The sequence below is a fragment of the Ceratotherium simum genome, chromosome 13, assembly GCF_057802395.1.
Source record: "Ceratotherium simum simum isolate JZ-2026a chromosome 13, ASM5780239v1, whole genome shotgun sequence".
Lineage (NCBI taxonomy): Eukaryota > Metazoa > Chordata > Mammalia > Perissodactyla > Rhinocerotidae > Ceratotherium > Ceratotherium simum.
In genome coordinates this window covers 31,813,527-31,884,953 of record NC_141912.1, presented here as the reverse complement: position 1 = coordinate 31,884,953, position 71,427 = coordinate 31,813,527, and the positions used below count along the sequence as shown (strand labels likewise).

General features: G+C 43.7%; 2 protein-coding genes, 1 long non-coding RNA gene and 2 pseudogenes across 11 annotated transcripts; all 5 read right to left on the bottom strand.

Moving 5' to 3' along the window:
- Window positions 1-21,988: 21,988 nt before the first annotated feature.
- Window positions 21,989-25,878, bottom strand: LOC147915653 (class I histocompatibility antigen, Gogo-B*0103 alpha chain-like). Of its 3 annotated transcripts, XM_087438307.1 has the most exons (8): window positions 25,384-25,878; window positions 24,985-25,254; window positions 24,330-24,605; window positions 23,445-23,720; window positions 23,208-23,321; window positions 22,733-22,765; window positions 22,549-22,590; window positions 21,989-22,383 (listed from the first exon to the last, which is right to left on the bottom strand). In XM_087438307.1, the coding sequence occupies exons 1-8, from the start codon at window positions 25,604-25,606 to the stop codon at window positions 22,379-22,381; spliced, it is 1,239 nt and encodes a 412-aa protein (XP_087294433.1). In that variant the 5' UTR covers window positions 25,607-25,878; the 3' UTR covers window positions 21,989-22,378. The 3 variants fall into 3 exon arrangements, with proteins under 3 accessions (XP_087294433.1, XP_087294431.1, XP_087294432.1); XM_087438305.1 differs by having other exon boundaries at window positions 23,208-23,720; window positions 24,330-24,671; XM_087438306.1 differs by having other exon boundaries at window positions 23,208-23,720.
- On the bottom strand, window positions 25,471-50,564 carry LOC101394048 (class I histocompatibility antigen, Gogo-OKO alpha chain-like). 6 transcript variants are annotated; one of them, XM_087438308.1, is made up of 10 exons: window positions 50,309-50,530; window positions 49,910-50,179; window positions 49,258-49,533; window positions 48,373-48,648; window positions 48,137-48,250; window positions 47,662-47,694; window positions 35,103-35,202; window positions 33,549-33,633; window positions 25,899-26,013; window positions 25,471-25,560 (listed from the first exon to the last, which is right to left on the bottom strand). In XM_087438308.1, exons 1-9 carry the CDS (start codon window positions 50,370-50,372, stop codon window positions 25,963-25,965), a joined length of 1,269 nt encoding a protein of 422 aa, XP_087294434.1. In that variant the 5' UTR covers window positions 50,373-50,530; the 3' UTR covers window positions 25,471-25,560; window positions 25,899-25,962. The 6 variants fall into 6 exon arrangements, with proteins under 6 accessions (XP_087294434.1, XP_087294435.1, XP_087294437.1 ...); XM_087438309.1 differs by lacking the exon at window positions 48,137-48,250 and having other exon boundaries at window positions 50,309-50,532; XM_087438310.1 differs by lacking the exons at window positions 25,471-25,560; window positions 25,899-26,013; window positions 33,549-33,633; window positions 35,103-35,202 and adding exons at window positions 46,919-47,312; window positions 47,478-47,519 and having other exon boundaries at window positions 50,309-50,564.
- LOC147915652 (U6 spliceosomal RNA) lies at window positions 28,788-28,888 on the bottom strand (annotated as a pseudogene).
- A 344-nt stretch (window positions 50,565-50,908) lies between the features above and the next one.
- Window positions 50,909-60,789, bottom strand: LOC147915650 (uncharacterized). Of its 2 annotated transcripts, XR_015553898.1 has the most exons (4): window positions 60,667-60,789; window positions 60,097-60,196; window positions 58,539-58,623; window positions 50,909-51,001 (listed from the first exon to the last, which is right to left on the bottom strand). It is a non-coding gene; the product is annotated as an uncharacterized LOC147915650 (long non-coding RNA). The 2 variants fall into 2 exon arrangements; XR_015553897.1 differs by lacking the exon at window positions 60,667-60,789 and having other exon boundaries at window positions 60,097-60,618.
- On the bottom strand, window positions 53,780-53,880 carry LOC147915651 (U6 spliceosomal RNA; annotated as a pseudogene).
- Window positions 60,790-71,427: the final 10,638 nt, after the last annotated feature.

Here is a 71,427-nt window from a genome sequence, read left to right as displayed (position 1 = left end):
ACAGCAACTCTCCAGGTGTCTCCTTCCTGGCCCTCCCTCTCAATGCGGATCCTATTTCCTGTTATTGATGATGACATAGTTTTGTAAATCCCCTCTCCCCGCCCCATCAGAGGCTGGGCTCCAGTCCTGGCCCACATGGAACCCATGGAGGAGAGGAGGCAACAGTGACCCAGATGAACTGAGATGAGGAGGAGTTTGGAGGCATTTTGTCCCTGCAGTTTCACTTAAAAATATCTATCTTTGTTGGAGGTTTGGTTTGAAATTGTAACCAGGATCTCTTGATTCTTCAGAATCCACGATGCCCCCACTGGGTCTGGGTGACCTTCATACTTGTTTTTTAAACTTTGCACTGAGGAAATTTTCAACACACACAAAAGTAGAGAGAATGTGCAGTGAAACCCCTGACCCTTCACTCAGCACAGCATCAATCATGCCCCATCAGGATTTATCTATATCCCCACCATCACCCACACTGCGTTATTTTGAAGTAAACCTCAGACTGTGTATTATTTCATCTGTTGGTAATTTTTTTTGAAGAGGCCAGTGTTTAGAGTCTTTAAAAATGACAGAGAGAGAGAGAGAGAGAGAGAGAGAGAGAGGGCGGGAGAAGAATGGTGAAACTGACAAACTATTTTCTAATACACTTAAGAACAAGGATCCTCTGAGAACTCTGACGGGCGTGAGGTGATATCTCATTGTAGTTTTGATTTGCATTTCCCTGATAGTTAGTGATTTTGAACATCTTTTCATGTGTCTGTTGGCCATCTGTATATCTTCTTTGGAGAAATGTCTGTTCAGGTCTTTTGCCCATTTTTTAATTGGGTTGGTAGTTTTTTTGTTGTTGAGATGCATGAGTTCTTTATATATTTTGGAGATTAAGCCCTTATCAGATGTATGGTTTGCAAATATCTTCTCCCAATTGTTAGGTTGTCTTTTCGTTTTGTTGATGGTTTCCTTTGCTGTGCAGAAGCTTTTTAGTTTGATGTAGTCCCATTTGTTTATTTTTTCTATTGTTTCTCTTGCCCCGTCAGATGTGGTGTTTGAAAAGATGTTGCTAAGACCAATGTGGAAGAGCGTACTGCCTATGTTTTCTTCTAGAAGTTTCACAGTTTCAGGTCTTACATTCAAGTCTTTAATCCATTTGGAGTTAATTTTTGTGTATGGTGTAAGGTAAGGGTCTACTTTCATTTTTTTGCATATGGCTATCCAGTTTTCCCAACACCACTTGTTGAAGAGACTTTCTTTTCCCCATTGTATGTTCTTGGCTCCTTTGTTGAAGATTAGCTGTCCATAGTTGTGTGGGTTTATTTCTGGGCTTTCGATTCTATTCCATTGATCTGTGTGTCTGTTTTTGTGCCAGTACCATGCTGTTTTGGTTACTATAGCTTTGTAGTATATTTTGAAATCAGGGAGTGTGATACCTCCAGCTTTGTTCTTTTTTCTCAGGATTCCTTTAGCTATTCGGGGTCTTTTGTTGTTCCATATAAATTTTAGGATTCTTTGTTCTATTTCTGTGAAAAATGTTGTTGGAACTTTGATAGGGGTTGCATTGAATCTATAGATGGCTTTAGGAAGTGTGGACATCTTAACTATGTTAATTCTTCCAATCCAAGAGCACGGAATATCTTTCCATTTCTTTGTGTCTTCTTCAATTTCTTTCAGCAATGTTTTATAGTTTTCGATTGTACAGATCTTTCACCTCTTTGGTTAAGTTTATTCCTAGGTATTTTATTCTTTTTGTTGCAATTGTAAATGGGATGGTATTCTTAATTTCTCTTTCTGCTACTTCGTTGTTAGTGTACAGAAATGCAACTGATTTTTGTATGTTGATTTTGTATCCTGCAACTTTACCATACTCGTTTATTACTTCTAAAAGTTTTCTGGTGGATTCTTTAGGGTTTTCTATATATAAAATCATGTCATCTGCAAATAGTGACAGTTTCACTTCTTCCTTTCCAATTTGGATCCCTTTTATTTCTTTCTCTTGCCTGATTGCTCTGGCTAGGACTTCCAATACTATGTTAAATAGGAGTGGTGACAGTGGGCATCCTTGTCTGGTTCCTGTTCTTAGAGGGATAGCTTTCAGTTTTTCACCATTGAGGATGATATTAGCTGTGGGTTTGTCATATATGGTCTTTATTATGTTGAGGTACTTTCCTTCTATACCCATTTTATTCAGAGTTTTTATCATAAATGGTTGCTGTATCTTGTCAAATGCTTTCTCTGCATCTATTGAGATGATCATGTGATTTTTATTCTTCATTTTATTAATGTGGTGTATTACGTTGATTGATTTGCGAATGTTAAACCATCCCTGCATACCTGGAATAAATCCCACTTGATCATGGTGTATAATCTTTTTAACGTATTGTTGTATGCGATTTGCTAGTATTTTGTTGAGGATTTTTGCATCGATGTTCATCAGTGATATTGGCCTGTAATTTTCTTTTTTTGTGTTGTCCTTGTCTGGTTTTGGTATCAGGGTAATGTCAGCTTCGTAGAATGAGTTAGGGACCTCTGAGAACTCGAAGTGTCCTGCTTTCTACTGAATGTTCAACATCTCCTGGACACTCAGCAAAAGAAGTCAGCAGCTCAGAGCTGAGAAGCCCAAGACACACAACATTATTTAATTTCTTTTGTCTTTTTTCAGAGCCTTATTTGTCATCTCTGAATTATAGCTGGACATTTCAATCCCCAACCTTACAAAGGGGATCCTGAACTCAGATGAAAATAAAATTCTCCCCTTTGTTAATTTGTACCTGTGGGTAATTTGTACCCTCTCCATAGACCTGACTTCCAACTGGGTGGGATGGAGGGAAAGCAAGGCAAGAAAACAGAAGGGCTAGTGTGCCATCTGCTGGGCATGGCCATGGATAACAGGAATTGCAGACAAAAGATTCTGAGCCAAAAGTAGTGTTTCCTGTCCTCTGTTAATTTCAGGAAATTTCCCCTAGAGCAGAGAGAGCAAGAGCGATCGACAAACACACAGGATCAGGACAAGGGGAGAGGTTTGGTCCTGTGTTTGCATTCCCACGTTTCCAGTTTGTCATCATACCTGGACCAAACGCTATCCCAGTGGATACAACAGGTTGGCAGAAATACAAGGCCTCATTCCCACTGGTGCAGCCTCCTGGAGAACATCTCATGAGGCTTTCTGAGAAATTCCTTAAAGAGAGGTCTACAGGCACCAATTACCTAAACTATTTCACCCTTTAGTAAAAAATTAGCAACAGGAGATGATTTCCTATAATCTTATGATCATAGAGAAACAGTGTTTTAATATCACAGAGTACACAGTGTTTTTATTCACTGGAGTATTACTTCAAGTAGTGGAGGGGTCACTTAGCAAGCAATGGGTGGTGGCACTGATGACCATGTCTTCTCACTTTTGCACCAACCCTTTTACAGACAATTTCCCCACTCTACATTAGACGTGTCTTCTCCACATGCAGAAAATATAGTCTAGTAGCTTCTCTACTGGGTGGCAGACTGTTGGTTTTTCATGTTGTTTATTAGGGACACTGAATACCTTTGTTCTTAACTGATGCTAAGACTTCAGGATTTCTTCAGGGGAAGCTGCTGAAGGAGGCTGCTGAGTGGAGAGTATCCTCCCTGAATTCCCCCAGACAGTGTGGCTGACTGCCTCCCACAAGGACCTAAAAGCCAGCATATTCTGCTGTGTACCCAGAGGTGAGGACAGATCCTACCAGCCCCATCTCACAGCTGCCACATGGAATTTGGAGTCTGGAAATTCTCTTAATTTTTCTTGAAGGATCTCACATTTGGCTTCTTTATTGACTCAGGAAACCATAACAATGGATTTGGACAGATTTTCTCTGCAATTTACTCTCTGGAGGGGAATACTCTGAAAACTGAGCTCATTTTCAGATATGAAAGAGATTGAAAAGTCAGGTTTTCTAGTTCTTGTAATGGGCACACAGGGATCCAGATACAGCATCTCCAGGACTGGGGAAGTAGAGACCTGTGTCTTTCTGATGTGCACGATTCCTGGGGGCAGTGTTTGAGACTCCAGTTTTCCAAAGAACTTATTTACTAAGCAAGTATTTCCACTTCTTGCAATAAAGTCAGGGGACATGGAAGCCACCTTGCAACCAAGTGAACACAGATGAGAAGATGAAATGAGGTGATCTGGGAGGAATCAGAGAGGGCCCTTTCTCTGAGGGGTTCTTCTTTTTAGGGTTCTCATGAACAACATGCTTGGGGTTTTAACCACATTCTTTTTAAATAAATCCTAACTGAGAAAATCATGAAAGGGCATTTAGCAAGTGGTTGCCACAGGGTAAATGCTGGAAAGTCAGTGCTTGATTCAAAGACAGTGATCATTCCAGGATGACTGAGTCTCCCAGGTGTCAATAGGGAGATGGGCCAGAGACTTTTCCCAGGGACCAAAAAGAAGGGCATCTGGGAGATAAGGTCATCTCACAACAAGACACAGGATAGCACCCAGTGTGAACAGATCACAGGTGTCTTTTCCTGTTCAGACTCCAATGCTCAGCGCCCAGGGCAGAATGTGGGTAGAACTTAGCAAATCTATCAGCCGGCCAGACCCAGGAGTGCAAGTGTGAGCCGACAAGGAAAACCCTGTAACTTCTGCCAGTGCATAAATTTAAAATTGTTGATGTATTTACCCTGCAAAGATCGGTAGGTGTGTGGATGGATGGATGGACGGATGGATGGATGGATGGATGGACAGATGGATGAAGGAATGGATGGGTGGGTATAGTCACATTCTGTGTGAGTGTCTCTCTACTTCTCTCTATGTCTGCCTCTCTGCCCTTTGTCTCTTTCTCTGTGCGTATCTGCCACTGTCCCCTCATAGTCATATCTCCACTTTCATAAGTAAGTAGAGTAAGTAAAAATCTTTTTACCTGGTTTTATAGGATCACATCTATATATTGTATTAGTGGTCAGAACCACAGAAAAGGGAAAGATCTGTGAAAACCAGCACTGATTTTCAGTGAAACAGATGCTTCTGATGTGGGGCGGTGAGACGATGTGTGGGATTGAGGCCCCCAGGGGAGACCAGGGCTGTATTTCGTCAGGAGAGTGGAACCTGCTCAAAGTAGACAGAGAGCAGAAAAGTGCCCAGACTAATGGTGCCCTTGTTGATTCAAAGGGAAGGTTCCTTCTCCAGATGCTTCTGTATGTCCTTCAGTCTTTGCTCCCTAGGTCCAAGTTACTGGTGTGAAAAAGTATTTGAGAATTTCCATGGTAGCTCATTGGTCTCTTTTCATTGGTCTTTCTGCTCTCTCAAAAACACACCCAGAGACATAAGAAATAAAATTGTACAAAGTTCTTTTGGAATTTGCTAGAATCATTGAACTTTCTGTAAATGCCAGAGTTACGTTTTTGGCAACCCTATAAAGTCAGGTGAGCCCAACATGGAGTGAACTTAGGCCTTGAATGGCCTCCTTCTGTTTGGATTCTATGTGGACAATATTTGCAGGAAGAATTCCAGAGTCAGAATTTGTTGCTCCAGTATTGCTTTCATGTTTCAATACAAGGAAGGCGAGTCTGACCCTTGTGTAGTCCAGAGCTGCTCAGAAGGAATCTTCACCCTCACATGGATGCTCAGCCCCCAAATCAGCCACCTCTGCTGGACTCAGCCCACAGCCCTCACCTCTCCAGAGCTGCCATCAGAATTCAAGAGCACAGAGTGGCAGTGCCCCTGTGTGGCCACAGGGCTGAGGACAGAAGACTCAGCTCCCCTTTCTCCTCCCCAGCCAGGATCTCCCCAGGGTCTCCTTCTGCTCCCAGCCCTTGGACAGGGCTCTGCACACAAGGGGGTGTGCAGGTCACAGGTCAGGCTCAGGGCCCACTCAGCTTCTCAAAATCTAGGTGGATATTGACCTTTTCTCTCACCACTGAGTAACTCTGTACTTTTGCCCCAGGGCAGAGCCAACCCTCTGGACCATAACAGCCAGGATTCAAGTGTGGGGTTGACCTACCTGAAAACTCTTTGTACCCCAGGACCCAGTCCCTCAGTTTTGCAGATGGGACCTTGGACTCTTGGATCCTCTCCCTTGTTCCTACTGCTTCTTCTGAGGGTGCAAGCCACTTATACCAATAATTAGCCTGTGAGTCTCCAACCATGAGATTTGGGGAGAGGAGCCCCTAAAATATCAGGTCCAGGAAGGAGGGAGACTCTGGAGAGAAGAAGGGAGAAGAAATGGTGTATAATGAAATGGTGTATAATAAAATGGGAGAGAGGAAGGAGCCAAGGAGGAGAGAAAAACAGGAAGGGCTGAGTAGGAAGGTGTGTGTGTGTGTGTGTGTGTGTGTGTGTGTATAGGGACAGTGTGATAGTGTGATAAAATAAGAAATATATATTTGGTCTTGGTCCCCAGTTCTTGGCACAGAGCTCCTAAAACCCTTGTAATTTCCTGAGTAATAAGGATTATAGGAGTATCTTTTGTTATAATATTTGGTCTTAGTGCCAATTTCCTGACACAAGAGCTTCTAAGACCCTTGGAATCTCCAGAGTGACAAGAGTGTCCTTTGCTATAGTAATGAGATGACTGGTGGCTAGGGTCCCTAGATAGCTTCAGGATGGGGGTTTGTTGCCAGAGGAACCAACCATGTGATTAGAGGGTTGGAACTTTCAGCCCCACCTCTCAACCTCCAGGAATGAGAGAGCAGCTGGAGATTGAGTTAATCATCCACAGCCAGTGATTTAGTCAATCATACTTAAGAAATAGAACCTCAATAAAAACCGTAAACACAAGGATCCGGAAAGCTTCTGGGTTAGTGAACACATGGAGGTGCTGGAAGGGTGACATACCAAGAAGGGACATGGAAGCTCCAAGCCAACCCCTTTCCTTGCCCTATGCATGCCTTCTGTTTGGCTGTCTTGAGTTGTAGGACAACTTTATAATACACCACTTAATAATAAACCAGTAATAATAAGTAAAGTGATTTTCTGACTTCTGTGAGCCATTCTAGCAAATTATCAAAACTGGGCAGAGGTGGTCAAGGGGACCCCTGATTTGTAGCTAAGTCAGACAGAAGTGTAGGTAGCCTAGGAACCCACTACTTGTGACTAGCATCTGATGTAGAGGGGAGTAGTCTTGTGGGACTTAGCCTCTAACCTCTGGGTTCGGTACTAACTCTGGGTAGTTAGTGTCAGAATTGAATTGAGTCATAGGATATCTGTTGGTGTCCACAGAGAACTGGAGAATTACTTGGCGAGTGAAAACTCATACATTTGGTGTCAGAAGGGAAGTGTGAGTAAAAACCAGATCTTAGTAGACAGGCACAAGGGAGTTTCTGGGGTGCTGGGAAAAGGAAAGCTAAGGGAAGGTGCTAAGGGATCTACTCCAGGATGTTGCAGGGACCCACTCCCTGTGCTATGACCTCACAACCAGTCCCAGTCCAGCTCTGGGCTGCCTGAGCTCACAGCCCTCAGCTACCTGGACTGCCTCTTCTTCATGCCTATGAAAGCAAGACAAGACATCCCAGGACAAGAGGCCCCAGGGCTGTGGGCAGGGAGGTGACCTTGCTGCTGGCAGCCAAGGAGACTGTCCTCCTCGAGGGTCCCTCTCAGGACTTAGCTTGGGGTCTGAAGACCATCATAGGCTACAAAGAACTCACCAGTGAGCCTGGATCCAGCATCTGACCCCCGTTACCCTGGATTCCAGGAGTGAAAGCTTCCTCCCCTCAGATCCCAGTCCTTCCACTCAACCTCCTGCACTCCTAGGGCATCCTGGAGCCCTCTCTACTTCTGAGACCCCAGGACCCAGGTATCCCACCTCTTTCTTTCTCCTCTGGTGACCCAGAACCTCATTTTTGATCCTCCCAGGCCCTACTTCCTGACACCCCAATTTCTGCATTCAAGGGCCCTGCAGCCCACCCAAATATCATTTCCACTCTGATGACAGGGTTTGGGGGATGTGGGCCAGGGGAGCTCCCCAGGGCCCCACCCCTCAAGTTGAGCCACTGGCTTTGAGCTGGGCAGCAGCTGTAGATTCTGGTGCTATGGGTAGATGGGGAGGACTTCATCGCTTACAGTGCTGCAACCTGGGCCAGGGGCGCTGGGGTCCCAGAGCCCTAGAGTCAGCAAATGCAGCTTGTGGTTGGGTGCTTCCTGTCTGTGGTGTGGCAGCAGGGCTCCAGGGCCAGTCAGTAAGGAAGCCACAGCATACACAGAAACCTGACCCCCCCACACCACACACAGGAAAAGTGTCCCCTGTCCTTTCATCCTCAGATCCAGATCTGAAAGAGTTCAGGTCTCCTGTTTCAGGTGATAATACGGTAGGTTGGAAAGTGGTACAGGATATAGAAAAGAAAAACAGAAGAAGGGAGAGATGAGGGAGGGGAACGGGTGACAATTTGAAATGGGGCGTTACTGGGTGACATTTGAACAAGTCTTGAAAGAGTTGAGGGGCTGGGCCAGGCAGTTAACTGGGGGGAGAGCGTTCCAGGGTGGCCTCCTTCATACCTGGCTCACACTGGGGTGGCACTAAAGCTGCAGCGGGAATGGAGGCAACTGAAGCCAGGACTCCTGGGAGGGCATGGGGATCTGGGTTTCTGTATCCCATTACCAGGTTACCGCCTGTGGCTTCTTGGCGTGGAGAATGCTGGGAAAGAAGAGAAGCTGCAGTGGGCTCCTGTCCTGCCTCTGTGCTCTTTCATTCTTGAATCCAGTGCCCCCAGTGTTGTATGACTCAGCTGGAGGACGCTGCAATGCAGTGGACTTGGCCTCTCACCTGCCAACATCACTCTGACCTGACGTGGACTCAGGACTCAATGGGACCTGACCTGGGGAGGACAAGACACACCAGGGCTGGGCAGCTGTGGGGTCCTCCCTGGAGAAGAGATGAGATACACTTGCCTGATGGAGCACCTGGGCCGGAAGGGCTCCCTTGGCGTGACCTGTGGTGAGGTGTTGTCAGACAACAGGGGTGAGGGTGGGGGTGAATCTCATCCAGACCCTGCCCATGCTCTCTGCCCCTGTACCCAAGGCCCTCCCTCCCCTCCTAAATGGAGATGCTGCCAATCTCCTCAGTCACCTACTGATCACTCACATCTCACCCACATTCAGAAGTCCTCGCTCTAACCTTCTTCATTCCTGCTGTACCTTCTCCCACAGCCCCAGGGTTTGATCTCTCTCTCTCCTCTTCTGCCTTCCCCGGGTAGGAATGACTCACTTCCCCCTGAGGAGTGGGCTCTAGGGGACAGGCTGGGCTCTAGCTGAGGTTGGAGGAAGGGAAGGCTCCTGGCTCAGGGGTTGGGGAGGGAGGATGGGCACAACCAGAGGAGAAGCTGAAGGGTTAGGGGAGGTGATGACGGAAGCTGTTTCCACATCATCATTTTTCTCTCATAGTCCAAGGGAGCCATCCTTCCTCCAGGCCCAGGGACATGGAAGGAGCAGCAGGAATGGGGAGCTCTTCCAAGTGAGAGAAAAATAAAAGTGTTTCTCCCTCTGTTTGCCTTATTCCTCTTACATTGCTGGCCAACGTTTGTGGTATAGGTTACACTGAGATTTTTTTCACCAAATCCCAGAATCCCTAGATTTAGAGAGTTTCTGAACTTGAAAGATATCATTTAGGATGTCTTCAAATAGAAAGGATTAATATTAATGATATCCTAATGCCTGGAGACTTGAAACAAATGATTTCAAAGAAGAGTCAAAATATTAATGGAGAAATAACCATCAAAGTTTGACTATAAAGACTATACTAAATAAATTATGATGTGGTGTTGAAGTCAGAATAATATGTTTTATTTTAACTTTTATTTTTAAATAATTGCAAACTTAAAGAAAACATTCAGGTATAGCACAAAAAAAATTTATACACCCTTTCCCAAATTCACCAACTGGTAATATTTTGTCACATTTTCTGCATATAATGATTTAAAACTAAATTGTAGCTATCTCTGTCCCATTACTCATAAAAATTTTAATGTATGTTCCATAGAACAATGACATTTTCTTTCATAATCAGAGCACAACAATCAAAATCAGGAAAATTAACATTGACTCAACACTACCATCTCTATTCAAATGTCTCAAATTGTCCCATAATATTATTATAGGCATTTTTTTCCAGTCCAAGATCTAATCCAGGAACATGCGCTGCATTCAGTTGTCATGTAGCTTTAGTCTCCCTTAATCTGGAACAGTTCTTCATATTTCATTTCTCTTTAATCACCTTGGTATTTTTGTAGAGGATAGGCCCTTATCTTATAGAAAGTCCTTCAACTTAGGTTTATCTGATGTCTCTTCACGATTAGTTCAAGTTATGCATTTTGGGCAAGAATATTGCAAGAGTGATGTTGTATCCTTCTCAGAGCATCACATCAGGAAGCCCACTGTGGGGGATGTTAACTTGATCACTTAGTTAAAGCAGTGTCTGCCAAGTATTTCCACTACAAAGTTACTGTTTCCCATTATAATTGAGAAGGAACTTGAGGGGAGATACTTTGAAACTATGTAACAATGCTGTTCTTCAACAGACTTTCACTCACTAGTTTTTGCATTCCTTGATGATTCCTGTCTGTATCAAACATTACTATTATGTTTGCAAAACAATGATTTTTCAAACTCCATTCTTTCTTTTACATTTACTAGTTAGCATTCCACAGTGAAGAATAGATCTTCCCACTCTCCCTGTCCCCAACTATTTATGTGCCCATTTAATATCAACATGGATTAATGGATTCTAATTTAAATCATTGGGTTATAATAGAAGGATTGTTTATTTAATTCTTGATTCTGTCACTTAATTGCTTGTGTGAACTTGGACAGGTCACCAAACCTCTATCTCCCTTAGTGTCCTTGTGTATAAAAGAGAAAGGGAAAAACTAAGAGTTCTTCCCAGAAGGAGAGGAAAGGGAGAACAGGACAGAAAAAATATATAGAGAGATAGACTCAAAGGTTTCCAAAATTTGGAAAGAGACATGAATTTATAGATTCAAGAAACTTGGTGAACACCAAGCAGGATATATATAAACAAAACCACACCTAGTAAAACTAATAAAACCAAAGATAAACAGAAAATCTTGAGAGCAACCAGAGAAAAAGGACACCTTACATACAAGGGAACAATTATAAGAATGACCAGTTTGTGTTTCTAATCTATCATCAGAAACAATGGAGGTCAGAAGACAATGAAATGACATTTTTTAAGCACCATACGAAAATAACCTGTTAACTCAGAATTCTACACCAGCTAAAATATTCTTCAGGAAAAAAAAGAAAAGATATTTTCAGATAAAATAAAACTAACAGTTTGTTTCAAACAGAACTCCACTAAAAGAAAAAAAAAAACACTAACAGGGTTTCTTCTACTTTAAAGAAATCATACCAGATGGAAACTTAAATCTTCAAATAGGAATGCATAGCACTGGAAATGATAAATGCTTGGGGGAAAAGAAGAGACTGTCTTTTTTCTCTTAGTTTCCTTAAAATACAAAAAAAGAACTATCAACCACCTTGACCTAATTGACATTTACAGAACACTATACCCAGCAACCACAGAAGACATATATTTTTTAAGTGCTTATGGTACATTCACTAAGAGATATCATATGTTGAGGCACAAAACAAGTAACAATAAATTTCAAGAGATTGAGATCAGATGGAGCATGTTCTCTGGCTAAAGTTAATTTCTTTAGAAATAAGTAACAAGATATCTGGGGAATAATACACGTATTTGAAAATTTAAAACACCCTACTGAATAACCCATGGATCAAAGAAGATAACACAAGGGAAACTAGACAAAAAAATTTTTTTTGCAGGGGAAGATTTGCCCTAAGCTAACATCTGTCTGCAATCTTTCTCCCTTTTTCTTCTTTTCCACCTCAAAGCCCCAGTACATAGTTGTATATAGTTGTAAGTTCTTCTGGTTCTTCTATGTGAGCCACTGTCAGAGCATGGTTATTGACAAATGAGTGGTGTAGTTCCACATCCAGGAGCTGAACCCAGGCTGCCAAAGTGGAATGTGCCAAACTTGAACCACTAGGCCACCAGGGCTGGCTCTAGAAAATATTTTCAGTGGGATGATAAGGAAAACATATCCTTCAAAAATTATGAGATACTATTTCAAGACTTCCAGTAAATGTACAGCAATTAAAAGAGCGTGGTATTGGCAAAAGGGTAGAAACATAGATCAATAGAACAGAATGGATATGCCAGAAATAGACCTATGCAGATACAGTCAATTGATTTTGAATATAGGCACAAAGGTAATCCAGTGAAGAAGGGAGAGTCTTTTTAACTCATGGTCCTGGGACAATATGACATCCATATGCAAAAAAATAATAATAACAACCTAAATAATACTTCATTAAATATAAAAAATTAACTCAAAGTGGATCCTAGACCTAAATGTAAAATGTAAAGCCATAAATATTCTAGAAGGACATAAAGGAGAAAATCTGACCTGGGTTTGGTGATGAGTTTTTAGACAAAACACAAAAAACCCAATCCATGAAAAAAAAAAGATATATTGGACTCTAACAAAATTTAAAACCTTTATACTACAAGAGACACTATTAAAAGAATGAAAAGAGAAGACACAGACTGGAAGAAAATGTTTGGAAGTCACACATATGATAAAGGACTTATAATCAAAATATATAAAGAAAATAACTACTCAAAAATTGGAAAACAAAAAAATTCCACCTTAAGTGATTGAAAGATCTTCATCAAAGAAGACACATGAGAAGCAAATAAACACATGGAAAGATGCTTAATATCATACGTCATTAGGGAAATACAAATTAAAGCCACAATAAGATCTTTCTACACTATTAGAGTAGCGAAAAAGAAAAAAAATATTTTATGACAATCAAATTGCTAGAAAAGATACAGAGCACCGGGAACTCTCATTCACTGCTGATGAGAATGAAAAATGGTAAAGCTAATTTGGAAGACTGGAGTTTCTTATAAACTTAAACATACACTTATCATACCGCCCAGCAATCGCACTGCTAGATATGTACCCCCGTGAACTGAAAACTTATTTCTACAGGACAACTGCAGGTGAATATTTATACCCGCTTTATTCATTACATTAAAAATGGTAAACAATCAAGATATCCTTCAAGAATGGAAGGACAAACAAACACAATACACTGTACACTGGAATACTATTAGGTGATCAAAAAATATGAACAATTATTGCATGCAACAAACTGGATGAATCTTCTTGTTTCTTTGTTTTGTTTTTGTTTGGTTTTTTTTTTTTTTTTTAGGACTTTCTTTTTTTAGAGTAGTTTTAGGTTCACGGCAAAATTAAAAAGAAGGTACAGAGTTTTCCCGAATATCCTCTGCCCCCACGCATGCACAGCCTCTCCTACTATTAACATCCCTCACCAGAGTGGTACAAGTGTTACAATTGATGAACCAACATTGATACATCATAATCACCCAAAGGCCATAGTTTACATTAGTGTACGTTCTTAGTGTTGCACATTCTACGGGTTTGGACAAATACATAATGACACGTATCCATCATTATGATGTCATATAGAGTGTTTTCACTGCTCTACAGATCCTCTGTGCTCTACCTATTCAATCCTAACCCCTATATGTGGTGTGTATGTATATATATATATAATGGAATATTATTCAGCCATGATAAAGACGGAAATCCTGCGATTTGGGACAACATGGATGGACCTTGAGGGCATTTTGCTAAATGAAATAAGTCAGAGAGGGAAAGACAAATACTGTATGATCTCACTTATATGTGGAATCCAAAAAAGCCAAACTCATAGAAACAGAAATGGGGAGATATTAGTCAAAGGGTACAAACTTTCAGTTATAAGATGAACAAGTTCCAAGGATCTAACATGCAGCATGATGACTATAGTTAGCAATACACCATTATATACTTGGGAGTTGCTAAGAGAGTAAATTAAATGTTCTCAAAAACAAAAGCAAAAAAATAGTAATTACACAGATGACCCTATCGTGGTAATCATTTGCAATATATACGTGTATCAAATCATCACGCTGTACACCTTAAACTCACACAATGTTATATGTCAGTTATATTTCAATAAAGCCAGAGAAGAAAAGATATCCCTTCCCAGGGGAAGGATAAGTTGTTGCATCTGGTCCATCCTACAACCAAAAGGGAGGCAAACGCCTAGCGGGCCTCTTTGGATTTTGGAGGCAATATATTTCTCATTTGGGTGTGTTATTCTGGCCCATTTACAGAGTGCCCTGAAAAGCTGCTAGTTTTGAGTGGGGCCCAGAACAAGAGAAGGCTCTGCAGCAGGTCCAGGCTGCTGTGCAAGCTGCTCTGCTGCTTGGGCCACATGAGCCAGCAGATCCAATGGTGCTTAAGTGTCGGTAGCAGATACAGATGCTGTTTGGAGCCTTTGGCGGCCCCCACAGGCGAAGCACAGTGCAGACCCTTAGGATCTTGGAGCAAAACCCTGCCATCCTCTGCAGATAACTACCCTCCTTTTGAGAAACAGCTCTTGGTCTGCTACTGTGCTTTAGTAGAGACTGAACACAGAACCCTGAGCCACCAAGTTACTATGCAACCTGAGTTGCCCATCATGAACTGGGTGTTATCTGATTCATCAAGCCATAAAGTTCGGCATGTACAATAGCACTCTATCATCAAATGGAAGTGGTATATACATGATTGGGCATAAGCAGGCCCTGAGGGCATAAGTAAGTTACACGAAGAGGTGATCCAAATGGCCATGGTCCCCACTACCTTCTATAGTCCTGCCACACTACCCTCTCTCTCCCAGCCTGCACCTACAGCTTGATGGGGAGTTCCCTATGATCAGTTGACAGAGGAAGAGAAGACTCAGGCCTGGTTTATAGACGATTCTGCACAATATGTAGACACCACCCGAAAGTGGACAGCTGCAGCGCTACAGCCCCTTTCTGGCATACCCTTGAAGGACAGCAGTGAAGGAAAATCTTCCAAGTGGGCAGAGCATCAAACAGTCACCTGGCTGTTCCCTTTGCTTGGAAGTAGAAATGGTAGTAACACAACTGTATACTGATTCATGGGCCATAGTCAACAGTTTGGCTGGATGGAATGTGGAAGGAACATGATTGGAAAATTGGTGACAAAGAAACTTGGGGAAGAGGTATGTAGATAGAACTCTCTGAATGGGTAAATAACGTGAAGATATTTGTGTCCCACGTGAATTATCACTGAAGGGTGACCTCAGCAGAGGAGGATTTTAATAATCAAGTGTATGGGATGACCAATTCTGTGAATACCTGTTAACCTCTTTCCCCAGCCATCTCCATAATTGTCCAATGGTCTCATGAAAAAAGTGGCCGTGGTGGCAGAGATGGAGTTTCAGCATGGGGTCAGCAACATGGACTACCACTCACCAAGGCTGAGCTGGTACTGCCACTTCTAACTCCCCAATCTGCCAACAGCAGAGACCAACAGTGAGTCCCTGATATGGCACCATTCCCTGGGGTGCCACCAAGCTTCCTGGTAACAGGTTGGTTAGACTGAACTGCTTCCTTCACGGAAGGAGCAGTATTTTGTCCTTATTGAAATAGACACTTACACTCTGGATACAGATTTACCTTCCCTGCAAGCAATGCTTCTGCCAAAACTACCACGCGTGTACTTAACAGAATGCCTTATCCACGACATTGTATTCCATACAGCATTGCTTCTGATCAAGGAACTGATTTCACAGCAAAAGAAGTGTGGCAATGGGCCCATTCTCATGGAATTCAAGGGTCTTATTACATTTTCCACCATCCTGAAGCAACTGGCTTGATAGACTGGTGTACTGGACTTTTGAAGACTCAGCTATAGAACCAGCTGGGTTGTGATACCTTGCAGAGCTGGGATAAGGTTCTCCAGACGGCTGTATATGCTCTGAATCAGCATCCAATATATAGTGCTACTTCTCACATAGCCAGGATTCACAGGTCCAGGAACCAACAAGTGGAAATGAGAATAACAACACTCACTATTACCTCTAGTAACCCACTAGCAAAATTTTGCTTCCTGTTCCCACAACTTTATGCTCTGCTGGCCTAGAGGCTTAGCTCCAGAAGGAGGAATGCTTCTGCCAACAGACACAACAATGATTCCATTGAACTGAAAGCTAAGACTTCCATCTGGCCACTTTGCACTCCTTGCGCCTCTGAATTAACAGGCAAAGAAGGGAGTTGCGGTGCTGGGTGAGGTGACTGATCCTGACGAACAAGGGGAAATTGGACTACTATTCCACAATGGAGGTAAGAAAGGGTATGTCTGGAATACAAGAGAACCCTTAGGGTGTCTTTTAGTATCACCATGCCCTGTGATCAAGGACAATGGAAAACTACAAAAACTCAATCCAAGCAGGACTACTAATGGTCCAGACCCTTCAGAATGAAGGTTTGGGTCACCCTACAGGCAAAAGACCATGACCAGCTGAAGTGCTTGCTGAAGGCAAAGGAAACACAGAGTGGATAGTGGAAGTAGGTAGTTACAATTACCAACGACAATCATGTGATCAATTAAAGAAACAAGGACTGTAATTGCCATTAATATTTCCTTCTTATTTTGTTACGAATAAGTGTGTGTGTGTATAATACCTTTGCTTTCTTTCCTCTCTTATTTCCTTATCATGTAACATAAGATGTATTAACTTTAGATCATAGTATTTAAGTATTGTTAATTTTACATTATAGTATTTACAAGGACAAGAGTAAAAATCACTCAAGGACTTTACCTCCTCTTCTGGGGAAGAGGTCAGCACATTTTCAGTTGTACCAAGGATACCTGAATCAAGTTAAGTGAAATAAAGATCTTGTTATTGTCCTTATTTGGAAACTAAGTGTGGTTTAAGGGGATGCATATCAGAGCCAGGTTGACAAAGGAGGGACTTGTGATGGTTAATTTTATATGTCGACTTAACTGGGTCACAGGGTGCCCAGATACTTGGCTAAACATTGATTCTGGGTATATCCATGAAAGTGTTTCCAGATGAGATTAGTACTTGAATTAGTGAACTTAGTGAAGCAGATTGCCTTCCCAATGTGGGTGGGCATCATCCAATCCATTGAGGGCCTGAATAGAACAAAAAGTGGGGGAAGGGAGAATTCACCCCCTTTTCTGCCTGATTGCAGGAGCTGGAACATCAGTCTTCTGCCCTCAGAATGGGATTTACACCACTGGCTCCCCTGTTCTCAGGACTTTGGACTCAAACTGAATTACACCACTAACTTTCCTTGGTCTCCAGCTTGCAGATGGAAGATTATGGGACTTAGCCTCCATAATCACATAAGCCAATTCCTTATAATACATCATATTATATACATCCTATTGGTTTGTATATATTCTATTGGTTCTGTTTCTCTGGAAAATCCTAATACAGATGATTATTGAGCAATGGAATGAATAAAACAAACATTTATGAGGTTAAAACAAAAGTCTTAATACAGCACTATTGAAGGTTGGGTAGACCTCCTGCTGGTCTCCTGAAAATAAAGCACCTCAAACAAGTTGGCTCTATTTATTCCAGCTTGGAGGAATTTAAAAAGCAGGAAGGCAATGATTACAATGAGAAACCTCGCCTGCAACCACTTGGAGCAACAGTCAGATTAATAAAGATAAATATTGACTAAAGATTCAGAGTAGTTTGACTCGACCCCTTGCTGAAGACCCAACGTCTTATACACAAGAGCAGGTAAAATGGTCTAGGCTGGCTCTTTTACACAGGAGCCCCATGCACTGTGGCACCAAAACCCATTGCTAAATCCCTACCATGGGCTACAATTAGATTGAAAGAATATAGAAATGTAAGAGTTGATAGGATTAAGGTGCATATTTGGATGAAAATGGAATGTTTAAACAGGCTTTAAGTGAAGAGGTTTTGTCTCCTTTACCTGAATGTTTCATGGAAATGGATATTATGTCGGACTGGGGAACACTTTCCCTACATAGTATTGTAAGACAGAAGGCATGTAAATCCACCCTTCAAGCAATATTAATTGGATATGCTCAGTGGAAACCCAACAGTGTAGAATAGAAGCTGGAGTGCCATGCAGACACACTCTCTATACAATAGCCCTGTGTGGAACAGGCACTAGAGTGGGCACAAAAGCATCTGAGCATCTCCCAGTGATGACTATTGGTACTTTGAACTAGAGAATTTCCATTTGATTTACTACCTTGCTATTAGACCTTAATTGAAACTACCCTTATGAATGAAAGACATAAAATAATTTTGAACCTGAAATACCCATGTATCCTTGGATAATGTTGGAGAAATACTAATAGAGAGGACAGTGCCCAGAAGAGTTCTATGAAAAAGTAGAAATGGTTTATACAGGATCATGCTACCAGAGAAATGCAAAGAGGAGACACTCATGAACAGGGAGACTCTTATGCCCTACGAATGACTTTGGAACTGCATAGGAGCTGCTGGATTCTATTATCACTTGCACAGTGTCCTATAAACAGTTCTCAACTGACCCACAATGAGCTGTTTGGTTTATGGATGGCAGTTCCAAGGTGAACAGACAACATCTTGTTTGGAAGGTCACTTCTCTGACCAAGGAAGGTAAAAACAGATCAGCTTGGTGAGCTGAACTGCATGCAGTTATCCCAGCAGTGATGGAAGAATCGAACAATGATAAAGCCCCTATGCTTTGGTTTTTACCGTCTCATGGGCAGTGGCCAACAGCCTGGCCATATGGTCAGGCAGAGGGCAATGGAAACCTGTTCCATTAAAGGAATGCCCATATGGGGCACAGTCCTACAGAAATCACTATGGCAATTTGAGGGGGTATAAAATAGGACATGCTGATGCCCATCACAGGAACCCCCTTCCAGGTTTGGAAGGAGATTGGAATTGATGAGTGGATATCCTGGTGTCCTCCTTTGAGGTGGCCACCTGGATCCATGAAATAAGTGGACATTGACGGGCTGTGACAATGCAGAGATGAGATGACCCTATACATGTTCCTCTTGCATTGTCTGAGGCACAAAATACCAAAAAGAACTGTTCTGTCTGCCAACCAAAGAGCCAAAGACTGCAGAGGGCTATGTGGCAGATTCCCTGGCAGGAAGGCCTTGAACAGAGCTGGCAAATCAGACTGATGCTGGTGGCCCAGGAGTGCTACAAATGGGTCTTGACAGGAGTAGATATTGACTCTGGATTGGGCTTTCCTTACCCAGTGGTAGAGGCAAATGCTCAGTCAGAGTGTTACAAAGAGCCAGAACAGAAGATATTGCACCAGTGTGGACTGCTGAGTCACATTTCTTCAGACCAAAGAACATACTTTACAGCCCATAATGTCCAACTATGGGCAGAGAGATATCCTCCTCAGAGTAATAGTGTGATTGAGAATTGAAACAGGCAATTGGAATACTTGTCTAAAATAAGGGGGGTGGGGGATACAGAGGCATGAAGGGCTGTCTTACATACCTCCCTGAGTGTGTGCTCATACTCAACATGAGTGGGGCTATAGGAGTGTCTCCACTAGAAAATTTCCTCTCTTTCTCTTGGAGGATCTGGGTAGCAGGGATGGGGGGAGATGCTGGTATGACTACGCAATTCTTCCCAAGTAGGGAGGAAGTTGGTATGACTGTATTTCACGTCGACTCTCTTTCTTCCTACCTGATACAGTGGTCTCAGGACAGAGATCCAACTACAAGTGTCAGAAACAGGAATCATTCTTATGCCAGAAACTGTAACTATTTTTAAACCTTTATGTCAGAATTCCTAAGGGCCTGAAGGCGCGGGTTGGGCCTTCACCCCCTCTGACAGTGAATGCAGCTATATTGCCTCGTGGTCAGTTAACCCACTAGCTCTGCACCTATGTGACCCTCCCCTCTATGAATGGGAGTGGACTGAGGAGGGACTGACTGCTAGACTAGTATTGCTCCCTGCAGTCTAGACCAGCACAGCAGCCAAACCTCACATCCCTTCAAAGGTGGAAAAGTTTGGTATAAATGGAGAGGAGAAATAGTAGCTGAGGGTAAGGAATGAGTAAATGGGATATGTAATGGGGTAAATCTAATATTACATTAACACCTCAAAAGAGGTCTGAGCAAGAAATGATACTGTCTCTTAGCTCAATGATCCAGATGCCTGAAAGGGTGAAGCCACATATTGCTGAGACCACTCCTGTTTCTGGGACCTGACAAGATCGAATGGAAGCCTGCAAAGCTGAGTGACCTGGCCCTGGGAGACAGTCTCATACAACAGGATGATGGACTGGACTAATTGTTCGTGACTGAATGGCACTCTAGTAATGTGCCAGCATCTTTTAACTCTTATGATCCTTTTACTATAAGGGATCTGTGGTCAAAGACCAGGGGGTGGCCTGTGGTATTAAATATTTAGTCTTTGTCCCTGGTTCCTAGCACAGAGCTCCTGAAACCTTTGGAATCTCCTGAGCATTGAGTGACTTTGGTACGCTAATGAAATGGCTAAGGAGTCCTAGCTAGATAGCTTCAGGATGGAGGCTGGTCACCAGAAAGACCTCAGTGATGAGGGCTGAGCACTAGCATTGCTATGGGGCTTCTTACAACATACTCAGGCCTCTTCCAGACCCACCATCTCAGAGTATAAGGCACAACACCAAAGAATTGCATATTTACCAAGGTCTACAGATGAGGCTGATGCCCAGCCATGAGGGAATCCTGGACTACATTATTCCTATTAAACGTGTGATCTGAAGACCAGCAGCATCAGCACCAACCTTGTTATAAATATAAACTTTTCATGCTCTATTCCACTCTCTGAATCTTAACGAGATGTCCAGGGGATTCCTATGCACAGGAAAGTTTGGGACTCCCTGGTCTCCATGCCTTCTAGACACGGAGCCAGAACTGTAGTCTGCCCTGGGTATGTGGTCTGATCAGATCCCTTAAAGTAGGGGGTCCAGGCTTCGGTCCTTGTACCTTTCTTTTCCATAGTCATCACTTGCTTGGTGACTTCATCTGTTCTCAAGGCTTTAGATATCATTTATACGGTGCCCTAAATCTATTTCTCCAGCCCAGACATTTCTCCTAAACTCCAGACTCATCTGTTCAACTGCTGATCTGCTCTCTCACTAGCATTTCTAATAGACACCTCACATTCAACATCTCTTAAACTGAATGCCAGTAAATATGCTCCTTCCAGAGACTTCTCCATCTCTGCTGGCAGCAACTCTTTCTACTTGCACAGTCCAAAATTAGGGATGTCCTCCTTGACTCCTCTTTCTCATTCCCCAGATTAATCCATTAGGAAATTCCGCATCTTCAGAACCTATCTAGAATCCAATCACTTCCCACTATTTCCACCACTCACACCAGTGGAAGCTGTGGCCACCTCCAGCCTGGAACACTGCACTAGTTCCCTCTGCTTCTCTAGTGCCTCCCTCACCCTTTGTCTCCCAATTCTGCTCTCAGCACAGCAGCCAAAGTGATCCTTTTAAAGGAGAAGTCATACCATGTCCCTCTCCTGCTCTAAACTGTCTTGTAACTCCCTGGCTCGCTCAAAGCCAAGGCCAAAGCCCTTCTAACACCCTCCAGGCCTACACAGTCTGGCCGCACCTCTATCTCATCTTATTTACTCTCTACTCCAGCCTTACTGGCCTCCTCGCTCTTCCCAGAACACACAGACACACTCCTGCCCTAGCGCATTTACACTGGAGGTTCCCCTGCCTGGAAAGAACTTCCCCCAGACATCCTCGTGGAGAATTCCTTATGTCCTTCACATCTTTCCTCAAAGGTCACCTTCCCAATGAGGCCCACACTGACCACCCAAATGAAAACAGCCATCTTCCCTGTCCCCATCCCCACCCTCTGGATCACCTTTCCTACTCTTTGTTTTTTTCCCATAGCACTTACCACCTCCTAACATAAACACATTCCTTATTTAACATGCTTGCAGTATATAGTCTGTCTCTTCCCACAACACCATACGCTTCACAAGGCCAGCAACTTCTGTCTGTTTTTACTTCAGTGATGTTTCCCAGATGCAAAAATACTGTGTCATATATCTGGCACACACAACCAACAGCAGGTGAATGAATGATCAGTGTCTGGAAGTTCTCAGTGCTTCCATTTATTTCATCTCTCAAATTTTAGGAACTTTCTCCTTTAATTAACCCATCAATCTCTCATGGAAAGAATTTCAAGGAAAAAAAAAACCCTTCTATCCAGATTCTTATTTTCAATAAGGAAGTAAGAAGGTGCAGCTCAGCGCAACACAAAGTTCAGAGGGGATGGAGACGGCTCAGCCCTGCCTCTGCTGGAACAAGAAAGTCAATGGGGGAGGAAAACACAGGTCAGTGTGGGGAGGGGGTTGTGGGGTGCAGAGGGGGTTTCTGTGTGCAGAAAGAAAAGTCAGAGGTTCTTGAAGTCACAATGGGCGGTGGGACGTGAACAAATCTTGCATCACTCAGTCCCCCACAAGGCAGCTGTCTCAGGCTATAGAAGAAAATAATCATGAACAAATTTAAGTCAGTCACTGTAATTGGTGAAATTCTGAACAGCCCACTGTATGCTCAGAATGTCCTAGCCAAAGAATTCCCGTAATCCAGTTGTGCCTCTCTGCCCCAAACTCTCCCCACTTCAGACTCCCTAGAGTCTCACCTGCTGTGAGAGACACATCAGAGCCCAGTGCACTGTTGTTGCCTGGGGTAGAACAAAACAGGATGTGTTCAGAGCCCACAGGTAATGAAACCAAAGAAACAACTTTGGGGTGGGTGAGCTCCCCCATGGGCTCCCATCTACACTACCACAAGGGTCTTAGAGATCACTGCCCTCCCATACTTACTTGCAGCGTGAGTGTAGCTCCCTCCTTGTTCACCTGTGGGAAGAAAACATCCTGTGAGAAGCCAGAAAAGAGGCAGGGCCATGAGGCCCTAAGGAACTCCCTAGTCCTAGATTCCAGAGAAGTTTCCAGAACTGTGATTACAGACCCAAGGCAGGAACAGGAAACATGAGGAAAGTACATGTATGGGGACCGGACCAACTGCCCTCCTGGAGGTATGTCCTCAGCAGTGACATTCCCCTCTGACCTGTGACTGCTGGGAATCACATCCCCATCACCAGACTCAACAAGGTGATAAATATTTCCTTCATTTTCATATGTGCTTTACTAAAGAGTAAGTGTTAGCAAATAAGGCAAACAAGGCCAGATGAGGAAAGCCTATGTGCCTGTGGATGGGACTTCCTATCAAGGGAAGGGCAAACTTCTATCTGAGCTTGAAACCCCTCAGTGGGACAAGAAGACCACATCCCTTCCCTACCTGAGTGCTTCTTCCTCCAGATCACAGCTCCAACCACCACAGCTTCAGTGACCACACAGAGACCCAGGCCAGCAATGATGACTACAATGCGGATGGTGGACTGAAGAGGTGGCCCTGGGAAGGGAAGGAAAGGGGAGGGCCCTGACCCCCAGGCCTCAGTCCTGACCCTGCTGAGTTCTCCAAAAGGGCTCCTGATATCGCTGAGAAGAGGCTCTGAGCCCACGTCTCCCTCGTTACCCCATCTCAGTGTGAGGGGCTCAGGCAGCCCCTCATGCTGCACATGGCACGTGTATCTCCGCTCCTCTCCAGAAGGCACCACCACAGCCACCCACTTCTGGAAGGTCCCGTCTCCTGCAGGCCTGGTCTCCACAAACTCGGTGTCCTGGGTCAGGTCCTCCCCGTCCCGCTGCCAGGTCAGAGTGATCTCCGCAGGGTAGAAGCCCAAAGCCCAGCACCTCAGGGTGACCTCAAGGTCAGAGATGGGGTGGTTGGTCACATATGTCTCTGGGGCGTCTGAGGAGAAGAATCAGAAAATTCAGGAACTTTACATCTGTCTTGGGCAACTGAAGCAGAACTCAAGTGACCATCCTGAGAATGGACAGGACAGCTGGAGTGGGGGAAGGGAGCACAAAACCCAGACACTAGGCTGAACACAGGCTTCTGAGATAACCTCTATTTTTCGGAAAGTTCCAGAATCACAATGAGAAAGCCCAGGAGGGAAGGCAGGTCTCCAAAGCGGAGAAAACGGACTTCTGGTCCTCACTCGGGTGGAGGCCGAGTGACTCACACAAGTTGGAGTCAGACATCAAGCACCTTGGGTGTGAGGCAGAGAACAAGGCCTGAGAGAGAAAGTCCCAGAGCTGCTGCTGGAGTCAAACAGAACTACTCATCAGTTATTTCAGGGATGGCTTCCCTCTCCATCCATGGAGACATAGCATCCCCGAACTGACCTTGAGAGAAAAGCGAGTGAGTCCTCTGGGCCAGTGTCTCTCTGGTACCGGATCTGAAAACCCAGGCGGACTCAGTCTCCGACCCACGGGATAGGCGAATTTACGTGTGGATCCCATTTTCCTCCTCTCCTTGTAGGAGGTCACCAACGCGAGGCCCCGAGGCCCCTCTTACCCGTGCGCTGCAGGGTCTCCTTCCCTTTCTCCACGTAGCTGAGGAGCGACTCCACGCAGGTGCCCTCCAGATAGTTCCTGTAGTCCTCCGCCACACCGTCAGCCTCCCACTTGCGCCGGGTGATCTGAGCCGCTGTGTCCGCCGCGGTCCAGGAGCGCAGGTCCTCGTTCAGGGAGATGTAATCTTTGCCATCGTAGGCTTCCTGACTGTATCCGCGGAGGAGGCGCCCGTCCGGTGCCACGTCGCAGCCGTACATCCACTGGATGGTGTGAGACCCTGGCCCCGCCCCTGCGGTCAGCCCCGCCCACTCGGCCCCGCCCTGTAGACCCGCAGTGATGAAACCTAAACAAACAATGAAATCGTAAGGGAAGGCCCAGTGGCGCAGCGGTTAAGTTTGCGCTTTTTGCTGCGGCAGCGGTCCCGGGGTTCGCCCGTTCGGATCCCGGGCGCGGACATACTGATAGAGGCAATTGCCAACATTGTTGGCGCAGGGCCAATCCCTCAAAACAAAAGAAACCCTGGGGACCGCCAGCCCTTCCCAGGGCTAGCGGAGGCTGGGCTAGGGACCAGGACCGGGACCGGGGGTGAATCTCGACCGGAAGACGAGACCCCAGGGGTCATGACCTGGACCTGGACCCGGGCCCGCGTCGCTCACCGGCCTCGCTCCGGTTGTAGTAGCCGCGCAGGGTGTTCAGGTCCACTCGGAAAGTCTGTGCGGTGTCCTTGTAGATCTGCGTGTTCCGCTCCCAATACTCCGGCCCCTCCTGCTCCATCCACGGCGCCCGCGGCTCCTCCCTGGGACTCGCGGCGTCGCTGTCGAACCGCACGAACTGCGTGTCGTCCACGTAGCCGACAGAAATGAAGCGGGGCTCCCCGCGGCCGGGCCGGGACACGGCGGTGTGGAAATACCTCAGGGAGTGGAAGCCTGTGGGCGGGGAGGGGCTGAGACCCGGCAGGACCAGGCGGGGGGTGAGGGGGCGTGTCTGGTGTTCAAGGAGATGGTCCACTCACTCAGCCACCTACAGAGGCCGTTTCCTCCCGACCCCGCACTCACCCGCCTTTAGGGCCAGGGCCCCCGAGAGCAGCAGGAGGAGAGTTTGGGACGCCGTGACCCGCATACTCCCGGGGTCTGGGGAGAATCCGGGAAACGCGGAGGCCGCCGCCCACGACGGACCGCGGACGGCAGACCGAGGTGCGCGGCCAAAGGACCACAGGACGCTGATTGGTTTCTCTAGAAACCGGACACGCAATGGGAGTGAGAACTGGGGCCGCGTCATGAGTCTCCAGGCGGGAGGCCCTGACACAGATTGTGAGAGGGAGAAGTGAAACTCAGGGAGATGGGGACTCCCCAACACTGAGCTTCCCCACCCCAGACACCGACCTCGGGCTGAGATCCTGAGAGCCACGTCCGGGGACCTGGGACTTTGCCCTGACCCCTCTCCTCCTGCCCCGAGAGCTCTTTATCACGCTGTCTCCCTGAGTCCTGGACCAGGGGCTGTCTGAGGAAACCAGGGGGAGACCCCCCCCCCAGCTAAACCCCTTTTCCCACTCTTCCAGAAAAAAACTCACTTGATGAGGGGGAGGGACACCAGGTAGAGAAGGTTTTCATCGAGACCAGGTTCCTTTTTGTTCATTAACTACAGTGGGTAACAATCTTGAAAACCCTGAACATCAGGAATCTAACCTGGAAAAGAAGTGATTTCGGCCCTTTCATACAGAAATGTTAAGTCTACACAGCACTGCAATCAGACTCACAAAGCTCCTAAGATTTACTTTCCAGTATATCTGTGACTCCAGGTTGTTGTGTTTAAAACAATCTTCCTTCCGTAGCCCTGAGTGTGTTTGTGTTAGTCCAGAGGTATCCTCAGTACAAAGAAGCAAATGGTGGCAGAGTTTGTTACTGTGTATTTCAACTAGGAGCAGGTATAAACTTTAATCACCTCAAAGTTGAAGGTATTCAATGCAGTCAAAATGCACTTCACCAGTGCTCATGCATTACCTATTTTTATGAGTTATTCACATTTAAGCAGTGTGCATATTTTGTCAAGACACTGTGTTATTTTTTAAACAGATTAACATAAGGAGGCAATTGGTTTTTGGGCAGCTCTGCAGAATGCATTAAATACCAAGAATACTCTACTAGGTCTGTAATATATTTATTAAAGATCTATAAAACAATACATATGTTTAAATCTGAGGATTCCACTGCTTTAGAATTCTTTACCTCTGCTTCTTTTCCTCACTCCTGCTTCTCCAGCCCTTCTCTCTGTCCCTGTCACCCTCAGCCCCTCTTTTCCCCTAGTCTCCATACCCTCTCACTACTGAATTGTGGCACCAGGGCCACATGGACTTTTCTCCCCACAGGGGTCAGCGATCCTGCTAATGTGAGTCAGGATGTGTCATTTCTTCACTAAAACACTCCAACAACTCCATCTCACTCTTGGGAAGCCTCTGGAATGTAAGGTACATGAGCACTGGGGATTTGGGCTGTTTGGGTCAAAGTTGTATCCCCAGCATATAATGCTGTTCCTGGTACATAGTAGACATTAAATTAGTTGTTTTTGAATGATTGAATGAAATATGTTTTTGGGGTTTTTTTTTTTTTTTGGTAAGGAAGATTGGCCCTGAGCTAACATCTGTGCCCATCTTCCTCTGTTTCATATGGGACACCTGCCACAGCATGGCTTGATGAGCGGTGCACAGGTCTGCACCCAGGATCTGAAACTGCAAACCGTGGGCCGCTGAAGCGGAGCACGCAAACTTAACCACTATGCCACTGGGCCGACCCCAAAATATGATTTTTTTAAATTTAATTGCATTATGTACAAATCAGAAAATTAAAAATACAAAAAAATGTAGGAAAGATTTTATTCCATGCAACTAGTGTGCATATCGGTTCATAAATTCACTCCACTGGAAAAGGTGCTGTGTGCTTATGTATTGCACAGTGAACCTGTGCATTAGTTTCTATTACTGCATAACAAATTACCATGACGTAGTGGCTCAAAACAACACCCATTTATTTGTTTACTGTTCCTTAGTCAGAAATCCAGGCATGATATGCGTGGGTTCTCTGTTCAGGGCCTCACAAAGCTGGGTTCCCATCTTGAGGCGGGATCCCCCTTCAAGCTCATACAGAGCTGTTGCAGAATTCTGTTTCGTACAGTTATAGGACTGAGGTCCCTGTTTCCTTGCTGCCTGGCAGAGGGGCAATGGGTGCTGGTCCCACCTCCTAGTGGCCACCAGCATTCTTTGTCACATGACCCTCCATTTGCAAAGCCAACAATGGAGAACCATCTTCGCATTGAATCCTGCTCACACTTTGTGTCTCTGCTCAGGAAGAAACCACTCCTTCTAAGGACTCACCTGATTAGAACAGTCCAACCCAGGGAAATCCCCATGTCTTAATGTCAACTGATTTGAGACCTTCATTACATCTACAAAATCCCTTCACAACAGCACCTACGTTAATGTCTGACTAACCAGGGGGAAGGTGAATAACCAGGGGATGGTTATTAGGGTTCTTCACAGAATCAAGCTAGCTTGGCCTGGTTCTTCCTTTTCTGTTTAATTAGGTCCCAGTTGGAAATTGAAGTTTAAGTAAATAATCATTGTGAATGGTTATAAAATGCATCCTATTAGCCATGAAAATTCTCCTTAAATCTTAAAACCAAATGACACATTTAATATCTTATAGTTAATTTAGAGCAAATGAAAATTAAAGTGCAATAATTCATTTTCCTCCTTAGACACTATATTAGTTATCTACTGCTGCATAACAAGTTACTCAAAACTTAGCTGCTCAAAGCAACAAACATTTATTATCTCGTGGTTTCTGATGATCAAGAATCCAGGAGAGGTTTACCTGAGTTTTTCTGGCTCAGGGCCTCTCTCAAGATTGCAGTCAAGTTGTCAGCCAGGGCTGCATCATCTGATGGCTCAACCAGGGGTGGGGGATTCCCATGAAATATGGCTCACTCATATGGCTGTTGGAAGAGGCCTCAGTTTCTAGCCACATGGACCTTTCCATAGGGCTGCTTATGGCATAGCAGCTGGCTTCCCCCAGAGCAAGCAATCTGAGAGAGCGAGCAACCAAGATGGAAGCTGCAATGTGTTTTATGTCCTAGACCCAGAGTCACACGCCATTCCATCAGCCTTACTCTATCAGTTAGCAGTGCGTCATTAAGTGCAGCCCACACTCAAGAGGAGGGAATTAAGCTCCACCTCTGGAAGGGAGGAGTATCTAAGAATATACGTACAGATTAAAATTAAAATTAAATATTGTTTCAAGATTTTGTAAGTCAAATCCTTCTTTTATCTGATTCTTTTTTAATGCTTCAAATTTATCTTTTGGAAAGTAATGATTAGTAATAAGTTTGAGACCAGAGAAAGGAGATACAACAATATTTCTAAGTTTTTCTTGCAAATGCCTTTAATAACAATGTTTTGTTTTGTTTTAAAAATAAGGAATGCTTCATGAATTTGCCTGTCATCCTTGCACAGGGGCCATGCTAATCTTCTTGTATGTTCCAATTTTAGTGTATGTGCTGCCAAAGCAGGAACAATATTTCTTCAATAAGTTGCAACGAAGTTGAGAACATATGCTTAGTAGCTAGATCAAATGGTCGCAAGACTTCCATGCCATAACAATAATGCCTATAAACTAATCTTTGTTCTTCCTTTGAAGTTTTAAATTTCCTTTGTTAGAATGCCAAAAATATTAACTAAAATGCCAATTTCTCACTCAAACATCATCTTTCAAGATATTTACCTAATCAGATTGCTTTTCAGTTATAAAAATGTGATTCTCATACTTCATTCTACACCAAGCTTAGCATCATGACAAGAATTTTGGTGTGATGCAATAGGCAGAAATAGTAATTTCAATCTAGGAACAAAGTTTTTCAAACACTGACTATTCAGTTGACATCTTACAATAAATTTAACATCTTTCACTGTGTTTTTTGAAGAGATTTGGTAAATATGATTTGGAACCCAGTGTGACTCTAAAATGTATTGTTATTATGTGCCTCTAAATTTTCTTAAAGCCTCTCTATTGTGTTTTCCATTCATATTTTCTGTTCTATCACTAGTTATTTCTTTAAAAATTTTCCAGTTTAACTTATATTGGTCAACAATGTGCTTTTCCAATTCTGTAAATGTATTGAATCCAGTGAGGTTAAAGGTAAGCAGCACATCAAATCCTTCACAAGATAGAATTGCCTTGCACATCAGATTGAACACTGTATACCAGAAAATCTAAAGAGATGCCAGTAAGCAAAAGATCAAATGGCCTATTTCTAGCCAATACTAATTTTTTATGATATCCTGGCCCTTTCTTTTACATGGCTCATAACATTGGCTGTGGCTTTGTTCCAATGTGGGTAGTTCTTGATAAGGATCTTTGCAACGAACTTTGGTAATTTCTTTTCTTTCATTTTTAAAGAAATAGTTCACAAGCTGCAGTTTGAAAAATGTCAGTTTAAGAAGTTATGACCAAGTGAATACCTGGGCACCCTCCACTGGTGTAAGAAACAGAGCCTATGAAGCCACCATGGGTGCTTAGCCAATCCCATCCTCCAGATATAACCTCTGTCCTGATCTTGTGTTTACTATTCCCTTGAGTTTCTCTAAAATTTTGCAATAAGTATATATATCCCCAAACCAAATATTATTTAGTTTTGCCTGTTTTTAAACTTTGTGTACAGTGAAATACTGCATGTATTCTTTCGTGACTCAACATTACCTGTAGGAGAATTATCCCGCACGTATGAGGCTGTTTGTTTATTTTTACTGCTAAAGTTTTATATTTTGTGAATATACATAATTTTTCTATTTTCCTATTGATGCATTTGTGGTTGATTCCAGATTTTGCCGTAAACATTAGTGTACACGTCTCCTGGGGCACATAGGCAAGAAATTCCCGCAGTGTATGATCAGGAGTAGGATTGTTGGATTATCTGGGGTGTGTACTTTAACCATACCACATAATACTAAGGTGATTTCCAAAATGCTTGTACCAATTTAAACTTTTACCAGGAATGTGTAAGTGTTGATATTGCTCATGTGTTTGTTCTCAAAATAAAACAAACTCAGCTAAAGGGGAAGAAATAAGAGCTGAAAGTCACTTCCTTAGTTGCAAAAGCACCCAGGCATTTTGTTTTCAGACTCTTAGTTACTTCCTTTATTTTTCTTTTGTTTCATATACGTTGGCATTACACTTTTAGCATATACACCCAGATAATACTTCCTTTTAGCATAACCACAAAGTATTATTTTATATGTTTGAATATCCAATAATAAGAATAAAGGAAGGAGGGAAGGGAAGAGAAAAGACAAAAGAAAATTAAAAAATAAGAAAGAAGAGAAGGAAAGGAATTGGAATTGAGCATAGATAACATTTTCAACATTCAAGGAAATAAAAGAGATGCAGACAATACCTATAGAAGAATAGAAACTTGAGAGCCTTATTAGCCATCTATTGCGGTGTAACAAATTACCCTAAAACTTAGTGGCTTTAAACAACAAATATCTATTAATTCAGAGATAATACAAAGACAAGCAAAATAGACCAGATGCAGGTGGGAGAAATTGGATAAAGAGAGGATTTTACAAGATGGAATAAGTAATAGGTCATTGACATACGGAAGAAAATGATTTTTTTTAGTGCGAGTCCTCCAAGAAGCAGATGCCAAGATGGGATTAAAGTCAGCAGTATCTTATTAAGGGAAACACCTGTCAGAGAATATGGAGAGGGAATCAGAAAATGCTGAGAGAGGCAGCAGACTGAGACGCAAGTCTGACCCCAAGTGATGGACAGAAGGAGAGAAGTTTTGTTGGACTATCCTAGACCGCCAGGCAATCTAAAGTGAATTGAGGAAGGTTGTACGGGAGACCTGGAGACACAGTTGGCCATCAGAGGAGCCCCACGTGTCCCATGAATGGCCTGCCTTAGTGTCCCTGCTGTGACTAATCATTGTCTGGGAACAGCCCATGGGAAGCAGGCCCTCTGCACAAATGCTGCCGTGGATTTCAGAGCACAGGAGTGGGGGTCGTGGTGGCTTACCTGGGGGATGGGACCTAAACCTTCATACCTAAGAGGTCTGGACCCTTGGAACTCAAACCCTTTTCAGGCTGGGTTGCTGCACGTGCCCAGTCACAGTTATAGTGGAGCAAGGGGGAACACGGAGATGCCCAAGTCTGTCACCCAGGTTCCACTCATATTCCTCCTGCCCCCATGAATGACAGCAGCCCCACCCTCTGCTGGGGATCAGGGTCGATTACTCCTGCCTGGAGAAGAGGGAACTCCTTTCCTCACCTGTCAGTCAGGGAAAACGGAGTCCAAACTTCCCTGGTAACTACCCTAAGGTAAAGTTCAATAGGAACTTGTCATGTCCCCTTGAAAGAGTTTCCCGCTTTTGGGAACCAGGACTTCCTACCCTGCAGAACCCAGAACTATGGAGACAGGAAGTACAAATTCCCCCACTGGATGGTAAGTGCAGCCCCACCTGCTTCCACCCCTTGGTCCTAGACCCACTTACTCTTCCTACTGAGAACACAGCATCATATAGAGGTTTCTGATTCAATAAATACACTGTGTCATGAAAGATGTAACCCCATCCCTTAAGGGGGTTCCCCAAAGTTGGTGCATCAGATGTGCCCTCGGAAGGCCTGTGCAGAGTTCTGTGTGGCTGACAACACCTGGATGGTGCAGATTGTGATATAACCAATGGGTTCCATGGTCATGGCCCATTCTGCACCTCCTCTCTGTGAAGTGGGTCCCCCAGCACAATTCCAAGCCTGTGGATCAAGCATTTCAACAGCCTCCCAGATAGTGGTGCTGGCTGAAGTCCTGAGGACAGGAAAGGAAAATTCATACATGGAATAGGTGTCTATCCCTGTGAGGGTGAACCTCTGGCCCTCCCAGGATGGAGGGGGCTCACTCTAGTCAACTTGTCACTTGGTGGCTAGTTGGTTACCTAAACAGATAGTGCTATCTCAGGGCCCATATTGGTCTAATGCTAACAAAATGGACGTTCAGAGGTGGCAGTAGCTGGGACAGCCTTGGTAAGTGGGAGTCACTCCTGCTGGACCCATGTGTAGCCTCATCTCTGCCACTGTGGTCACTCCATTCACGTGCCCATCCTGCCAGTCCTGGGTTGACCAGCGATGGAGGTTTGCTAAGGTCAGTTTATCTTCTTGGTTGTTCAGTGCCTCTTCAGGGGTGGATGTTTTCTAGTGGGTGTGAACATGTGATTCAGGCTTAACCACATATGTACCATTTCCATCTTATGCAGGACTTCTGTGGACCTTCTCAATTTATGACTTAATGGGTTATATAGAACCCAGCACACATGGTCATATTTAATCACATGGCAGCTTGGTGTCCCATGGTCAAGCATTCTGTCTTATCAGGGCCTAGTAACACACCTATAGTTGCTTCCAAAAGAGGGGATATTTCTCCGCTATGGATGGCATGGCCTTCCTTCAGGATTCCAAGGGCCAACATGAGCCTCTCCTGCTGGTATTTGCCGTTAGCTCCATGTGGCATCTTTTCCCACCACTGACACCTCCAACACCATGAGGTCTGATTGCACCATGGCCTGGATCTGCTGCAGTGTCCCTTCATGTCCAAACCCCACTCAAAGCTGGAATCCTTCTGTGTCACCCAGAATATGAGCCAAACAGTGCACCTAGGTTTGGAATGTGTTGTCGGAACCCAAAAAGGCCTACCAGGCAGTGTGCTTCCTTCTTTGCAGTGAGGGATGCAAGATCAACAGTTTGTCTTTTATGTTGGAGAGAACATCCCTCCGTGGGTGTTCCCTCCATGTCCCTAACCACTGGACCTCTGGGACTGAACTGAGGTGGTCACTCCGTGAGTCTTTGTCATGTTTATCTTCCACCCTCTGGAGTGCATGTGTTTGACCAAGGCCTCCAGCCTACTTTCCACCCCTTGCTCATCCATCCCAATCAACATGCTGTTGTCAATGAAATGAACTAATGTGATATTCTATAGGATGTCCAGGAGGTCCAGACCTCTTAAGACTATATTACAGAGGGCAGGAGAGTTAAAAGAGCCCTGAGGCAAACTAGAAATAAATGTTGTTGTCCCTTCCACGTGCATGCTAATCTTTCCACCTCCACTTTTCTAACTGGAATAAAGCAGAATGCACTCACCAAATCTACAGCCACATGCCATGTGCCTGAGGCCTTACTCACCTGCTCTAGCAGTGATATCACATCCAGCACAGCAGCTGCATCAGGACCACAGTAGCTCATACATTCTTTAGACCCCGCCAGGTTTCTGCAGGGACAGATTGCTGAATTAAAAGGAGATAAGAGGTAATACCACCAAGACCCTGGATCCATCAGGTCTCTAATGGTGGTGCTAAGCCCTACAATACCTGCAAAACCTCCACAATACCTGCCCCTGGGGCACAGTATCATTTTTGATTTGGCCGGGATGGGGCCAGTTTCAGAGGTTTCCTTTGGCCTTCAGCACAAAGAGAACCCTTACTCCACAGACCAGGGACCCAGTGTGGAGTTTACTCCAACTATCAAATGTATTGATGCCAATTCTGTACTTGGGAAATGGGGCAATAACCACATGGTGGGTCTATGCACCCACTGATCGTACAGAGCGAGACTTGTCCAGACTCTATTTATTACCTGGCCTCTATAGACTCCCACTATATAGGGGACATGATTGATGCTGTGGGTGTCAATGTGATTTCTGGGACAATATCTGCTAAATATGTGAAAAAATAATGGTATCAATGTTTCCGGAGCTTAGGCCACCCTGCAAGGAAATGAGTAGGAGAGATGGACGTCAGAGAGTGAAAAGCATGAAAGGGAGACTATGGAAGGGCTGGGTTATTGGCAATGACAAGACATAGGGGATGCAAGGGAGTGGGGGCCCAGGGACAGCAGAGTAGAAGGTTATGGAGGAAAGGAGTTCAGGGAACTGAGAGGCCAGGGAGTGAGAGCATCCTCTCTGCTGTATGGGTTTCTATAGCTGCCATAAAAATGGTTATGTAGGTTACAAGTCAGACATGTTCTCACTGGGCTAAGATCAAGGTGTCGGCAAGTCCGTGTTCCTTAACGGGAACTCTGGAAGAATCTACTTCCAAGCTCATTCAGGTTGTTGTCTGAATTCAGATCCTTGCAGATATAGGACTGAGGTTCCTATTTCCTTGCCATCTCTCAGCTGGAACCACCTTCAGCAACTATAGGCCTCTCTCAGGTCTCACATGTGGCCCTCTACATCTCATAAGCAGCAGCAGCAATCCTTCCCACGTTGGAATTTCTCTGATTTATCTTCTGCTGCATCTCTCTGACTCCATCCAGAGAAAATTCTCTGCTTCTAAGGACTTATGTGATTTTTTTGGGCCAACCCAGATAATCCAGGATAGTCTCCAAATTTTAGGTCTTTAACCTTAATTACATCAGGAAAGCACCTTTTACCATGTAAGGCATCTAACTCACAGGTTCCAAGGATTAGAACATGAAAAACTTTGGGGACCATTATCCATCCTACACATCTTATGTTGAAATCACCAAGGATCAAGGAGATAGCACTGCTAGAGACTCTTTAGCCAGGAGCTAAAAGAGTCGAGGAATGAGGGGAATGGTCTGGGGGTCCATAGGGAATACGTACAGTGAGGGGAGTAGGGGCTCTAATCTGATGACAGAAGATTCACCCCTGAAGATGTTTGGGAAAGAGGGAGGAACAAAGATCTGAGAGCAGCAATGAGGAGTAAGGACACCACCCACCTCCAGGCCCAGGAGTACAAGGTCCATGGCAGAGGAAACACCCCAAGAGAGAACTTCAGAGGGAGCCATGTCCTCAAGGAGACCCAGGTTTCTATCAGAGCTGCAAGGTGAAGGGAAGATTCTGAGAGAGCACTTTGGAGATTTTGCTGATCGTGGGCTGAGAACTGCAGAGGGTGCAGTGGAAAGGTTTCAGGAGTTGGGGAGGTGATGCGAGAGGAGACAGAATAGGGATGTGCAGAGCCTTGTGGAGATGAGGGTACAAGATATTTGGGGACCTAGTGTGACTGACACAAACAGGGAAAAGGACATAAAGAGATCAGCCCTGATGGATTGAAGGCAGATAATGGTGGTGAGTCTGTGAGAGGTGAAAGTGGGGAGGAGCAGGGGTTTGGGGCTCTCACTTGGGCTCTGTCGAAGGACATGAGGAGGTTTAGCACAGTTGGGTCTTAGTGCCAGTCCATGGACCCTTTCTCGACCCCTTGATTATGGGTGGAATCCCTGGGGGAGGAGGAGTGTTAAACAAAGTCCATGCATTCACTCTTGACCCTTGTGGGGCCGGAGTGCACTCACGCCAGGTCTCAGGTCTGCCTGACATCTGCTTCAAGAGAGAAATTTCTGGAGTACCAGGTGCTTCCCCTGGAACAGGGACCCATCTTATGCCTGATGGAGAGGCAGAAGGCCTGGGGGGCTGTACTTCTTGTCCACATTGTACCAAGGTGCACATCCACACTATGGAATATTATGTAGACAATAAAAAATCGTTTGCAAATAAGAGATGATTTTTTCAAAAAAAATTGATATAAAATTTCATCCTCATAGGAGGATCATTAAGTAAAACTAATAAAACCAAAGATAAACAGAAAATCTTGAGAGCAACCAGAGAAAAAGGACACCTTACATACAAGGGAACAATTATAAGAATGACCAGTTTGTGTTTCTAATCTATCATCAGAAACAATGGAGGTCAGAAGACAATGAAATGACATTTTTTAAGCACCATAAGAAAATAACCTGTTAACTCAGAATTCTACACCAGCTAAAATATTCTTCAGGAAAAAAAAGAAAAGATATTTTCAGATAAAATAAAACTAACAGTTTGTTTCAAACAGGACTCCACTAAAAGAAAAAAAAACACTAACAGGGTTTCTTCTACTTTAAAGAAATCATACCAGATGGAAACTTAAATCTTCAAATAGGAATGCATAGCACTGGAAATGATAAATGCTTGGGGGAAAAGAAGAGACTGTCTTTTTTCTCTTAGTTTCCTTAAAATACAAAAAAAGAACTATCAACCACCTTGACCTAATTGACAATTACAGAACACTATACCCAGCAACCACAGAATACATATATTTTTTAAGTGCTTATGGTACATTCACTAAGAGATATCATATGTTGAGGCACAAAACAAGTAACAATAAATTTCAAGAGATTGAGATCAGATGGAGCATGTTCTCTGGCTAAAGTTAATTTCTTTAGAAATAAGTAACAAGGTATCTGGGGAATAATACACGTATTTGAAAATTTAAAACACCCTACTGAATAACCCATGGATCAAAGAAGATAACACAAGGGAAACTAGAAAAAAAAATTTTTTTTGCAGGGGAAGATTTGCCCTAAGCTAACATCTGTTTGCAATCTTTCTCCCTTTTTCTTCTTTTCCACCTCAAAGCCCCAGTACATAGTTGTATATAGTTGTAAGTTCTTCTGGTTCTTCTATGTGAGCCACTGTCAGAGCATGGTTATTGACAAATGAGTGGTGTAGTTCCACATCCAGGAGCTGAACCCAGGCTGCCAAAGTGGAATGTGCCAAACTTGAACCACTAGGCCACCAGGGCTGGCTCTAGAAAATATTTTCAGTGGGATGATAAGGAAAACATATCCTTCAAAAATTATGAGATACTATTTCAAGACTTCCAGTAAATGTACAGCAATTAAAAGAGCGTGGTATTGGCAAAAGGGTAGAAACATAGATCAATAGAACAGAATGGAGATGCCAGAAATAGACCTATGCAGACACAGTCAATTGATTTTGAATATAGGCACAAAGGTAATCCAGTGAAGAAGGGAGAGTCTTTTTAACTCATGGTCCTGGGACAATATGACATCCATATGCAAAAAAATAATAATAACAACCTAAATAATACTTCATTAAATATAAAAAATTAACTCAAAGTGGATCCTAGACCTAAATGTAAAATGTAAAGCCATAAATATTCTAGAAGGACATAAAGGAGAAAATCTGACCTGGGTTTGGTGATGAGTTTTTAGACAAAACACAAAAAACCCAATCCATGAAAAAAAAAAAGATATATTGGACTCTAACAAAATTTAAAACCTTTATACTACAAGAGACACTATTAAAAGAATGAAAAGAGAAGACACAGACTGGAAGAAAATGTTTGGAAGTCACACGTATGATAAAGGACTTATAATCAAAATATATAAAGAAAATAACTACTCAAAAATTGGAAAACAAAAAAATTCCACCTTAAGTGATTGAAAGATCTTCATCAAAGAAGATACACGAGAAGCAAATAAACACATGGAAAGATGCTTAATATCATATGTCATTAGGGAAATACAAATTAAAGCCACAATAAGATCCTTCTACACTATTAGAGTAGCGAAAAAGAAAAAAAATATTTTACGACAATCAAATTGCTAGAAAAGATACAGAGCACCGGGAACTCTCATTCACTGCTGATGAGAATGAAAAATGGTAAAGCTAATTTGGAAGACTGGAGTTTCTTACAAACTTAAACATACACTTATCATACCGCCCAGCAATCGCACTGCTAGATGTGTACCCCCGTGAACTGAAAACTTATTTCTACAGGACAACTGCAGGTGAATATTTATACCCGCTTTATTCATTACATTAAAAATGGTAAACAATCAAGATATCCTTCAAGAATGGAAGGACAAACAAACACAATACACTGTACACTGGAATACTATTAGGTGATCAAAAAATATGAACAATTATTGCATGCAACAAACTGGATGAATCTTCTTGTTTCTTTGTTTTGTTTTTGTTTGGTGTTTTTTTTTTTTAGGACTTTCTTTTTTTAGAGTAGTTTTAGGTTCAGGGCAAAATTAAAAAGAAGGTACAGAGTTTTCCTGAATATCCTCTGCCCCCACGCATGCACAGCCTCTCCTACTATTAACATCCCTCACCAGAGTGGTACAAGTGTTACAATTGATGAACCAACATTGATACATCATAATCACCCAAAGGCCATAGTTTACATTAGTGTACGTTCTTAGTGTTGCACATTCTACGGGTTTGGACAAATACATAATGACACGTATCCATCATTATGATGTCATATAGAGTGTTTTCACTGCTCTACAGATCCTCTGTGCTCTACCTATTCAATCCTAACCCCTATATGTGGTGTGTATGTATATATATATATAATGGAATATTATTCAGCCATGATAAAGACGGAAATCCTGCGATTTGGGACAACATGGATGGACCTTGAGGGCATTTTGCTAAATGAAATAAGTCAGAGAGGGAAAGACAAATACTGTATGATCTCACTTATATGTGGAATCCAAAAAAGCCAAACTCATAGAAACAGAAATGGGGAGATATTAGTCAAAGGGTACAAACTTGCAGTTATAAGATGAACAAGTTCCGAGGATCTAACATGCAGCATGATGACTATAGTTAGCAATACACCATTATATACTTGGGAGTTGCTAAGAGAGTAAATTAAATGTTCTCAAAAACAAAAGCAAAAAAATAGTAATTACGCAGATGACCCTATCGTGGTAATCATTTGCAATATATACATGTATCAAATCATCACGCTGTACACCTTAAACTCACACAATGTTATATGTCAGTTATATTTCAATAAAGCCAGAGAAGAAAAGATATCCCTTCCCAGGGGAAGGATAAGTTGTTGCATCTGGTCCATCCTACAACCAAAAGGGAGGCAAACGCCTAGCGGGCCTCTTTGGATTTTGGAGGCAAAGTATTTCTCACTTGATGTGTTATTCTGGCCCACTTACAGAGTGCCCTGAAAAGCTGCTAGTTTTGAGTGGGGCCCAGGGCAAGAGAAGGCTCTGCAGCAGGTCCAGGCTGCTGTGCAAGCTGCTCTGCTGCTTGGGCCACATGAGCCAGCAGATCCAGTGGTGCTTAAGTGTCAGTAGCAGATACAGATGCTGTTTGGAGCCTTTGGCGACCCTATAGGTGAAGCACAGTGCAGGCCCTTAGGACCTTGGAGCTAAGCCCTGCCATCCTCTGCAGATAACTACCCTCCTTTTGAGAAACAGCTCTTGGTCTGCTACTGTGCTTTAGTAGAGACTGAACACAGAACCCTGAGCCACCAAGTTACTATGCAACCTGAGTTGCCCATCATGAACTGGGTGTTATCTGATTCATCAAGCCATAAAGTTCGGCATGTACAATAGCACTCTATCATCAAATGGAAGTGGTATATACATGATTGGGCATAAGCAGGCCCTGAGGGCATAAGTAAGTTACACGAAGAGGTGATCCAAATGGCCATGGTCCCCACTACCTTCTATAGTCCTGCCACACTACCCTCTCTCTCCCAGCCTGCACCTACAGCTTGATGGGGAGTTCCCTATGATCAGTTGACAGAGGAAGAGAAGACTCAGGCCTGGTTTATAGACGATTCTGCACAATATGTAGACACCACCCGAAAGTGGACAGCTGCAGCGCTACAGCCCCTTTCTGGCATACCCTTGAAGGACAGCAGTGAAGGAAAATCTTCCAAGTGGGCAGAGCATCAGTCACCTGGCTGTTCCCTTTGCTTGGAAGTAGAAATGGTAGTTACACAATTGTATACTGATTCATGGGCTATAGTCAACAGTTTGGCTGGATGGAATGTGGAAGGAACATGATTGGAAAATTGGTGACAAAGAAACTTGTGGAAGAGGTATGTAGATAGAACTCTCTGAATGGGTAAATAACGTGAAGATATTTGTGTCCCACATGAATTATCACTGATGGGTGACCTCAGCAGAGGAGGATTTTAATAATCAAGTGTATGGGTTGACCAATTCTGTGAATACCTGTCAACCTCTTTCCCCAGCCACCTCCATAATTGTCCAATGGTCTCATGAAAAAAGTGGCCGTGGTGGCAGAGATGGAGTTTCAGCATGGGGTCAGCAACGTGGACTACCACTCACCAAAGCTGAGCTGGTACTGCCACTTCTAAGTCCCCAATCTGCCAGCAGCAGAGACCAACAGTGAGTCCCTGATATGGCACCATTCCCTGGGATGCCACCAAGCTTCCTGGTAACAAGTTGGTTAGACTGAAATGCTTCCTTCATGGAAGGAGCAGTATTTTGTCCTTATTGAAATAGACACTTACACTCTGGATACAGATTTACCTTCCCTGCAAGCAATGCTTCTGCCAAAACTACCATGCGTGTACTTAACAGAATGCCTTATCCACGATCATTGTATTCCATACAGCATTGCTTCTGATCAAGGAACTCATTTCACAACAAAAGAAGTGTGGCAATGGGCCCATTCTCATGGAATTCAAGGGTCTTATTACATTTTCCACCATCCTGAAGCAACTGGCTTGATAGAATGGTGTACTGGACTTTTGAAGACTCAGCTATAGAACCAGCTGGGTTGTGATACCTTGCAGAGCTGGGGTAAGGTTCTCCAGACGGCTGTATATGCTCTGAATCAGCATCCAATATATAGTGCTACTTCTCACATAGCCAGGATTCACAGGTCCAGGAACCAACAAGTGGAAATGAGAATAACAACACTCACTATTACCTCTAGTAACCCACTAGCAAAATTTTGCTTCCTGTTCCCACAACTTTATGCTCTGCTGGCCTAGAGGCTTAGCTCCAGAAGGAGGAATGCTTCTGCCAACAGACACAACAATGATTCCATTGAACCGAAAGCTAAGACTTCCATCTGGCCACTTTGCACTCCTTGCGCCTCTGAATTAACAGGCAAAGAAGGGAGTTGCGGTGCTGGGTGAGGTGACTGATCCTGACGAACAAGGGGAAATTGGACTACTATTCCACAATGGAGGTAAGAAAGGGTATGTCTGGAATACAAGAGAACCCTTAGGGTGTCTTTTAGTATCACCATGCCCTGTGATCAAGGACAATGGAAAACTACAAAAACTCAATCCAAGCAGGACTACTAATGGTCCAGACCCTTCAGAATGAAGGTTTGGGTCACCCTACAGGCAAAAGACCATGACCAGCTGAAGTGCTTGCTGAAGGCAAAGGAAACACAGAGTGGATAGTGGAAGTAGGTAGTTACAATTACCAACTACAATCATGTGATCAATTAAAGAAACAAGGACTGTAATTGCCATTAATATTTCCTTCTTATTTTGTTACGAATAAGTGTGTGTGTGTATAATACCTTTGCTTTCTTTCCTCTCTTATTTCCTTATCATGTAACAAAAGATGTATTAACTTTAGATCATAGTATTTAAGTATTGTTAATTTTACATTATAGTATTTACAAGGACAAGAGTAAAAATCACTCAAGGACTTTACCTCCTCTTCTGGGGAAGAAGTCAGCACATTTTCAGTTGTACCAAGGATACCTGAATCAAGTTAAGTGAAATAAAGATCTTGTTATTGTCCTTATTTGGAAACTAAGTGTGGTTTAAGGGGATGCATATCAGAGCCAGGTTGACAAAGGAGGGACTTGTGATGGTTAATTTTATATGTCGATTTAACTGGGTCACAGGGTGCCCAGATACTTGGCTAAACATTGATTCTGGGTATATCCATGAAAGTGTTTCCAGATGAGATTAGTACTTGAATTAGTGAACTTAGTGAAGCAGATTGCCTTCCCAATGTGGGTGGGCATCATCCAATCCATTGAGGGCCTGAATAGAACAAAAAGTGGGGGAAGGGAGAATTCACCCCCTTTTCTGCCTGATTGCAGGAGCTGGAACATCAGTCTTCTGCCCTCAGAATGGGATTTACACCATTGGCTCCCCTGTTCTCAGGACTTTGGACTCAAACTGAATTACACCACTAACTTTCCTTGGTCTCCAGCTTGCAGATGGAAGATTATGGGACTTAGCCTCCATAATCACATAAGCCAATTCCTTATAATACATCATATTATATATATCCTATTGGTTTGTATATATTCTATTGGTTCTGTTTCTCTGGAAAATCCTAATACAGATGATTATTGAGCAATGGAATGAATAAAACAAACATTGATGAGGTTAAAACAAAAGTCTTAATACAGCACTATTGAAGGTTGGGTAGACCTCCTGCTGGTCTCCTGAAAATAAAGCACCTCAAACAAGTTGGCTCTATTTACTCCAGCTTGGAGGAATTTAAAAAGCAGGAAGGCAATGATTACAATGAGAAACCTCGCCTGCAATCACTTGGAGCAACAGTCAGATTAATAAAGATAAATATTGACTAAAGATCCAGAGTAGTTTGACTCGACCCCTTGCTGAAGACCCAACGCCTTATACACAAGAGCAGGTAAAATGGTCTAGGCTGGCTCTTTTACACAGGAGCCCCATGCACTGTGGCACCAAAACCCATTGCTAAAGCCCTACCATGGGCTACAATTAGATTGAAAGAATATAGAAATGTAAGAGTTGATAGGATTAAGGTGCATATTTGGATGAAAATGGAATGTTTAAACAGGCTTTAAGTGAAGAGGTTTTGTCTCCTTTACCTGAATGTTTCATGGAAATGGATATTATGTCGGACTGGGGAACACTTTCCCTACATAGTATTGTAAGACAGAAGGCATGTAAATCTACCCTTCAAGCAATATTAATTGGATATGCTCAGTGGAAACCCAACAGTGTAGAATAGAAGCTGGAGTGCCATGCACACACACTCTCTATACAATAGCCCTGTGTGGAACAGACACTAGAGTGGGCACAAAAGCATCTGAGCATCTCCCAGTGATGACTATTGGTACTTTGAACTAGAGAATTTCCATTTGATTTACTACCTTGCTATTAGACCTTAATTGAAACTACCCTTATGAATGAAAGACATAAAATAATTTTGAACCTGAAATACCCATGTATCCTTGGATAATGTTGGAGAAATACTAATAGAGAGGACAGTGCCCAGAAGAGTTCTATGAAAAAGTGGAAATGGTTTATACAGGATCACGCTACCAGAGAAATGCAAAGAGGAGACACTCATGAACAGGGAGACTCTTATGCCCTACGAATGACTTTGGAACTGCATAGGAGCTGCTGGATTCTATTATCACTTGCACAGTGTCCTATAAACAGCTCTCAACTGACCCACAATGAGCTGTTTGGTTTATGGATGGCAGTTCCAAGGTGAACAGACAACATCTTGTTTGGAAGGTCACTTCTCTGACCAAGGAAGGTAAAAACAGATCAGCTTGGTGAGCTGAACTGCATGCAGTTATCCCAGCAGTGATGGAAGAATCGAACAATGATAAAGCCCCTATGCTTTGGTTTTTACCGTCTCATGGGCAGTGGCCAACAGCCTGGCCATATGGTCAGGCAGAGGGCAATGGAAACCTGTTCCATTAAAGGAATGCCCATATGGGGCACAGTCCTACAGAAATCACTATGGCAATTTGAGGGGGTATAAAATAGGACATGCTGATGCCCGTCACAGGAACCCCCTTCCAGGTTTGGAAGGAGATTGGAATTGATGAGTGGATATCCTGGTGTTCTCCTTTGAGGTGGCCACCTGGATCCGCGAAATAAGTGGACATTGACGGGCTGTGACAATGCAGAGATGAGATGACCCTATACATGTTCCTCTTGCATCGTCTGAGGCACAAAATACCAAAAAGAACTGTTCTGTCTGCCAACAAAAGAGCCAAAGACTGCAGAGGGCTATGTGGCAGATTCCCTGGCAGGAAGGCCTTGAACAGAGCTGGTAAATCAGACTGATGCTGGTGGCCCAGGGGGGCTACAAATGGGTCTTGACAGCAGTAGATATTGACTCTGGATTGGGCTTTCCTTACCCAGTGGTAGATGCAAATGCTCAGAGTGTTACAAAGAACCAGAACAGAAGATATTGCACCAGTGTGGACTGCTGAGTCACATTTCTTCAGACCAAAGAACATACTTTACAGCCCATAATGTCCAACAATGGGCAGAGAGATAGCCTCCTCAGAGTAATAGTGTGATTGAGAATTGAAACAGGCAATTGGAATACTTGTCTAAAATAAGGGGGGTGGGGGATACAGAGGCATGAAGGGCTGTCTTACACACCTCCCTGAGTGTGTGCTCACACTAAAAATGAGTGGGGCTATAGGAGTGTCTCCACTAGAAAATTTCCTCTCTTTCTCTTGGAGGATCTGGGGAGCAGAGATGGGGGGAGATGCTGGTATGACTACGCAATTCTTCCCAAGTAGGGAGGAAGTTGGTATGACTGTATTTCACGTCGACTTTCTTTCTTCCTACCTGATACAGTGGTCTCAGGACAGAGATCCAACTACAAGTGCCAGAAACAGGAATAATTCTTATGCCAGAAACTGTAACTATTTTTAAACCTTTATGTCAGAATTCCTAAGGGCCTGAAGGCGCGGGTTGGGCCTTCACCCCATCTGACAGTGAATGCAGCTATATTGCCTCGTGGTCAGTTAGCCCACTAGCTCTGCACCTATGTGACCCTCCCCTCTATGAATGGGAGTGGACTGAGGAGGGACTGACTGCTAGACTAGTATTGCTCCCTGCAGTCTAGACCAGCACAGCAGCCAAACCTCACATCCCTTCAAAGGTGGAAAAGTTTGGTATAAATGGAGAGGAGAAATAGTAGCTGAGGGTAAGGAATGAATAAATGAGATATGTAATGGGGTAAATCTAATATTACATTAACACCTCAAAAGAAGTCTGAGCAAGAAATGATACTGTCTCTTAGCTCAATGATCCAGATGCCTGAAAGGGTGAAGCCACATATTGCTGAGACCACTCCTGTTTCTGGGACCTGACAAGATCAAATGGAAGCCTCCAAAGCTGAGTGACCTGGCCCTGGGAGACAGTCTCATACAATAGGATGATGGACTGGACTAATTGTTCGTGACTGAATGGCACTCTAGTAATATGCCAGCATCTTTTAACTGTTATGACCCTTTTACTATAAGGGATCTGTGGTCAAAGACCAGGGGGTGGCCTGTGGTATTAAATATTTAGTCTTTGTCCCTGGTTCCTAGCACAGAGCTCCTGAAACCTTTGGAATCTCCTGAGCATTGAGTGACTTTGGTACGCTAATGAAATGGCTAAGGAGTCCTAGCTAGAAAGCTTCAGGATGGAGGCTGGTCACCAGAAAGACCTCAGTGATGAGGGCTGAGCACTAGCATTGCTATGGGGCTTCTTACAACATACTCAGGCCTCTTCCAGACCCACTATCTCAGAGTATAAGGCACAAGACCAAAGAATTGCTTATTTAGCAAGGTCTACAGATGAGGCTGATGCCCAGCCATGAGGGAATCCTGGACTACATTATTCCTATTAAACGTGTGATCTGAAGACCAGCAGCATCAGCACCAACCTTGTTATAAATATAAACTTTTCATGCTCTATTCCACTCTCTGAATCTTAACAAGATGTCCAGGGGATTCCTGTGCACAGGAAAGTTTGGGACTCCCTGGTCTCCATGCCTTCTAGACACGGAGCCAGAACTGTAGTCTGCCCTGGGTATGTGGTCTGATCAGATCCCTTAAACTAGGGGGTCCAGGCTTCGGTCCTTGTACCTTTCTTTTCCATAGTCATCACTTGCTTGGTGACTTCAGCTGTTCTCAAGGCTTTAGATATCATTTATACGGTGCCCTAAATCTATTTCTCCAGCCCAGACATTTCTCCTAAACTCCAGACTCATCTGTCCAACTGCTGATCTGCTCTCTCACTAGCATTTCTAATAGACATCTCACATTCAACATCTCTTAAACTGAATGCCAGTAAATATGCTCCTTCCAGAGACTTCTCCATCTCTGCTGGCAGCAACTCTTTCTACTTGCACAGTCCAAAATTAGGGATGTCCTCCTTGACTCCTCTTTCTCATTCCCCAGATTAATCCATTAGGAAATTCTGCATCTTCAGAACGTATCTAGAATCCAATCACTTCCCACTATTTCCACCACTCACACCAGTGGAAGCTGTGGCCACCTCCAGCCTGGAACACTGCACTAGTTCCCTCTGCTTCCCTAGTGCCTCCCTCACCCTTTGTCTCCCAATTCTGCTCTCAGCACAGCAGCCAAAGTGATCCTTTTAAAGGAGAAGTCATACCATGTCCCTCTCCTGCTCTAAACTGTCTTGTAACTCCCCGGCTCGCTCAAAGCAAAGGCCAAAGCCCTTCTAACACCCTCCAGGCCTACACAGTCTGGCCGCACCTCTATCTCATCTTATTTACTCTCTACTCCAGCCTTACTGGCCTCCTCGCTCTTCCCAGAACACACAGACACACTCCTGCCCTAGCGCATTTACACTGGAGGTTCCCCTGCCTGGAAAGAACTTCCCCCAGACATCCTCGTGGAGAATTCCTTATGTCCTTCACATCTTTCCTCAAAGGTCACCTTCCCAGTGAGGCCCACACTGACCACCCAAATGAAAACAGCCATATTCCCTGTCCCCACCCCCACCCTCTGGATCACCTTTCCTACTCTTTTTTTTTTTCCATATCACTTACCACCTCCTAACATAAACACGTTCCTTATTTAACATGCTTGCAGTATATAGTCTGTCTCTTCCCACAACACCATACGCTTCACAAGGCCAGCAACTTCTGTCTGTTTTTACTTCAGTGATGTTTCCCAGATGCAAAAATACTGTGTCATATATCTGGCACACAACCAATAGCAGGTGAATGAATGATCAGTGTCTGGAAGTTCTCAGTGCTTCCATTTATTTCATCTCTCAAATCTTAGGAACCTTCTCCTTTAATTAACCCATCAATCTCTCATGGAAAGAATTTTAAGAAAAAAAAAACCCTTCTATCCAGATTCTTATTTTCAATAAGGAAGTAAGAAGGTGCAGCTCAGCGCAACACAAAGTTCAGAGGGGACGGAGACGGCCCAGCCCCGCCTCTGCTGGAAAAAGAAAGTCAATGGGGGAGGAGAACACAGGTCAGTGTGGGGAGGGGGTTGTGGGGTGCAGAGGGGGTTTCTGTGTGCAGAAAGAAAAGTCAGAGGTTGTTGAAGTCACAATGGGCGGTGGGACGTGAACAAATCTTGCATCACTCAGTCCCCCACAAGGCAGCTGTCTCAGGCTATAGAAGAAAATAATCATGAACAAATTTAAGTCAGTCGCTGTAATTGGTGAAATTCTGAACAGCCCACTGTATGCTCAGAATGTCCTAGCCAAAGAATTCCCGTAATCCAGTTGTGCCTCTCTGCCCCAAACTCTCCCCACTTCAGACTCTCTAGAGTCTCACCTGCTGTGAGAGACACATCAGAGCCCAGTGCACTGTTGTTGCCTGGGGTAGAACAAAACAGGATGTGGTCAGAGCCCACAGGTAATGAAACCAAAGAAACAACTTTGGGGTGGGTGAGCTCCCCCATGGGCTCCCATCTACACTACCACAAGGGTCTTAGAGATCACTGCCCTCCCATACTTACTTGCAGCGTGAGTGTAGCTCCCTCCTTGTTCACCTGTGGGAAGAAAACATCCTGTGAGAAGCCAGAAAAGAGGCAGGGCCATGAGGCCCTAAGGAACTCCCTAGTCCTAGATTCCAGAGAAGTTTCCAGAACTGTGATTACAGACCCAAGGCAGGAACAGGAAACATGAGGAAAGTACATGTATGGGGACCGGACCAACTGCCCTCCTGGAGGTATGTCCTCAGCAGTGACATTCCCCTCTGACCTGTGACTGCTGGGAATCACATCCCCATCACCAGACTCAACAAGGTGATAAATATTTCCTTCATTTTCATATGTGCTTTACTAAAGAGTAAGTGTTAGCAAATAAGGCAAATAAGGCCAGATGAGGAAAGCCTATGTGCCTGTGGATGGGACTTCCCCTCAAGGGAAGGGCAAACTTCTATCTGAGCTTGAAACCCCTCAGTGGGACAAGAAGACCACATCCCTTCCCTACCTGAATGCTTCTTCCTCCAGATCACAGCTCCAACCACCACAGCTTCAGTGACTACATAGAGACCCACGCCAGCAATGATGACTACAATGGGGATGGTGGACTGAAGAGGTGGCCCTGGGAAGGGAAGGAAAGGTGAGGCCCTGACCCCCAGGCCTCAGTCCTGACCCTGCTGAGTTCTCCAAAAGGGCTACTGATATCCCTGAGAAGAGGCTCTGAGCCCAAGTCTCCCTCCTTACCCCATCTCAGTGTGAGGGGCTCAGGCAGCCCCTCATGCTGCACATGGCACGTGTATCTCTGCTCCTCTCCAGAAGGCACCACCACAGCCGCCCACTTCTGGAAGGTCCCGTCCCCTGCAGGCCTGGTCTCCACAAACTCGGTGTCCTGGGTCAGGTCCTCCCCGTCCCGCTGCCAGGTCAGAGTGATCTCCGCAGGGTAGAAGTCCAAAGCCCAGCACCTCAGGGTGACCTCAAGGTCAGAGATGGGGTGGTTGGTCACATATGTCTCTGGGGCGTCTGAGGAGAAGAATCAGAAAATTCAGGAACTTTACATCTGTCTTGGGCAACTGAAGCAGAACTCAAGTGACCATCCTGAGAATGGACAGGACAGCTGGAGTGGGGGAAGGGAGCACAAAACCCAGACACTAGGCTGAACACAGGCTTCTGAGATAACCTCTATTTTTCGGAAAGTTCCAGAATCACAATGAGAAAGCCCAGGAGGGAAGGCAGGTCTCCGAAGCGGAGAAAAGGGACTTCTGGTCCTCACTCGGGTGGAGGCCGAGTGACTCACAAAAGTTGGAGTCAGACATCAAGCACCTTGGGTGTGAGGCAGAGAACAAGGCCTGAGAGAGAAAGTCCCAGAGCTGCTGCTGGAGTCAAACAGAACTACTCATCAGTTATTTCAGGGATGGCTTCCCTCTCCATCCATGGAGACACAGCATCCCCGAACTGACCTTGAAAGAAAAGCGAGTGAGTCCTCTGGGCCAGTCTCTCTCTGGTACCGGATCTGAAAACCCAGGCGGACTCAGTCTCTGACCCACGGGATAGGCGAATTCACGTGTGGATCCCATTTTCCTCCTCTCCTTGTAGGAGGTCACCAACCCGAGGCCCCGAGGCCCCTCTTACCCCTGCGCTGCAGGGTCTCCTTCCCTTTCTCCACGTAGCTGAGGAGCGACTCCACGCAGGTGCCCTCCAGATAGTTCCTGTAGTCCTCCGCCTCACCGGCCGCCTCCCACTTGCGCCGGGTGATCTGAGCCGCTGTGTCCGCCGCGGTCCAGGAGCGCAGGTCCTCGTTCAGGGAGATGTAATCTTTGCCATCGTAGGCTTCCTGACTGTATCCGCGGAGGAGGCGCCCGTCCGGTGCCACGTCGCAGCCGTACATCCACTGGATGGTGTGAGACCCTGGCCCCGCCCCTGCGGTCAGCCCCGCCCACTCGGCCCCGCCCTGTAGACCCGCAATGGTTACACCTAAACTAACAATGAAATCGCAAGGGAAGGCCCAGTGGCGCAGCAGTTAAGTTTGCGCCTTCTGCTACGGCAGCGGTCCCGGGGTTCGCCCGTTCGGATCCTGGGCGCGGACATACGGATAGAGGCAATTACCAATGGCGCGGGGCCAATCCCTCAAAACAAAAGAAACCCTGGGGACCGCCGGGACCGCCAGCCCTTCCCAGGGCCGGGGGAGGTTGGGCTAGGGACCGGGACCGGGGGTGAATCTCGACCGGGAAACGAGACCCCAGGGGTCATGACCTGGACCTGGACCCGGGCCCGCGTCGCTCACCGGCCTCGCTCCGGTTGTAGTAGCCGCGCAGGGTGTTCAGGTCCACTCGGAAAGTCTGTGCGGTGTCCTTATAGATCTGCGTGTTCCGCTCCCAATACTCCGGCTCCTCCTGCTCCATCCACGGCGCCCGCGGCTCCTCCCTCGGACTCGCGGCGTCGCTGTCGAACCGCACGAACTGCGTGTCGTCCACGTAGCCGACGGCGATGTGCAGGGGCTCCCCGCGGCCGGGCCGGGACACGGCGGTGTGGAAATACCTCAGGGAGTGGAAGCCTGTGGGGGGGGAGGGGCTGAGACCCGGCAGGACCAGGCGGGGGGTGAGGGGGCGTGTCTGGCGTTCAAGGAGATGGTCCACTCACTCAGCCACCTACAGAGGCCGTTTCCTCCCGACCCCGCACTCACCCGCCTTCAGGGCCAGGGCCCCCGAGAGCAGCAGGAGGAGAGTTTGGGACGCCGTGACCCGCATACCCCCGGGGTCTGGGGAGAATCCGGGAAACGCGGAGGCCGCCGCCCACGACGGACCGCGCACCGCAGACCGAGGTGCGCGGCCACAGGACCACAGGACACTGATTGGCGTCTCTAGAAACCGGACACGCAATGGGAGTGAGAACTGGGGCTGCGTCATGAGAGACAGTTCTCACAGTTTGTGAAAGTTTTGTAAAACTGAGTTTCGCCGTCCCAGACGCCGCCCTCGGGGCTGCGTCATGAGTCTCCAGGCAGGAGGACCTGACACAGTTCTCACAGTTTGGGAAGTAAAACTGAGTTTCGCCGTCCCAGACGCCGCCCTCGGGCCTGAGACCCTGAGAGCCACGTCTGGGGACCTGGGACTTTGCCCTGACCCCTCTCCTCCGAGAGCTCTTTGTCACGCTGTCTCCCTGAGTCCTGGACCAGGGGCTGTCTGAGGAAACCAGGGGTAGACCCCCCCAGGCTGGGCTAAACCCCTTTTCCCACTCTTCCAGAAGAAAACTCACTTGATGAGGTGGAGGAAAGGGGAAAACACCAGGTAGAGAAGGTTTTCATCGAGACCAGGTTCCTTTTTGCTCATTAACTACAGTGGGTAACAATCTTGAAAAACCTGAACATCAGGAATCTAACCTGGAAAAGAAGTGATTTCGGCCCTTTCATACAGAAATGTGTCTACACAGCACTGCAATCAGACTCGCAAAGCTCCTAAGATTTACTTTCCCAGACAGTATATCTGTGACTCCAGGTTGTTGTGTTTAAAACAATCTTCCTTCCCTAGCCCTGAGTGTGTTTGTGTGAGTCCAGAGGTATCCTCAGTACAAAGAAGCAAATGGAGGCAGAGTTTGTTACTATGTATTTCAACTAGGAGCAGGTATAAACTTTAATCACCTCAAAGTTGAAGGTATTCAATGCAGTCAAAATGCACTTCACCAGTGCTCATGCATTACCTATTTTTATGAGTTATTCACATTTAAGCAGTGTGCATATTTTGTCAAGACACTGTGTTATTTTTTAAACAGATTAACATAAGGAGGCAATTGGTTTTTGGGCAGCTCTACAGAATGCATTAAATACCAAGAATACTCTACTAGGTCTGTAATATATTTATTAAAGATCTATAAAACAATACATATGTTTAAATCTGAGGATTCCACTGCTTTAGAATTCTTTACCTCTGCTTCTTTTCCTCACTCCTGCTTCTCCAGCCCTTCTCTCTGTCCCTGTCACCCTCAGCCCCTCTTTTCCCCTAGTCTCCATATCCTCTCACTACTGAATTGTGGCACCAGGGCCACATGGACTTTTCTCCCCACAGGGGTCAGCGATCCTGCTAATGTGAGTCAGGATGTGTCATTTCTTCACTAAAACACTCCAACAACTCCATCTCACTCTTGGGAAGCCTCTGGAATGTAAGGTACATGAGCACTGGGGATTTGGGCTGTTTGGGTCAAAGTTGTATCCCCAGCATATACTGCTGTTCCTGGTACATAGTAGACATTAAATTAGTTGTTTTTGAATGATTGAATGAAATATGTTTTTTGGGGTTTTTTTCTTTTTTTGGTGAGGAAGATTGGCCCTGAGCTAACATCTGTGCCCATCTTCCTCTGTTTCATGTGGGACACCTGCCACAGCATGGCTTGATGAGCGGTGCACAGGTCTGCACCCAGGATCCGAAACTGCAAACCCTGGGCCGCTGAAGCAGAGCACGCAAACTTAACCACTATGCCACTGGGCCGACCCCAAAATATGATTTTTTAAAATTTAATTGCATTATGTACAAATCATAAAATGAAAAATACAAAAAAATTTAGGAAAGATTTTATTCCATGCAACTAGTGTGCATATTGGTTCATAAATTCACTCCACTGGAAAAAGTGCTGTGTGCTTATGTATTGCACAGTGAACCTGTGCATTAGTTTCTATTACTGCATAACAAATTACCATGACTTAGTGGCTCAAAACAACACCCATTTATTTGTTTACTGTTCCTTAGTCAGAAATCCAGGCATGATATGCGTGGGTTCTCTGTTCAGGGCCTCACAAAGCTGGGTTCCCATCTTGAGGCGGGATCCCCCTTCAAGCTCATACAGAGCTGTTGCAGAATTCTGTTTCTTACAGTTATAGGACTGAGGTCCCTGTTTCCTTGCTGCCTGACAGAGGGGCAGTGGGTGCTGGTCCCACCTCCTAGTGGCCACCAGCATTCTTTGTCACGTGGCCCTCCATTTGCAAAGCCAACAATGGAGAACCATCTTCGCATTGAATCCTGCTCACACTTTGTGTCTCTGCTCAGGAAGAACCCACTCCTTCTAAGGACTCACCTGATTAGAACAGTCCAACCCAGGGAAATCCCCATGTCTTAAGGTCAACTGATTTGAGACCTTCATTACATCTACAAAATCCCTTCACAACAGCACCTACGTTAATGTCTGACTAACCGGGGGGAAGGTGAATAACCAGGGGATGGTTATTAGGGTTCTTCACAGAATCAAGCTAGCTTGGCCTGGTTCTTCCTTTTCTGTTTAATTAGGTCCCAGTTGGAAATTGAAGTTTAAGTAAATAAATCATTGTGAATGGTTATAAAATGCATCCTGTTAGCCATGAAAATTCTCCTTAAATCTTAAAACCAAATGACACATTTAATATCTTATAGTTAATTTAGAGCAAATGAAAATTAAAGTGCAATAATTCATTTTCCTCCTTAGACACTATATTAGTTATCTACTGCTGCATAACAAGTTACTCAAAACTTAGCTGCTCAAAGCAACAAACATTTATTATCTCGTGGTTTCTGATGATCAAGAATCCAGGAGAGGTTTACCTGAGTTTTTCTGGCTCAGGGCCTCTCTCAAGATTGCAGTCAAGTTGTCAGCCAGGGCTGCATCATCTGATGGCTCAACCAGGGGTGGGGGATTCCCATGAAATATGGCTCACTCATATGGCTGTTGGAAGAGGCCTCAGTTTCTAGCCACATGGACCTTTCCATAGGGCTGCTTATGGCATAGCAGCTGGCTTCCCCCAGAGCAAGCAATCTGAGAGAGAGAGCAACCAAGATGGAAGCTGCAATGTGTTTTATGTCCTAGACCCAGAGTCACACGCCATTCCATCAGCCTTACTCTATCAGTTAGCAGTGAGTCATTAAGTGCAGCCCACACTCAAGAGGAGGGAATTAAGCTCCACCTCTGGAAGGGAGGAGTATCTAAGAATATACGTACAGATTAAAATTAAAATTAAATATTGTTTCAAGATTTTGTAAGTCAAATCCTTCTTTTATCTGATTCTTTTTTAATGCTTCAAATTTATCTTTTGGAAAGTAATGATTAGTAATAAGTTTGAGACCAGAGAAAGGAGATACAACAATATTTCTAAGTTTTTCTTGAAAATGCCTTTAATAACAATGTTTTGTTTTGTTTTAAAAATAAGGAATGCTTCATGAATTTGCCTGTCATCCTTGCACAGGGGCCATGCTAATCTTCTTGTATGTTCCAATTTTAGTGTATGTGCTGCCAAAGCAGGAACAATATTTCTTCAATAAGTTGCAACGAAGTTGAGAACATATACTTAGTAGCTAGATCAAATGGTCCCAAGACTTCCATGCCATAACAATAATGCCTATAAACTAATCTTTGTTCTTCCTTTGAAGTTTTAAATTTCCTTTGTTAGAATGCCAAAAATATTAACTAAAATGCCAATTTCTCACTCAAACATCATCTTTCAAGATATTTACCTAATCAGATTGCTTTTCAGTTATAAAAATGTGATTCTCATACCTCATTCTACACCAAGCTTAGCATCATGACAAGAATTTTGGTGTGATGCAATAGGCAGAAATAGTAATTTCAATCTAGGAACAAAGTTTTTCAAACGCTGACTATTCAGTTGACATCTTACAATAAATTTAACATCTTTCACTGTGTTTTTTGAAGAGATTTGGTAAATATGATTTGGAACCCAGTGTGACTCTAAAATGTATTGTTATTATGTGCCTCTAAATTTTCTTAAAGCCTCTCTATTGTGTTTTCCATTCATATTTTCTGTTCTATCACTAGTTATTTCTTTAAAAATTTTCCAGTTTAACTTATATTGGTCAACAATGTGCTTTTCCAATTCTGTAAATGTATTTAGTCCAGTGAGGTTAAAGGTAAGCAGCACATCAAATCCTTCACAAGATAGAATTGCCTTGCACATCAGATTGAACACTGTATACCAGAAAATCTAAAGAGATGCCAGTAAGCAAAAGATCAAATGGCCTATTTCTAGCCAATACTAATTTTTTATGATATCCTGGCCCTTTCTTTTACATGGCTCATAACATTGGCTGTGGCTTTGTTCCAATGTGGGTAGTTCTTGATAAGGATCTTTGCAACGAACTTTGGTAATTTCTTTTCTTTCATTTTTAAAGAAATAGTTCACAAGCTGCAGTTTGAAAAATGTCAGTTTAAGAAGTTATGACCAAGTGAATACCTGGGCACCCTCCACTGGTGTAAGAAACAGAGCCTATGAAACCACCATGGGTGCTTAGCCAATCCCATCCTCCAGATATAACCTCTGTCCTGATCTTGTGTTTACTATTCCCTTGAGTTTCTCTAAAATTTTGCAATAAGTATATATATCCCCAAACCAAATATTATTTAGTTTTGCCTGTTTTTAAACTTTGTGTACAGTGAAATACTGCATGTATTCTTTCGTGACTCAACATTACCTGTAGGAGAATTATCCCTTGCGTATGAGGCTGTTTGTTTATTTTTACTGCTAAAGTTTTATATTTTGTGAATATACATAATTTTTCTATTTTCCTATTGATGCATTTGTGGTTGATTCCAGATTTTGCCGTAAACATTAGTGTACACGTCTCCTGGGGCACATAGGCAAGAAATTCCCGCAGTGTATGATCAGGAGTAGGATTGTTGGATTATCTGGGGTGTGTACTTTAACCATACCACATAATACTAAGGTGATTTCCAAAATGCTTGTACCAATTTAAACTTTTACCAGGAAGGTGTAAGTGTTGATATTGCTCATGTGTTTGTTCTCAAAATAAAACAAACTCAGCTAAAGGGGAAGAAATAAGAGCTGAAAGTCACTTCCTTAGTTGCAAAAGCACCCAGGCATTTTGTTTTCAGATTCTCAGTTAGTTCCTTTATTTTTCTTTTGTTTCATATACGTTGGCATTACACTTTTAGCGTATACACCCAGATAATACTTCCTTTTAGCATAACCACAAAGTATTATTTTATATGTTTGAATATCCAATAATAAGAATAAAGGAAGGAGGGAAGGGAAGAGAAAAGACAAAAGAAAATTAAAAAATAAGAAAGAAGAGAAGGAAAGGAATTGGAATTGAGCATAGATAACATTTTCAACATTCAAGGAAATAAAAGAGATGCAGACAATACCTATAGAAGAATAGAAACTTGAGAGCCTTATTAGCCATCTATTGCGGTGTAACAAATTACCCTAAAACTTAGTGGCTTTAAACAACAAATATCTATTAATTCAGAGATAATACAAAGACAAGCAAAATAGACCAGATGCAGGTGGGAGAAATTGGATAAAGAGAGGATTTTACAAGATGGAATAAGTAATAGGTCATTGACATACAGAAGAAAATGATTTTTTTTAGTCCAAGTCCTCCAAGAAGCAGATGCCAAGATGGGATTAAAGTCAGCAGTATCTTATTAAGGGAAACACCTGTCAGAGAATATGGAGAGGGAATCAGAAAATGCTGAGAGAGGCAGCAGACTGAGACGCAAGTCTGACCCCAAGTGATGGACAGAAGGAGAGAAGTTTTGTTGGACTATCCTAGACCGCCAGGCAATCTAAAGTGAATTGAGGAAGGTTGTACGGGAGACCTGGAGACACAGTTGGCCATCAGAGGAGCCCCACGTGTCCCATGAATGGCCTGCCTTAGTGTCCCTGCTGTGACTAATCATTGTCTGGGAACAGCCCATGGGAAGCAGGCCCTCTGCACAAATGCTGCCGTGGATTTCAGAGCACAGGAGTGGGGGTCGTGGTGGGTTACCTGGGGGATGGGACCTAAACCTTCATACCTAAGAGGTCTGGACCCTTGGAACTCAAACCCTTTTCAGGCTGGGTTGCTGCACGTGCCCAGTCACAGTTATAGTGGAGCAAGGGGGAACACGGAGATGCCCAAGTCTGTCACCCAGGTTCCACTCATATTCCTCCTGCCCCCATGAATGACAGCAGCCCCACCCTCTGCTGGGGATCAGGGTCGATTACTCCTGCCTGGAGAAGAGGGAACTCCTTTCCTCACCTGTCAGTCAGGGAAAACGGAGTCCAAACTTCCCTGGTAACTACCCTAAGGTAAAGTTCAATAGGAACTTGTCATGTCCCCTTGAAAGAGTTTCCCGCTTTTGGGAACCAGGACTTCCTACCCTGCAGAACCCAGAGCTATGGAGACAGGAAGTACAAATTCCCCCACTGGATGGTAAGTGCAGCCCCACCTGCTTCCACCCCTTGGTCCTAGACCCACTTACTCTTCCTACTGAGAACACAGCATCATATAGAGGTTTCTGATTCAATAAATACACTGTGTCATGAAAGATGTAACCCCATCCCTTAAGGGGGTTCCCCAAAGTTGGTGCATCAGATGTGCCCTCGGAAGGCCTGTGCAGAGTTCTGTGTGGCTGACAACACCTGGATGGTGCAGATTGTGATATAACCAATGGGTTCCATGGTCATGGCCCATTCTGCACCTCCTCTCTGTGAAGTGGGTCCCCCAGCACAATTCCAAGCCTGTGGATCAAGCATTTCAATAGCCTCCCAGATAGTGGTGCTGGCTGAAGTCCTGAGGACAGGAAAGGAAAATTCATACATGGAATAGGTGTCTATCCCTGTGAGGGTGAACCTCTGGCCCTCCCAGGATGGAGGGGGCTCACTCTAGTCAACTTGTCACTTGGTGGCTAGTTGGTTACCTAAACAGATAGTGCTATCTCAGGGCCCATATTGGTCTAATGCTAACAAAATGGACGTTCAGAGGTGGCAGTAGCTGGGACAGCCTTGGTAAGTGGGAGTCACTCCTGCTGGACCCATGTGTAGCCTCATCTCTGCCACTGTGGTCACTCCATTCACGTGCCCATCCTGCCAGTCCTGGGTTGACCAGCGATGGAGGTTTGCTAAGGTCAGTTTATCTTCTTGGTTGTTCAGTGCCTCTTCAGGGGTGGATGTTTTCTAGTGGGTGTGAACATGTGATTCAGGCTTAACCACATATGTACCATTTCCATCTTATGCAGGACTTCTGTGGACCTTCTCAATTTATGACTTAATGGGTTATATAGAACCCAGCACACATGGTCATATTTAATCACATGGCAGCTTGGTGTCCCATGGTCAAGCATTCTGTCTTATCAGGGCCTAGTAACACACCTATAGTTGCTTCCAAAAGAGGGATATTTCTCCGCTATGGATGGCATGGCCTTCCTTCAGGATTCCAAGGGCCAACATGAGCCTCTCCTGCTGGTATTTGCCGTTAGCTCCATGTGGCATCTTTTCCCACCACTGACACCTCCAACACCATGAGGTCTGATTGCACCATGGCCTGGATCTGCTGCAGTGTCCCTTCATGTCCAAACCCCACTCAAAGCTGGAATCCTTCTGTGTCACCCAGAATATGAGCCAAACAGTGCACCTAGGTTTGGAATGTGTTGTCGGAACCCAAAAAGGCCTACCAGGCAGTGTGCTTCCTTCTTTGCAGTGAGGATGCAAGATCAACAGTTTGTCTTTTATGTTGGAGAGAACATCCCTCCGTGGGTGTTCCCTCCATGTCCCTAACCACTGGACCTCTGGGACTGAACTGAGGTGGTCACTCCGTGAGTCTTTGTCATGTTTATCTTCCACCCTCTGGAGTGCATGTGTTTGACCAAGGCCTCCAGCCTACTTTCCACCCCTTGCTCATCCATCCCAATCAACATGCTGTTGTCAATGAAATGAACTAATGTGATATTCTATAGGATGTCCAGGAGGTCCAGACCTCTTAAGACTATATTACAGAGGGCAGGAGAGTTAAAAGAGCCCTGAGGCAAACTAGAAATAAATGTTGTTGTCCCTTCCACGTGCATGCTAATCTTTCCACCTCCACTTTTCTAACTGGAATAAAGCAGAATGCACTCACCAAATCTACAGCCACATGCCATGTGCCTGAGGCCTTACTCACCTGCTCTAGCAGTGATATCACATCCAGCACAGCAGCTGCATCAGGACCACAGTAGCTCATACATTCTTTAGACCCCGTCAGGTTTCTGCAGGGACAGATTGCTGAATTAAAAGGAGATAAGAGGTAATACCACCAAGACCCCTGGATCCATCAGGTCTCTAATGGTGGTGCTAAGCCCTACAATACCTGCAAAACCTCCACAATACCTGCCCCTGGGGCACAGTATCATTTTTGATTTGGCCGGGATGGGGCCAGTTTCAGAGGTTTCCTTTGGCCTTCAGCACAAAGAGAACCCTTACTCCACAGACCAGGGACCCAGTGTGGAGTTTACTCCAACTATCAAATGTATTGATGCCAATTCTGTACTTGGGAAATGGGGCAATAACCACATGGTGGGTCTATGCACCCACTGATCGTATTGTGAGCCAGACTTGTCCAGACTCTATTTATTACCTGGCCTCTATAGACTCCCACTATATAGGGGACATGATTGATGCTGTGGGTGTCAATGTGATTTCTGGGACGATATCTGCTAAATATGTGAAAAAATAATGGTATCAATGTTTCCGGAGCTTAGGCCACCCTGCAAGGAAATGAGTAGGAGAGATGGACGTCAGAGAGTGAAAAGCATGAAAGGGAGACTATGGAAGGGCTGGGTTATTGGCAATGACAAGACATAGGGGATGCAAGGGAGTGGGGGCCCAGGGACAGCAGAGTAGAAGGTTATGGAGGAAAGGAGTTCAGGGAACTGAGAGGCCAGGGAGTGAGAGCATCCTCTCTGCTGTATGGGTTTCTATAGCTGCCATAAAAATGGTTATGTAGGTTACAAGTCAGACATGTTCTCACTGGGCTAAGATCAAGGTGTCGGCAAGTCCGTGTTCCTTAACGGGAACTCTGGAAGAATCTACTTCCAAGCTCATTCAGGTTGTTGTCTGAATTCAGATCCTTGCAGATATAGGACTGAGGTTCCTATTTCCTTGCCATCTCTCAGCTGGAACCACCTTCAGCAACTATAGGCCTCTCTCAGGTCTCACATGTGGCCTTCTACATCTCATAAGCAGCAGCAGCAATCCTTCCCACGTTGGAATTTCTCTGATTTATCTTCTGCTGCATCTCTCTGACTCCATCCAGAGAAAATTCTCTGCTTCTAAGGACTTATGTGATTTTATTAGGCCAACCCAGATAATCCAGGATAGTCTCCAAATTTTAAGGTCTTTAACCTTAGTTACATGAGGAAAGCACCTTTTACCATGTAAGGCATCTAACTCACAGGTTCCAAGGATTAGAACATGAAAAACTTTGGGGACCATTATCCATCCTACACATCTTATGTTGAAATCACCAAGGATCAAGGAGATAGCACTGCTAGAGACTCTTTAGCCAGGAGCTAAAAGAGTCGAGGAATGAGGGGAATGGTCTGGGGGTCCATAGGGAATACGTACAGTGAGGGGAGCAGGGGCTCTAATCTGATGACAGAAGATTCACCCCTGAAGATGTTTGGGAAAGAGGGAGGAACAAAGATCTGAGAGCAGCAATGAGGAGTAAGGACACCACCCACCTCCAGGCCCAGGAGTACAAGGTCCATGGCAGAGGAAACACCCCAAGAGAGAACTTCAGAGGGAGCCATGTCCTCAAGGAGACCCAGGTTTCTGTCAGAGCTGCAAGGTGAAGGGAAGATTCTGAGAGAGCACTTTGGAGATTTTGCTGATCGTGGGCTGAGAACTGCAGAGGGTGCAGTGGAAAGGTTTCAGGAGTTGGGGAGGTGATGCGAGAGGAGACAGAACAGGGATGTGCAGAGCCTTGTGGAGATGAGGGTACAGGATATTTGGGGACCTAGTGTGACTGACACAAACAGGGAAAAGGACATAAAGAGATCAGCCCTGATGGATTGAAGGCAGATAATGGTGGTGAGTCTGTGAGAGGTGAAAGTGGGGAGGAGCAGGGGTTTGGGGCTCTCACTTGGGCTCTGTCGAAGGACATGAGGAGGTTTAGCACAGTTGGGTCTTAGTGCCAGTCCATGGACCCTTTCTCGACCCCTTGATTATGGGTGGAATCCCTGGGAGAGGAGGAGTGTTAAACAAAGTCCATGCATTCACTCTTGACCCTTGTGGGGCCGGAGTGCACTCACGCCAGGTCTCAGGTCTGCCTGACATCTGCTTCAAGAGAGAAATTTCTGGAGTACCAGGTGCTTCCCCTGGAACAGGGACCCATCTTATGCCTGATGGAGAGGCAGAAGGCCTGGGGGGCTGTACTTCTTGTCCACATTGTACCAAGTGCACATCCACACTATGGAATATTATGTAGACAATAAAAAATCGTTTGCAAATAAGAGATGATTTTTTCAAAAAAAATTGATATAAAATTTCATCCTCATAGGAGGATCATTAAGATAATTTTATATGACCTGAAATTTGACATTATTTGAGAATTATAGTTATTTCCCTCAATGTGATAGTAATATTATGGTTTGGAGGAAAATGTTCTTATTTTTAAGAGGTGAATGCTGAAGTATTTAGAGATGAGGGTCATAATGCTTGCAAGTGACTTTCAAGTGATTTGGCAAAAATTATACAAACATAATTTACCATACACATGAAGCAAATATGGCAAAATGTTAAAATTTTTGAATTTAAAGTAATCATTGCACTATTCTTTCAAACTTCCTATATATTTGAAAAATTTCCCAATAATATGAAAACATTTAAAAATAGAATACATAATGACACGGGAAATGTTCACAACATAATGTTGAAATAAAGCAGGTTCAATAGTGTGTGTCGTGAGCATGTGTCTGTGTGTGAGTCTGTGTGTGAGTGAGTCACTCTGGGTGTGCAATATTCAGTCAGTCAGTCACTCAACAAATGTCTTAAAACCAACAACCAGGCACTTTCAGTGCAATGGAAATACAGCTGTCAACAATCAGAATCCCTATCCTTGTCCACATGAAGCTCATATCCTAGAGGAGGGACAGACAATAAACAAGTAAATAAATACGTGTAAAAATGTATGTTGGTGAACAAGGTGTGAACAAAGGCAAAGCAGGGCAGGGGTGGAGGGAGACTGAGGGTGCCACGTGCAGGGGTGGTGCAGGGAGGGCCTCTCAGTGAGGACATTTGAAGAGAATGTCAGGGAGGGAAGTGCTGCCTGGGAGACACATTTGCAGGCCAGGGAACAGCAGTGAAGGCTCTGAGGTGTGGACACCCTGGGCGTGCCGGAGGAGCCAGACAGTGGAGGGCCTGCATCTGGGCCCATCACATGGTCACATCTGAGTAAACTGGACATTAAGTGGAAAGTGTCCTGCAAATGAAAGGGATTCTTAGTGTAAATTATACTTTGAAAATGTCACTCAGGCACACAGAAGCAAATTCAAACATTCCAAAGTATTTACAGTAGAAAGTCTCCTCTCCACAGGCCCCAGGCACCCAGGTGCCTGCCAGAGATGAGCATGTTACCAACTTGTCATGTTTCCTTCCTGAAAAAAAGTTACACAAATGCTGTTATTGTGGTCATGTCAAGAGAGAGAACTGAAAAGAAATAGGGAGTGTGGAAGAACTTCTACTTTTCTGTTATCCTGGTGTTGCCATCAGTGGACTAGGGGAGACAAGGAGGAGAAGAGAAGGAAACCTCAGAGAAGGTGCAAGAACTCCTAAGTGCTCCCCTCCTCCAATCCCTGCCACACCCTGAGCCTGATCCTTGTGGAGTCCTGGGCTGCTCAAAAGCTTCTTCATCCCTCCTGGATAATCCAGAATTGGGGTCAGCCATCTGCAGGACTCAGAACACTACCCAGACCACACACACACACACACACACACACACAACTTCATCCTCCCCCCATACTGCTCACTGAGACTCTCAGAGCAGAGCAGTGGTGCCCCTGTGTGGCCACAGGACTGGGCCAGAAGACTCAGGCTTCCCTCTTGCCTGCTTAGCCAGGACTTCCCCAGGATCTCCCTAGGCTCTCTGCACCAGGACAGGGACCTACACACAGGGGGTGCCCTTCTCGGGGTCAGGTTCAGCTTCTGAAGTGTTCTCCAAAATCTACACTGACATAGATGAGTGCTCCCCACTGAGTAACCAGGGACTCGGGCCTCAGGGAAGAATGAGATCTCCAGGCCATAACAGCTATTTCCCAAGTCCTCAGTGAGCCACCATAACATGCTGGATGCTTCAATACACAGTCTGTCACTTTCTCTGGATGGGACCTTGGACCCCCAAGTCCTTGTCACTTGTTCCTGATGCTGCCTCTGAGGCTGGAGGTCCCTCCACCTGGGAATCAGTCCTGGACATCTCTGAAGCTGGGACCTTGGGGAAAGAGCCCCTGGGACATTAGGTCCAGAAAGGAGGGGATGCTCATGGGGAAATGAAGAGAAAGAGAAAATAAGGACATCAGTGGGTCTAGCCCAAGAAGAGAGGAAAGGCAGGAGCCACGGAAGGGAGGGGCATGGGAAAAGGTGGCCTAGAAGACACCTGTGGGGTTGTGTTTAGAGAGGGTTTTCTGGGTACTGGGCCACAGAGAGTGAAGGGCCTGTTCCACCCCTGTAGGGACCAGCCCTGGTCCCGTATTTCCAGGATTTCCAGGGTCCCACTCCCTGCGACCTCATGGGTGATCTGACACCAGGCCAGAACAGCTCAGGCCTTCAGTGTCCATTCTTCATCTACCTTCCTCAACAACCTGAGGGGCCAAGGAGCCCCAGAGGACTGTGAGTTACACACCATCATGGCTCCAAGGATCTTGGCAGGAGACGATGACGCTGGCAACTGACTTCCTATTTCCCAGGATCTGGAGGTGGCCCTGCCTGTCTGCAGCTCTCTGCCTGGGGACCCAGGGATCCTGCCTCTTTCCCTTAGGTGACCTAAGTACCAGAATCTTCAGTCTTGACCACCTCAGGCCCCACTGTCTGCTACCCCTAACACTTGAACATATGAGCTTTGCACCCCAGCCCCAAATCTCATTTCTACCCTGACGGCTGACCCAGGGGGATGAGGGTGCCCAGCCAGAGGAGGACTCCCCAGGGCCTCGAACCCTGCAGCTGAGCCACATGGCCTGCAAGATAGCCAGAGTCGCCTCCAGGGCCCAAGACATATGGGGCCCTGGAGATGGCTCCATTGGTGAATTCTACCAAACATTTAAAGAACAACTAACACCAATCTTTCTTTAACTTTTCAAAAAATTGAAGAGTAGGGAACACTTCCTAACTCCATTCTATGAGGTCAGTGTGGCCCTAATACCAAACACAGACAAAGACACTACAAGAGAGGAAAACTACAGACCAATATCCCTGATGAATATTGATGCAAAAATCTCAACAAAATACTAGCAAACAAAATTCAGCAGCATAATAAAAGGATTATACACCATGGCCAATTGGGATTTATTCCTGGAAAACAAGAATGGAAAGCAAGTTTCAACATATGAAAATCAGTCAATGAAATATGCCACATTGACAGAATGAAGGGGAAAGAAAACACGTGAGCATTTCAGTTGAGGCAGAAAAAGCATTTGACAAAATTCAACAACACTTGACGATAAAAGAAATTCAATAAATTAGGAATAGAATAAAAGTTCCTTCACATATTAGAGGCCATGTGTGAAAAACCCACAGCTAATAGCATGTTTAATGGTGAAAAACTGAAAGCTTTGTCCCTAAGATCAGGAAAAAGAGTAGGATGCCTGCTTTGCCACTTCCTTTCAACATAGTATTAGAAGTTCTAGCTAGAGCAATTAAGCAAGAAAAAGAAACAAAAAGCATACAAATTGGAAATGAAGAAGTAAAATTATCTCTATTTGCAGATAATATAATCTTATAAGTAGAAATCCCTAAGAATTATACAAAGACACACACAGACAATTGTTAGAGCTAATAAATGAATTCAGAAAATTTGCAGGATAAATATTAACACACAAAAGTCAGTTGTATTTTTATACATTGACAATGAACAATCTTACATGGAAATTAACAATAACATTTATAATAACATCAACAAGAATGAAAGACAGAGGAATAAACTAAACCAAGGGGGAGAAAGACTTATACATTGAAAACCAGAAGACATTGCTGAAGAAAATTAAAGGAGACGTAAATAAATGGAAAGATATCACATGTTCATGAATTGGAAGACTTAATGTTGTTAAAATGACACTAGTACACATAGCAAGTACAGATTCAATGCGTTCCCTATCAAAATCCCAACAATGTTTTTTGCACAAATGGAAACCCATCTTAAAATTAACATGGAATCTTAAGGGAACCCAAATAGCCAAAACAATGCTGGCAAAGGAGAAATAAGTTGGAGGACTCACACCTTCTGATTCAAAAACTTTCTACAAAGCTGCAGTAATCAAAACAGTGTGGTACTGGCATAAAGAGAGACATACAGACCAATGGCATAGTACAGAGAGCCCAGAAATAAACTGTCACATATATGGCCAACTGATTTTTGACCAGGGTGTCCAGACCACTCAATGGGGAAGAACAATCTTTTCCACAAATGGTGCTATGAAAACTGTATACTCAGAGTGACAAGATTGAAGTTGGACCCTTCACTTATACCATATACAAAAATTAACTCAAAATGGATCAGAGCTCTAAACATAAGAACCAAATTATAAAATTCATAGAAGAAAACATAGGGGGAAAGTTTCTTGACATTGGATTTGGCAGTGACTTCTTCGATATGACACCCAATCCACAGGCAACACCAACAACAAAATAAACAAATTGGACTTCATCAAAATTAAAAACTTTTGTGCATCAAAGGACACTATCAAGAGAATGAAATGTGAACCTGGAGGACTGGAGAAAATACTTCCAGATCACATGTCTGATAAGGTATTAATAATCAGAATACATAAAGAATCCTACAGCTCAAAACAAAAAAACAAAGAACCCAATTCAAAAATGGGCAAAGGATTTCAATGGACATTTCTCCAAAGAAGATATGCTAATGGTCAATAAGCACATGAAAATATGCTCAACATCACTAATCATTAGAGAATGGCAAATCGAAACCACAGTAAGACACCACTTCTCATCCATTATGAAAAAAAGAAGCAGTAAATAACAAAAGTTGGCATGGATGTGAAAAATTGGAACCCATTTGCACTGTTGGTGGGAATGTAAAATGGTGCAGCTGCTATAAAAAATAGTATGGCAGCAGCTCAAAAAATTAAACATAGAATTACCACATGATCCAGCAATTCTACTTCTGGGCATATACCCAACAGAATTGATAGTAGGGTCTCAAACAGATATAACACTCATGTCCATAAGTGCATTATTCACAATAGTCAAAAAAATGAAAACAATCTAAATGTCCATCAATAGAAGAAAGAATAAACAAAAGGTGGTGTATACTTACAATGGACTATTATTCAGTCTAAAAATAATAAAATTCTGATACACACTACAACATGGATAAACCTTGAAAACATTATGCTAAGTGAAATAAGCCAGACACAAAAGGACAAACATATGATTCTACTTCTATGAGGTAGAGACTAGAAGAGTCAAATTCATAGAGACATAAAGTAGAAAAGTGGTTACCACAAACTGGAGGAAATGGAGGAATGGGGAGTTATTGTTAAATGGATGAAGAGTTTCAGTTTGGGATGATGAAAAAGTTCTAGACAGAATAGTGGAGATGGTTGCACAACAATGGGAATTTACTTAATGCCACTGAAGTGTACACTTAAAAAGGTAAAACGGTAAATTTTATGTTATATATTGAAAGAGAGAGAAAGAAAGAAAGAAAGGAATGAAAAGAAAGGAAGAAGGAAAGAAAGGGGGGAACAGAGGGAGGGAAGGAAGGAAAGGAGGAAACCCTGAAACAATTGGCTGCTCCCCTCCCTAGGGCCAGCCCCACTCAAAAAGAAAGCTAGGGTAGAAATACTTATATCACACAAAATAGACTTTAAAACAAGAACTGTAACAAGAGACAAAGAAGGGCACTACATAATGATCAAGGGGACAATCCAACAATAGGATATAACACTTGTAAATATCTATGCACCCAACATAGGAGCACCTAAATATATAAAGCAATTATTAACAGACATAAAAGGTGAAATAGACAGTAACACAATAACAGTAGGGAACTTTAACACTCCACTTACACCAATGGATAGATCATCCAAACAGAAGATCAATAAGGAAACATTGGCCTTAGATGACATATTAGACAGATGGACTTAGTAGCTATATACAGAACATTCCATCCAAAAACCGAAGAATACACATTTTTTTCAAATGCACATGGAACATTCTCTGGGATAGATCACATATTAGGCCACAAAACAAGTCTCAATAAATTTAAAAAGATTCAAATAATACCAAGCATCTTTTCTGACCACAATGGCATGAAACTAGAAGTCAACTACAAAAAAAGAAAATCAGAAAAGCCACAAATATGTGGAGATTAAACAAAATGCTACTGAATAATGACTGGGTGAACAAAGAAATCAAAGGAGAAATCAAAAAATACCTGGAGACAAACGAAAATGGAAATACAACATGCCAGAATTTATGGGATGCAGCAAATCAGTTTTAAGAGGGATGTTTATAGCAATACAGGCTACCTCAACAAATAAGAAAAATCTCAAAGAAACAATCTAACAGCGCACCTAAAGGAACTGGAGAAAGAAGAAAAAACAAAGCCCAAAATCAGCAGAAGGAATGAAATAATAAAAATCAGAGCAGAAATAAATGAAATAGAGACAAAAAACAATAGAAAAACATCAACAAAACCAAGAGCTGTTCTTGGAAAAGATAAGCAAAATTGACAAACATTTAGCTAGACTCAGCAAGACAAAAAAGAAGGCTCAAGTAAATAAAATCAGAAATGAAAGAGGAGAAATTACAATGGCTACCTCAGAAATGCAAAAGATTATAAGGGAATACTACAAAAAGCTATATGCCAACAAATTGGATAATCTAGAAGAAATGGATAAATTCTTAGAACCATGCAACCTTCCAAAACAGAATCAAGAAGAAATAGAGAATTTGAATAGACCAATCACCAGTAAGAAGATTCAAACAGTAATCAAAAACCTCCCCAAAAATAAAAGTCCAGGACCAGACGGCGTCCCTGGTGAATTCTACCAAACATTCAAAGAAGATTTAATACTTATCCTTCTCAAACTCGTCCAAAAAATCAAAGAGGAGGTGAAGATAATCCTAAATCATTCTACAAAGCCATTATTACCCTGATACCAAAACCAGACAAAGACAACACAAAACAAAGAAACTTACAAGCCAATATCATTGATGAACATAGATGCAACAATCCTCAACAAGTACTAGCAAATTGGGGTCCGGCCCTGTGGTGCAGCAGTTAAGTGCGCACGCTCCACTGCTGGTGGGCCCGGGTTCGGATCCCGGGTGCGCACAGACACACCGCTTGTCAGGCCATGCTGTGGCAGCATCCCACATAAAATGGAGGAAGATCGGCACTGATGTTAGTTCAGGGCCAGTCTTTCTCAGCAAAAAGAGGAGGATTGGCATGGATGTTAGCTCAGCGCTGATCTTCCTCACACACACAAAAAAAATACTAGCAAATCGAGTACAACAATACATTGAAAAGATTATACACCATGATCAGGTGGGATTTATTCCAGGGATGCAGGGACGGTTCAACATCCACAAATCAATCAATGTGATACACCACATTAACAAATTGAAGAATAAAAATCACATGATCATCTCAATAGAGGCAGAGAAAGCATTTGACAAGATACAGCATCCATTTATGATAAAAACTCTCAATAAAATGGGTATAGAAGGAAAGTACCTCAACATAATAAAGGCCGTATATGACAAACTCACAGCTAATATCATCCTCAATGGTGAAAAACTGAAAGCTATCCCTCTAAGAAAAGGAATCAGACAAGGATGCCCACTGTCACCATTCTTATTTAACACAGTTTTGGAAGTCCTAGCCAGAGCAATCAGGCAAGAAAAAGAAATAAAAGGGATCCAAATTGGAAAAGAAGATGTGAAACTGTCACTATTTGCAGATGACATATTTTATATATAGAAAACCCTAAAGAATTGGCCAAAAAACTTTTAGAAATAATAAATGAATATGGTAAAGTTGCAGGATACAAAATCAACATACAAAAATCAGTTATGTTTGTATACACTAACAACGAAGTAGCAGAAGGAGAAATTACGAACACAATCCCTTTTACAATTGCAACAAAAAGAGTAAAATACCTAGGAATAAACTTAACCAAAGAAGTGAAAGATCTGTACACTGAAAACTATAAAACATTGTTGAAAGAAATCGAAGAAGATGCAACGAAATGGAAAGATATTCCATGCTCTTGGATTGGAAGAATTAACACAGTTAAAATGTCCATACTTCCTAAAACAATCTATAGATTTCAATGCAATCCCTATCAAAGTTCCAATGATACTTTTCACAGAAATAGAACAAAGAATCCTAAAATTCACATGGAACAACAAAAGTTCCTGAATAGCCAATGGAATCCTGAGAGAAAAGAACCAACCTGGAGGTATCACACTCCCTGACTTCAAAATAAACTACCAAGCTGTAGTAACCAAAACAGTATCGTACTGGCACAAAAACAGACACATGGATCAATGGAACAGAATGAAGAGTCCAGAAATAAACCCACACATCTACAGACAGCTAATTTTTGACAAGGGGGCAAAGAACATACAATGAAGAAAGGAAAGTCTCTTCAATAAGTGGTGTTGGGAAAACTGGAGAGCTACATGCAAAAAAATGAAAGTATACCATTATCTTACACGATACACAAAAATTAACTCAAAATGGATTAAAGATTTGAATGTAAGCCCTGAAACAATGAAAATTCTAGAAGAAAACATAAGCAGTACACTCTTCAACATCAGTTTTAGCAGCATATTTTCAAGTACCATGTCTGACCAGGCAACGGAAGCAATAGAAAAAATAAATAAATGGGACTACATGAAACTAAAAATCTTCTGCACATCAAAGGAAACCATCAACAAAACAAAAAGACAACCTAACAATTGAAAGAAGATATTTGCAAACCGTATATCTGATAAGTGGTTAATATCCAAAATATGTAAAAAAAAAACCCACACATCTCAACAACAAAAAAAAAAACCTAAAAACACAATTGAATAATTGGCAAAAGATATGAACAGACATTTCTCCAAAGAAGATATACAGATGGTCGACAGTCACATGAAAAGATGTTCGACATAATTAACTATCAAGGAAATGCAAATCAAAACTACAATGAGATATCACCTCACTCTCATCAGAATGGCTAAAATTAACAAGACAAGAAACAAGTCTTGGAGAGGTTGTAAAGAGAAGGGAACTCTCATACGCTGCTGATGGAAGTGCAAACTGGTGCAGCCACTATGGAAAACATTATGGAGATTCCTCAAAAAATTAAGCATAGAACTACCATACAATCCAGTTATTCCACTGCTGGGTATTTATCCAAAGAACATGAAAACACAAATGCCTAAAGATACATGCACCCCTATGTTCACTGCAGCATTATTCACAATAGCCAAGAATTGGAAGCAACCCAGGTGCCCATCAAGGGATGAATGGATAAAGAAGATGTGGTATATATACATGATAGAATACTACTCAGCCATAAGAAATGATGAAATCCAACCATTTGTGACAACATGCATGGACCTTAAGAGTATTATGCTAAGCAAAATAAGTCAGAGGGAGAAAGTCAAATACCGTATGATCTCTCTAATAAGTAGAAGATAAAAACAACAACAAACAATCACATAGAGACAGAAATTGGATTGGTGGTTATCAGAGGGGAAGGGGGAAGGGAGGAGAGTGAAAGGAATGATTAGGCACATGTGTTTGGTGATGGATTGTAATTAGTCTTTGGGTGGATAACATGATGTAATCTATACAGAAATCAAAATATAATGATGTACACCTGACATTCACATAATGTTATAAACCAATGTTACCTCAATAACAAAAAAAAGAAAAAAAAAATGACAATTAAAAATAAATAAATAAATCAGAACCAATAAACTTTCAGTTAGGAACCATCAAGGGAAACATGTGTTTCTCCCGGTAAAATGTGCTCCAATTCATTTGATAGGATGAGACCTTTTAGAAGCATATAATGTTCATATCGCCTTTTCACAAAAGGGTGAAATGATTCTAGATTTAGAAAATGTGAATGCTGACCAAAATTTAGTTACTGAAAAATTGATGGTTATGAAATCAGTAGCTCAGATAGACCAAATGAAAATCAATGACCTGTTATTGCAAGTGCCTAAAGAATTATGGTCATCTTCGTCTTCAGATATTGGAAAAATTAAATCAGCCACTCCTGTTAAGGTGACTGTTGACAACTCTAAGCCTCTACCTAATATTTGACAATACCCACATAAACCAGAGGCCCATTAAAAGGAATAAGACCTATTGTTCAGGAATCGCTTGAGAAAGAATTGATAATTCCTTGTACTAGTCCTTGTAATACACCTATTTTACCAGTAAGAAAGCCAAATGGGAAAGGCTGGAGATTAGTTCAAGATCCGAGAGCTATAAACAATATTGTGATTCCTCGACATCCTGTGGTCCCAAATCCACACACTTTGCTCTCAGCCATTCCAGCTGACAGCTGCTGAATTTCAGCAATTGATTTATGCAGCACCTTCCTTAGTGTCCCAGTAGAAAAAGACAATCAATATCTTTATGCGGGAAGATTACCAGTATAAACCTTGACGGTTATGCCACAGGGCTATCCTGAAAGCCCTACTTACTTGTCTCAAATACTCAAGGCTGATTTAGCTAATGTAGATTTTCCTAATGGCTCTACCTTAACTCAATATGTACATGACTTTCTTTTGTGTTCCAAACTAAATTAGACTCCCAAAAGGACACCAAT

Excerpts from the sequence above, each read along its gene's own strand:
- LOC147915653 (XM_087438305.1), bottom strand. The coding sequence starts at position 25,606 with ATGACGCGGCCCCAGTTCTCACTCCCATTGCGTGTCCGGTTTCTAGAG. Across the intron at positions 25,255-25,383 it reads GGCCCTGGCCCTAAAGGCGG|GCTTCCACTCCCTGAGGTAT; the intron begins GTGAGTGCGGGG and ends CCCCGCCCACAG. Across the intron at positions 24,672-24,984 it reads CTACAACCGGAGCGAGGCCG|GTTTCATCACTGCGGGTCTA; the intron begins GTGAGCGACGCG and ends TTGTTTGTTTAG.
- LOC101394048 (XM_087438309.1), bottom strand. The coding sequence starts at position 50,531 with ATGACGCAGCCCCAGTTCTCACTCCCATTGCGTGTCCGGTTTCTAGAG. Across the intron at positions 47,695-48,372 it reads GCCCCTCACACTGAGATGGG|GTGAACAAGGAGGGAGCTAC; the intron begins GTAAGGAGGGAG and ends TTCTTCCCACAG. Across the intron at positions 33,634-35,102 it reads TTGTACTCCTGGGCCTGGAG|AAACCTGGCGGGGTCTAAAG; the intron begins GTGGGTGGTGTC and ends CTGTCCCTGCAG.